The 72,089-nt window shown below is 37.4% G+C and overlaps 4 protein-coding genes and 1 long non-coding RNA gene across 7 annotated transcripts; 4 read left to right on the forward strand and 1 right to left on the reverse strand.

The window, feature by feature from the left end:
• The first annotated feature begins 14,602 nt into the window (after positions 1-14,602).
• On the forward strand, positions 14,603-21,029 carry LOC121252826 (glutamate receptor 3.4-like). Of its 3 annotated transcripts, none has more exons than XM_041152647.1 (7): positions 14,603-15,103; positions 15,667-16,056; positions 16,843-18,182; positions 18,379-18,656; positions 19,111-19,142; positions 19,267-19,676; positions 20,305-21,029. In XM_041152647.1, exons 2-7 carry the CDS (start codon positions 15,744-15,746, stop codon positions 20,749-20,751), a joined length of 2,820 nt encoding a protein of 939 aa, XP_041008581.1. In that variant the 5' UTR covers positions 14,603-15,103; positions 15,667-15,743; the 3' UTR covers positions 20,752-21,029. The 3 variants fall into 3 exon arrangements, with proteins under 3 accessions (XP_041008581.1, XP_041008583.1, XP_041008582.1); XM_041152649.1 differs by having other exon boundaries at positions 16,960-18,182; XM_041152648.1 differs by having other exon boundaries at positions 15,102-15,200.
• Positions 21,030-27,888: 6,859 nt separating this feature from the next.
• Positions 27,889-29,747, forward strand: LOC121253365. Its single transcript, XM_041153388.1, has 2 exons — positions 27,889-28,159; positions 29,374-29,747. The coding sequence occupies exons 1-2, from the start codon at positions 27,889-27,891 to the stop codon at positions 29,745-29,747; spliced, it is 645 nt and encodes a 214-aa protein (XP_041009322.1).
• A 911-nt stretch (positions 29,748-30,658) lies between these two features.
• LOC121252825 lies at positions 30,659-31,163 on the forward strand. The gene is made up of 2 exons (XR_005938285.1): positions 30,659-30,754; positions 30,928-31,163. It is a non-coding gene; the product is annotated as an uncharacterized LOC121252825 (long non-coding RNA).
• A 2,509-nt stretch (positions 31,164-33,672) lies between these two features.
• Positions 33,673-37,292, forward strand: LOC121251483 (septum-promoting GTP-binding protein 1-like). The gene is made up of 6 exons (XM_041150742.1): positions 33,673-34,143; positions 34,376-34,496; positions 34,789-34,885; positions 35,046-35,085; positions 35,253-35,336; positions 36,845-37,292. The coding sequence occupies exons 1-6, from the start codon at positions 33,814-33,816 to the stop codon at positions 37,007-37,009; spliced, it is 837 nt and encodes a 278-aa protein (XP_041006676.1). The 5' UTR covers positions 33,673-33,813; the 3' UTR covers positions 37,010-37,292.
• Positions 37,293-60,582: 23,290 nt separating this feature from the next.
• Positions 60,583-66,699, reverse strand: LOC121252818 (homeobox-leucine zipper protein HDG2-like). The gene is given in 15 exon segments (XM_041152640.1): positions 60,583-61,020; positions 61,275-61,678; positions 61,793-61,888; positions 62,394-62,665; positions 62,795-62,969; positions 63,060-63,260; positions 63,419-63,520; positions 63,630-63,985; positions 63,988-64,069; positions 64,171-64,359; positions 64,559-64,676; positions 64,833-65,044; positions 65,591-65,848; positions 65,988-66,183; positions 66,415-66,699. Coding segments are annotated over 12 exon segments (2,280 nt in total). The 5' UTR covers positions 65,696-65,848; positions 65,988-66,183; positions 66,415-66,699; the 3' UTR covers positions 60,583-61,020; positions 61,275-61,306.
• Between the last annotated feature and the right edge of the window lie 5,390 nt (positions 66,700-72,089).

Below are 72,089 nucleotides of genomic sequence, written 5' to 3' on the forward strand. Positions count from 1 at the left end.
CACACACGGTCTGGGTTTAAATCACACGGGTTGGGCCTCGCCTCACACACAACACAATTAAACACACACACGCAACCCACGAAAAATAAAAACACTACAAAAACAAAGGCCCAAACAGAAAATACACCAATATAAATTTAAAATAACATAAATAAAATAACACAATTAAATAAAATAATAAGGAATTAAAAACAGGTGAAAAAAATTATGGATCTCACAGCAGGAGGATTTGCGAGTAGGGGTGTTTCCTCCTTAAGCAGAAAAGAACATGCCAGGCGAGCCCGGTACCACAAGGTGTACTCGGTCGAGTACCATCCGGTCAAGCATCGAAGGGGTGAACCTACCCCAATCATCTACTGCACAGAGGCCGACGAGGAGGGGGTCCTATACCCCCACGACGATGCACTAGTGGTGACTATGCTGGCCGCCAACTTTACCACCCGCAGAATCTTTATTGACAATGGGAGTTATGCAAAAATTATATTTTGGGAGGCCTTCGTCAAGATGGAATAGATGTCGCCCGGCTGCATCTAGCTCCCATGCCATCACGGTGTCAGTCTTCACTGGCTGCACCCCTTGCACGACCTCGGTCATGGTCGACATCCTGGTGGTGAGGACCCCGTCATCATACAACGCCATTATCAGAAGGCCCACCCTTAACAGCTTGCAGGTCGTCACATCAAGATGAAATTCCCGACTCCCTACGGCGTGGGAGAAATTCGAGATGAATAGGTATTGGAAAGAGAATGTTAGTCCAAGAACTGAAACAAAAGGGTGATGGGACTACCCTAGACGGCACCCCCAGGAAAGGCCAGGCCATGCACTGCTTGGAGAGCCCTGGCAGGCCTTAGTCTACAACTCGCCCTGTTGAGCTCGAGGGGGGGTGAAAGGGTACATGACCCTAGAGACAATGGTAAACAAAAGAAAGCCCTATGGTTGAAGGCTCTGTTTCTCTATATTTTGTAATGCATCGTTTAAATTATTGTAAATTCTTGTTGTTTATAGAAAAACGTGATTTTCCAGGATAGTACAACATGTCTACTTCAAAATTTCGTGTTATCAACAAAATTCCGACAAGACAATCTACGATTAATAAAAATTGCAACGATAAAATCATCACTAAATTAATATTTACCCTCCCTGCGATGTCAGCGGGCGGGAGTGGGTTGAGTCTTAAACTGTCCGAACAATGTACCTCCTGCAGGATCAAAGGGAAGGGCTAGGCCGAAGGCCACTCTATCCCTCTAGTGATGGAGAGCGGGTCCTACCTCTCTAGCAACCCGAATAACTTACCCTGACTCCATTGTAGCGAAGAATAAACTAGCCATATCGTTGTCCAAATAAATTACCTCCCCCGCCAGATATCAAAGGGAAAGATAGGCCAAAATGTTGTCTTATCCCTCCTATGGCTGAGTGTGGGTCGGCCCTTGGCGACCCGAAGACGAAGGCTTACCTTCCTTGCGAGCTTCAACAGGCAGGTGCGGGTCCAGTTTCAAATTGCTTGAACAACGTACCTCCTGCGAGACCAAATGGGAGAACTAGGTCGAATGTTGTTCTACCCTTCCCACAATGAAGAATGGGTCATCCCCCATCCAGCGGCCTGAACAATTTACCTCGAATCCCATCGCGGTGAAGAGCGTCAACAGGCGGGTGCGAGTTCAGCTATATCGCTACCCGAACTTACCTCCCTCGCGGGATACCACAAAGAAAGGTAGGTCTAAATGTTGTCTTATTCCTCCTGCGGCAGAGTGAGGGTCAGTACTCAGCTGCCCAAAAATAGAAGACTTACGTTCCTCGTAAGCGTCAATAGGTGGGAGCAGATCCAATTGCAGACTGCCAGAAAACTTACCCCCACAGGAGACGAAAATGGATGAGTCACGCCAAAGGTTGCTCTAACCCTCCTACGGAGGAGTACGAATCCAGCCTTCATGCTGGTCCGAATACTTACTCCGACCTCCACTGTAACACCCCATCCCCGAGGGTCCGGAGAGTTAACTCATATTACCTGATAATCAACTCCAACATTGCTAATACTCTTCCAAAAGCTCCAAAACAAACGTAAACACTTCAAATTTAATTACCCACACATACTCGTATATAAAATCCTCAATACAGTAACCCCAAAATTTACCAACTTCTCTAAATGTCACTTAAACTCACATTTCGACAATATAATTATCAAAATTCACTAATACTCATCGAAAGCTTTATATTATTAATCCACTATTCTTAAGTCATCTCATCCAATTCTTCATAGTCCTGATCCTCAGCTGAAATATCTAAAAATCATCTGAAAATATTAGAGATGAGAGGGGGTGAGTTATCAACAACTCAGTAAGCAAAAAACATATACTAGTATACAAATATGAGCATTTACAAATTTCAGAATGCAGAACAAAACACTTTTTATTTTTAGAATGCAGAGTCAGAACATGTTATCAAAAATATCAGAGCGAAAGTTCAAAAATATTCTTAATCAAAATTCCCTTGGCACAGCATAACTGAAACATCATATCAGAACAGAATTCCATGTTTAACCCCCGTGGTAGGGTTGTGCAAACCCCGGTGGCCAACCGAGCAGGAACAGAAGGTGAATCTTCCCCTTATCATTCTAGGAGCCCCGAGTGTGCACATAGGAAAGACCACGCAGAAAATCACTTTGTTTCCAAAGTGGGTACACCAGAAACAGAAAAGTTGGTACTAACCCAAACAGAGGCCACAGTTTTACACGCGTGGTAAGGTCAGAACAGAAACATAATGTCATGCCAGAGTTTTCAGAAATCACATTATATCACATTAGAGTACAGAACATTTTTCAGAACAAAACAGAGTCAGATCACAAAATATAATTTATGCACAGTTTTTCATATTCGCTCTCTTTTGTATAGTTCAGAAACAGAATATGAAAACTTTGCTCATGTCTACACCAGTCATGACAGAAAGTACTTTATTCTTAAACAGAATTTCATGAGTCATGCAGAACAAATAACTGAGGTCATTTCAAATTTCTTTTCGTAACAAAACATGCATATTTTTTCAAAATCAACTTCAGTCCATTTTATTTATTTTATGCAAAGTCTAACATAGGAACCCCGCTTACCTGAACTTCTTAGCTTTCCAAAAATTTTCTCAATAAAGCCGAACAAGAATTAATCGTCACTTATAAGATAATCACATAATTTCCGTAAATTTTCAATCAATCACGTATTTCGATGTCTAAGCCTAAGTTTCTAAAATAACCTATTTTAATTCCTCAAAACCTAAAATTCTCCTAACCTCAAAATATATTATCACTTTCTAAAAATCATCAATATCCACTTAATCGAAGTCGTATCGAATAAGAAATTTAATCGCACAAGTATTAAGATAATTACGGAACTCAATAAATGCTAATATCAATATATCCAGAATACCAACAACGTATTACAAATTAATAGAATATTTTAACTACTTTAAAAATCTTATAAAATACGACATGAAAAACTTCTCTTAAAAAAATAGGTTTACTTCCTTTAATTTACAAAATTATTAAAATATTATCTACACAAATACAATAATTTATGAAACTTAAAAAAAAAACAAACCCATTTAAATATAAACCCAAATGTACCACTTATCCGAAAATATATATGGAAGATAAACTGAGGGTAATCTGGTAATAGTACTCGACTATTAGGTTATCAGTTTACATATGTATATATATATAACTTACAAGAGCAAAATCAGAGGAGCAAACATACGGGAATAAAACCAAGCATGCGGTGGCAGGGGCTTACCCAAGGGAAACCGAGGCACGCGTGGAGGAGTAAGGCACAACAGGGTTGGCTGGAGTGGCTGTGGTGGCTTGGCTGGAGCGCAAAGGAGGGCGTACGACGGCGAGGCTGCTTACGCTGGGCGAAGAGAGCGAGGGAGGCAGAAAGAGAGATGAGCGGAAGGAAGGGAGTTCGGCGTGAGGTAGGTAGAGGTAGCTCACCATGGGGAACAAAGCGGCGTGTGGCAGACTAGGGGTGACAAAATTTTTGCGGTGATTTTCTGTGTAAAACTTGTCGTGGCTGGTGGCACCGAGGAGTTGGGGTGGCTGCAAGTGTGGCTTGCTTCGGGTGTCTAAAATAGGGGTTGCCTCTACTTGGTTCCCGGCGGTTGGTGTCGTGTGTGTGGTGCATGGAAGTGCTGGGGTGGCGCAGTGCAGTGATTCAGTGGGTGGATCTCTCGGTGGAGGGTGAGTGCAGCGGCTTATGGTGGTTGAACATGCTATGTTTTTGGATACCAAAACAGAGCAGTCCGAGGCTTGCAGTAGTGGCCACGGGGCGTTGGGCTGCAGCTCCGTGTGGCTGGGCACGGTGGTGAGATCTGGACATAGGTTCACAATGGAAAGTGGGTGAGTTGTGCGGCAGCAACGAGTGGGTACAGTGGGTGATGGAGGCTGAGCCGTGAAGAGAAAATAGCTGCAATGAAACTTGCTAGCACAGAGAAGGGATCTCGGTTTGGCCTTCTGTGAAGAGGAGGACGAGCAGCACTTAGTCTAGGGTTGATGTTGCTTCACATATATAAGAGCTATAAGAGGAAACATAAAAAGAAAACCTAAAGAAGAAGAAGGGAGGGACGTGCATGAAAAAGAAAACGGCTTAAAGCCGTGCGACGTGAAGTCTAGACTCGTTTTCACGGGCCTGGGCTAGGGACCAAATGGGCTGGGCCCAAAAGAAAATAACACATTCTCAAATAGGCCCAGTCTGAGAATAAAAGAGTCCAACAAAAGAAAAAGACACAATAAAAATAAATAAGAACTAAATAAAAACATTATAACTCAATATTAATAAAATAAAATAATTAAAGTTCAACAATAAAATTATTCATTAAAGCAAAGAGCAATTTAAATGCAAACAATTATTACTATCAAGAAAGCACATTAAAATAAATTTCAAACTTAAAAATTTATAAAATAAAACCAACGATAAATTTGATAAATTTAAAACAAGAGAACTAATTTTTAAATTAATTAAAATAATCCTTCAATAAAAAAATATACACTAAAATATGGGGTATCACATCCACTGCAAATAAAGAGTGGGTTCAGCGCCGGTTTGGCCTAGATCCTACCTTTCCTTCTGATGTCAACGAGCGGGAGCGGGTCATTTCCCCTTGGCGGCCTGAACAACTTACCCCGATTTTCACTGCAAAGAAGAGTGAGATCAACGCTAACCTGACCCAATACTTACCTTCCCTACGATATCAACGAGTGTGAGTGGACTTAGTAACAAACTGTCTGAATAATGTACCTCCCATGAGACCAAAAGTGAGAACTAGGCCGAAGGCCATTATACCCTTTCCACGATGGAGAGTGGGTCATCCCCCCCCCCCCCCCCCGGGCCCCGTCGGCCCGAACAATTTACCTGGACTCCTATTGTGGCGAAGAGCATCAACAGGTGGGTGCGGGTCTATCTATATTGCTGTCCAAACTTACCTCCCTCGCGGGATACCACAAAGAAAGGTAGGCCTAAATGTTGTCTTACCCCTCCTGTGGCGGAGTGCGGGTCAGTACTCAGCTGTCCAAAAATAGAAGACTTACCTTTCTCGTAATCGTCAACAGGCAGGAATGGTTCTAATTACAAACTGTCCAAAAACTTACCTCCACGAGAGACGAAAATGGTTGAGTCACGCCAAAGGTTATTCTACCCCTCTTGTGGAGGAGTGCGGATCCAGCCTCTGTGTCTGTCTGAATACGTACCCTGACCTCCGCTGCGAACGAAGAGTGAGTTTAGTACCAGTCTGGCTTAGATCCTACTTTTCATTGTGATGTCAACGAGCGGGAGCGAGTTCAGTCTCAAACTGCCCTAACAAATTATCTCCCTATGAGGTAACAGAAATGAACTAGCCAGAGGCCTCTTAGATCCTCCTACGGAGGAGAGCGGGTCCAGCCTTTAGGCTACCCGAATGCTTACCCCGACTCCCATATCGGTGAAAGAGAGGACCAGCCCCACGGTCGTCCGAAAAAGTTACCTCCTTGAGGAATCAAAGGGGCGAGTTTGACTTGAGGCATCCTAACCTCTCCCTAATGGAGTGTGGGCCTAGTCTTTCGGCTACCTGATGTAAACGAAATCTCTAAAGTGGAAAAGTCAGAGTAAAGGGCTACACGGTATCAACGAACAACGAGTAGTTTCAAATTGCCCGAACAAATTATCTCCCCACAGGGTAATAGAGACGAGCTAAGCCAGAGGCTGCTCGAACCCTCTCGTAGAGGAGAGTGGGTCTGGCCTTTAGGTTACAAGAATACTTACCCAATAAAGAACAAATTAGCCCACGACTGTCGAAAGGAGTTACCTCTTCGGGGGTTAAAGGGGCAAGTTGGCCAAAGGCATCTTGACCTCTCCCCAATGGAGAGCAGGCCAAGTCCTTTGGCTACCAGAATACTACACCAAAAAACACGGTATGAACGACATGATAGGAAACAACGAGCACATCGCGACATAGGCCAGGAGGCCCAAGTTTGCAAAATTAACTCTTGCCTTTAAGGGTACAATGGTGACAGCATCCTTGTTTTCCAACCAGGGATCAAATATGAAATGCCAACAGAGAAATGCAGATATAGTTCCAAACTACCTGAACAACTTACCTCTCCGCAGCTGGGCCAGAGGCTGCCTTGTCTCCTCGTGGTGGAGAGCGAGGTCAACCCCACAGTCTCATCATGGCAAAAAATGGCCCAGCTTGCTCATATCCAACAATACAGGAAGGATACAGAAACGACTACATGTCAAAATAAAGCACAACAATGTAAAATGAGAGAAATAAAAGAATTAGTAAGGTAAAGCCCAACCAAAAGACAGATAGCGAAAAGAGGAAATCAACACAAGGAGAATGTGGAGAAAACATTGGCCTCATCAAACAAAGTCGCTAAAGGCCTCACGAGGACGACTGCACAACAAAGGCGAACGAAAACAGCACGAACGGGAAAGTCGTCGGCTAGCAAGGTTATCAGGCATATGCCAGATACTGGTAGGGTGGATCGTAAGGCCCTATGTGGCAAATCCTTACGGCCAAACCCCCAGGCGGGCCACAAAAGGAAGGTAAAAATGAAGCAACGAAGAAAAATGCGTAAAGACATATAGTTGGACACAATCAATGGAAGGTAAGATCATTAATCATCGACAATCGAAACATGAGGCCGCAGAGTTACAAAGAGCAAATTACAACATAAAACAACTAAGTGTAATGATACATAACTAAAGCTGGCTGAGCGCAATAGAAAACCATAGCAAACCAAAGCCTCATCAAGTAAAATCGCATGGAGATCCCGAGAGGACGACTACCCAATAAGGGCTAATGAACGCGGCACAAACGGATGAATGGACGGCCAGTGGGGTAGTCAGGAATTTCTACGGCAAAACCCCTTAGGTCGGCCACTAAGAAAAAAAGCACAAAAGAAAAACATAATAAAGACAAGCAGCTCGACACGACAAAAGTGTGGAATAATTTCATTAATCAAAGTGGTATACAAGTCACATGGCGACAACACATAGGTATATACATTCGGCAAAAAGAAAAGAAAGGGAAGAGCAAAATAAAGGAGCTGCAGCAGCACTGGGGAGCTACCGGGAGTACCAACCTCAAAACATAGGGAGTAGCATCCTCCGGCTCTGGAGCAATAGGTTCGGGTGCGGCCGAAATGATAGGACCCAAGAAAGCATCAAGGATCTCTTTCCTCCCCAAGTCATGGCTGAACATGAAAGCTGCCCCGTCAACAGAGATACATGCAACGAGGCCCTACAAATACTTCACGAAAGTCCTTAAACGCAGCTGTAGGTTCCCTAAGAGGTGGTCTTGCATTGAGCTATGGCCCTCAGCACAATCATGCCCCCACACTTGATCACGAATGCCCAAGACCAACTTCAACTACCTGTCCAAGTGGGAGGTAGCCTCTTGCACTCAAGACAGGTCATCCTGAAGGACTGTAATATGTCGCTCCAACCGCTGGCCGTCTTCCCTTGCCTTCCTCTTGAGCCTCTTCCTACAATGATCAAGTTTCTTGTTTTTCCCGCGTTCCTCCTTTAGGGTAAAAGGTTCCCTTCTCAACTCTCGCTCCAGCTGCTCCCTCTCTTCCTTCTCGCCTCGAGTACAATGAAGGGTGGTTTAGGTCATCGTACAAAGGCCATGTTCTCCTGTTCAACAACATCCTGGCCGTCCACAATAAAGGCAGCCAGATGAGAGGAACCCTGGCAACAAGAGGGGTTAACAACTAGGGAGAGAAAAGAAAAGGACAAAGAAAGAAATAGCCAAACCTCGTAGAAAAAGTCAGACAAACACTTGGTTACTTGGCTGATAGCCTCCGCAAGGCTCCCTCCTATTTTCAGCTGGGACAAAGGAGGGATAACTTCTACGAAGCCCTCAGTTGCAGATGTTTGAGAAGCTACCTCAGCCTGATGAGCTCTTTTGGCAACCTCGTTGGCATGCGCTCCCTTCTGAGTGGGTGGATCTTCACACGAACCTCTCAGACCAGAGCTGACTACAACATCCAGAAGGGAATTACCTTCCATTTGGTGCTCTGCCTGGGTAGGTGGGTGGTCGCGCGGACTCATCGGACTCGAGCTGACTACAACATCTAAAAGAGAGTCACCTTCCGTGCTGTGCCCCACCCCCTCAACACCGTTGCTGGAAGTATCAGCTGCTACCCCTTCATTAACGGTGTCCAAACCCGTGAGCAAGCCTCGACCTCATCCACGAAGGAGTGACTACCGGTAACAGAATGAACTAAAGAAGGAGGAAAAACTCCCAGAGAATGTTGCTCCTTGACAGCCCGCCCAGGGATCTCGACTGCAAAGACTCTCTAGAGTACAACATTTATTTCACCTGCGTCCGAGAGCACACCAATAGCACCAGTCAACAGGGGTAGCACAGGGGGAGCATCAGTCGAAGGACATCCTGACTGGGTGTCCAAAAACTCCAAGGAAAAAGGTCCTATCGGTGCTTTCGTCGACGTCACTAGGATGGCAGACCTCGGGAATAGCTGACTCTCACCCTGGAGGAATCAGGGCTCTAGAAGAAGACCTATTGTCGTCCCTCAAACCCTTCTCCATTGAGCACACCAGTGCCCAATGGAGAAGGTTTTGAGGGGCATTTTCAGACAGGAGTGACCTGGGATCGGGCAATAATCACCATGTCGTCAAAAGGAACATGGCTAAAGGGAGGCAGAGAATCCCTTATGCTCTCCTCGAAAAGGTGAACTTTCGAGAAGACGCTATTGGAGTTCTTCTACACCCATTCTTGAATGTTTGCAATGCGATGTGCCTCGTCGGAGGTAGCCGTTGAGTACATCACTTTGTGTTTCAGAATCCTCCCCCAGTTCACCTGGATAGGGAACTCGTGAAGACTCACCTGACCCACTGCGAACTCCCACCCATGGCCAGACACAAAAAAGAACTTCGTAGACCAGTCCTTTACCTTGATATACCTCGACTTCAAGTTAACGAGTGCATGTATCGCCCTGAAACTGCAGACGTTCCCCTTTTGTCGTAGGACCTTGTGAATAAGGAGGAACTCACGGTCGGTAAGGTTGGCGTCGTCCAAGTCCTATTCCAGCAAAGTGCATCGCCAGATGATGCTGCAACAAATCAAAAGCCTTCAAGCGTTTGGATGCAGTTGAGAGGGGGCTAGACCAAGGCGATCTAGCAAGTCGCCAACAAGGCTAGGGAAATGGAGCCTCAAGCCACACGAAAATATGGAAGGAAATAAGGCCACTCGTGTAGAGTGACCCTTAATGTCGATGGCACCCTTTTGTGAATCAGGGACCTTGAAGAGCACTGGTTCCGGCACCTAGTAAGTGAGGGCCAGCAAAGCCAACATCGTAGCATAGACATTGGAATGCCAACTGTTGCGCCCGTAAGATGGCCTAACATTGGTGTCTCCCCCACCAGAAGCTATAGGTTGGGTGGATTTCTCAGAAGCCATCGACAAAGAAATAAAATGTAGTAAAGAAAGGAGGGTAAGCAAAGGAAGAAGAAGTTAGAAGAGTATGGTTGACAAAAAAGCTACAGTGCAATGAAAAGAAAGGGAACTCTAATCCAGACCATACTTATATAGGGGAAAAGGCGATAATTGATCTCCTGTGCCCCGTGGCAGAAGGGAGAAGTATGAGACGCTTCGAATCCCAGGAAATGCGCTCTACGAAGTGACACAAAGGTGAAGAGCCGCTTGACGCCCTCGACATTGATATAACTGAAAAGACACTATTAGAGATATCGAAAGGCGAGCCAACAAAAATGGAAGGGAAACGTTTCCAAGGCATCCAAACGACGGGAACCTCCCCAAACTTTGAAGCTGCATACATGTCAGTAGAGGGATCCTGACCTCAACGAATCCCTCACCTCAACGAGAAGGTAGGTTTAACTAATAATAATTTCTATCATACTCGTCCGATGAGAATTGGCGCAGTAACTGTAAGGAGATTTTCCCCCCTCAATCCTAGCGGACCTAAAAATGGCAACCAAAGAAATAAAAACCAAAGGCTCAATCTAGAACAAGTAAAGTTTCCTATCCGACCCATGTGTAGGCTCCTCTAGATGCAAGTTGCATGAGGAGACGTGCTGCAGGGGATGAGACTCACCGACCTAGAAACCCCTCGAATAGTGTCTAGCTCTTGAGTGCTTATCCATGTAGTGGACGTAATGTACGAAAGACCCTCGATCCTCTTATAGGAAGGGCATCAACGAACCACCAAGGATGCTAGTAGGGTGAGGGAAATCGGAGAACCACGCACCACTATCTAAGTTACACATTACATTAATGACACCATCACAGAGTCACACAACATTAAAAGATTTTAACAAAAGGAATAGTACGAAAGACACAGACTCCATGGGGGCAAACACGGTCTATCCTCCCAGACTTATGATATCAATAGTAAGTCCTGGTACGAGAAAACTCTCCGATCTCTAGACTTTCTCACTTATTTACAAACTTACAAGAGAATTTACTAATTTTGGCATTGGAGACTTCCGGCCCAAGACCGTCTTCTCCTAGTTGCCTCTTTTCCTATCTTTTGAGGGCCCAAATGTATTAATAAAATTAGAGTCACGTCTCCTTAAAAGAAAAATCAGCTACTTCTAGCAATGATTGTTTGCTTGGTGTGCTTCATTTTTTTTAAATATTAATTTATTATAGAGTCGTGAAATAATTATAAATTAGTTGGTCTATCAATTTCCTAAAAATGATCTTTAGCTTAATCTGGATGGTGCTCACTTTGGCACCTGAGTGTACTCTCAAACACAATAATTAATAAGCAAAGGATCATATCCAAACAATTAAGCAAATATTGGTGAATATATAATAATTTTAATTATGATGTTGTGGTGGAAAACAAGTTCGAATTCAAATCAATGAATTGATTGGGTATGCTTTTTAATGACTACTACAATATTGAAAGCGACTGTCAAACAACTCATGATCAGTACGAGGCGGCTTTGCCATATGTAAATCATGTGGTCTAATGTTTAACATATATAATTTTCAAAGCCATCAAATAATGCATTATATTAAATTGATTATGATTGGAGGATGTTATAAATTGATTAAATTGATTAAATTGATCAGTACGAGGCGGCTTTGCCATATGTGAAATAGAGTAATGTTATACATTACACTCTTATTATATTTTAATCATACTAAATAGTATGCGACACATTCATCACCATCAGATGATAAAGAAGTATATAATAAATAATCATTTAATGATAATAAATATACTATATCATATTTAATGGGAAGAAAATGAGGTGATAGTATGTTGTATAGAATTTTCTTTTATATATAGGTGTATTTTTTTTTTTTTACAGTTAATAATAAAAGAAATTAGTCACAATTGAAAAATATCATAATTAGATCATATATAAATTTAATAAAATTTTCTTACTATCGTATTATATGTGCCCAAAACTTGGCTCTGTAAAATCATCAATTATTTTAAAATTTTAAATTAATAAAAAGAAATAATTATTTAATTTATATCTTTATCAGTCCAGACCAACTCATCATGTTTGAACAAGTTGGATACATAACAGCATTTTTACTTTGATTCCCATCAAATTATTTGTGTTAAAAAGTCAAAAAGAAAGACCAGATCATGATGAGGTGTACGTACGTGCAGCCTAATCACCACAAATTTGTTCCGATCGAGCGGCTGACTTGGATCCATCAAAGCCAATGATCAAGTTTTAATACGTGTATAATGTTTTTCTCGACAAAATAAAAGTTTCCTAAGATGAAGACAATACAATTAAAACAGTAAGAGGCACACGTGAATAACGAGAGAACAATTAGTTGCTTTAGAACAAAGGTATTTGAGATAGAGTAATGTTAGATATAATTATAAGTTGTCTATGTGTTACATATTTTTTTAAAAAAATAATAAGATCTAGAATTAAAAAATTAATTTTTTATATAAGTCTAATATAATTTATTCAATAGAAGTATGTAATTCTTGCCTATTCTATAATTATAAATATTATTTTTTTTAAAAATAATATTTTTCTAATTTGTTATTGATATTTGAATTTTAAAGGAAAAGAAATGGGAGTACTAGTCATTGCAAAACATGATTCACACGACTTTGTTAAGAGAATTTTAGCAGCTTTTGCGTCGGGTGTGAAAATAAAAACAAAGATGCCAAGTTTATTGGAGTTCTCAACTCACCCTTTATTCATGTATTCAATTAATTTATTAATAAAAAAAATATGCTTGCTTGGAAGGGGGTCAAGCAATTTCAATGATGTTGGGTTTGTTGTAAAAGGTTCAGGTTAGGTTCGAAAAGTTAGTTGAGATGAAAATTAAAAATCAAATAAAATATTGTTAGAATATTATTTTTTTAATATTATTATTATTTTAATATTTGAAAAAGTTGAATTGTTTATTGTATTTTATGTGAGAATTTGTGAAAATTGTAATGATTAGATGAAATGAGATGATATGGATTTAATAGATAATAAAAAGTACAAAACTTGCAATATTTGGTCTCCCCTCTTTATTTGTTTTTGAAGCATAACAATTATTTAAAAAAAAAAAGAAAAATGATTTGTTCAAGTCTCAAATAGAAGTCTCGGGTAAGTTTTTAAAAAAAAGTAGACATTACCTTAAAAAATGATAAAAAAAAAAAAAACCCTATTCTTTATTAGTAAAACTCATTTTTTTTTATAAAGGGTTTGGACAAAATTTGTATAATTGAAACTTGTTCCTAGCTAGTATTATTCTTAAAACAAAAACACACATGCATGCTATATAAAATTTTCCCCACATTATAGATGGTAAGGCTCACAATTCTTTTAAACTTACTAGTTAATACTTATTGAAAAATGTATATAAATGAGGCTTAATATTTTTCTTCTTAATGTTTTGTTGAAATTTGAAGGCAAAAAAATAAATATAAGAAGTGCTAATTATAATATTCTTGACTTCTCATGTGAATTTTCTAAACTACATTATTATAATATTATTTATTAAATATTTTAAGATTTAAGTCTTATTTGGATAGTGAGATGAGATGATCTGTGAATAATTGTGAAATAGTTTATGAATAGTAGTGAAATGTTTAAATTAATATGTTTTATGAGATTTTGAGAAATAAAAGAGAAAAAACTGAATAAAAATATTATAAAATTAAAATATTATTAGAATATAATTTTTTAATATAACTTTTGTTTTAAAATTTGAAAAGTTGAATTATTTTTTATATTTTATTTGAAAATTTGAAAAAATTATAATAATTAAATAAAAAAATTGAATATTTAAAATTGAAAAATATTTATATTTATAATGTTTAGATATTGAAATGAGATAGGATGAGATCATATGATAAAATGAGATGACTTAGGACGACTATCCAAACCAGAGATTAATTTACAAAAAATGAATTGCTCAAGTTTCGATTATATATATATATATAATGGATTTTATTATATTTATATTATCCATATAAATTTTTAGATAATATTAAATAATATTAAATAATGTTTATATATTATTTTATTTCATTTCACGTGTTTAATTTATATATATTATATTATTCAATTTCACGTCTAGAAATGCTAAACTTACGAAAAAGTGTCTTGAAAATTTGTTCGAAGCCTTTTTTTTTTTTTTTACTTAATAATTAAAGAAATATTTTTTAATAATATTATGAATTTCTTATTTTTTAAAAAAATATTTATAATTATTAAAAAAGTACATAAAAATAAAAAATAAAATGTACTTTCGAAACATAATTCAAGACAAATTTTCGATGGTTGTAATTACTCTTTCACGTGTCTGGATGCCAGGGTTTGAATTTAGTACGTCTTTGGCGACAATTTTTTTTTTTTTTTTTAACAACTGATCTCGTTTCATTCATTAAAGGAAGATATATAAAATTTACTTAAATAACAAGCTAATTATAAATATTAGTAATTTTCTAATATATTTTTGTGACTGATATCATCTAGACAAATCTCTAAAAACTGAAATCTAAGAGATAATATAACTGTATCTATGACAGAATTTACAGTAACCAAGTAACACAGCTCCATTCCCGACTAATCGAGAATCTGAAGTCAAGCGTCCTTCTCACTCAAGTATCAAAGTGAAAAAGACATTGACATTGACACTGTGTAGGAGTAGGAGGTTGGTTCTATACGAGAAGGGGAACCAAATACAGTGAAAAGATGAGGCCTTCAAGATTCAGTGGAAGACTTGACAATGAGATCTGGCGACTGCTGGAATTCATGACCAAGGGTGGACCAGCAGTTCGAGGCCATGCCTGGAATTTCTTGTCACTTTCTTCCCACCATTCTTTATTTGCAACAGTTTTTGGGGGCATTACATCTACAGTCTACATATCTTCCCGTCACCGATATAAATGGTCACACGCAAAACGTGTTTGCAAATGATCCCAATACAGAAGGTGTAGTGTTCTTGACTCTCATGTTCAAGCTGGAAGGACTCCATCGGTTCGCTGGGGCGGATCTGACACCTTTTATTCTTGAAAGCGAGGAATATATACATTTGTGGTGGAAATAAAAAGAGAGAATGATTCTTTACTTGTGCTTGCGGTACTGTTACGAGCTGTGAGTCTCTCTTTTCTTCTTTGGTAAGTGAATCTGTTTTCCACCCTTAACTATACGCACAAACACACACAAATACATGAACTCCAAATCTTCAAAGCTTTGTCCCAATTCCGAGTGCAGGTGAGCCGGAACTGTTATCTTAACCCAAAACTTCTCTTCATTGTCTTATATGCACACCAACTTGTTTATATAATTTCTAATATTTCGAGTTTTCTACTTTCATATTTGGTTGGGGAATGATATTACGCAAATGGGTCAAATAATATATAGATAGGTCTGAACATATCTTATCAAGTTTTGTTCTTGTGGTACAATAGTGCTTGTTTCCCATGTGGTTATTAATTTTTATTATCCGGGTTGGTCTAGCGTGGATTTTGTTCCATACTAATTATTTTTTATCTTGCTGTCTGGTGCTGAGTCTTACTGTTGTAGACTCGATCATGTAGTTTGGCTAGAGTCTGAGACATTTTGGTCAACTTTTTTGGTGGGAATGGAAAACTTAACTCGAGTTGTTGATTTTGATTCTTCAAAGCTCAATATCACTGGCTTTCTGCGGGGTTCTTATTCATGCTGATAATTTTCACAGGTGCTGTCATCTTGAGCTAGCGCTGGCCTGTGCTGAAGAAAAAAACCAATATTTTAGTTACAGGCTTTATTAGATTTATGGAGGACCTCTTAATTTCTAGGCCTGGACATATGGTCATGAAAAGAACACTGCTTTTATTGATTTTTTTAATGCGGATGCCAATAAGTGTCATGGGAAGAACTGGGAATGCCAGTGTTTCTTCTTCCAGACCGCATGTTGTGAATCTTGGAGCTCTGTTTACTCTAGATTCAGTAATTGGAAGGTCGGCAAGACCAGCAATAATGGCTGCCATCAATGATGTTAATTCTGATTCGACTGTTCTTCCTGAAACAAAAGTGAACCTAATACTGCGGGATACAAATTGCAGTGGATTTGTTGGAACAATAGAAGGTATTTCCTGAAGCTCAGTACTTGTATAGTTCTGTTCTTTTCTTGGGCTGACTCCTCTACTACTCACAATGCTGCACTCCATAACAATCATTATAAGTCCTAATCATACCAAATCAGACCTTGGTCAAGGAATAGTAACATAACATCTAACTTTTACCCCTCCCCTCCTCCAATAACCTGTTAATTCATACTTCTGGGGTAAGAGTACTCTTGCTGCTGCTGCTGCTGGTGGTGTATTTTTTAAGTAAGTTACGGTCGTACATATCTTCCTGCATTGAGTGCTTATATATGTATGTATGTATGTATGTATGTACGTATGTATGTATATGGTTACACATGCTATTGCTACTTGATGTGCTGCATATCTCCAGTATTAAATATCTACTATGGCTGTTTTCTCATTTTATGGCCATCAAATTTACTGCATTTCACCCCTTAAGAAAGGGCTGGATGGTAAGTTTGTGCATTCAAGATCCATTGGGTTTGTGTATAACCTACCGAGAGAGAAGGAAATTATTATTTTGTCTTAAACTGAGCTGGAGCAGATTTGGAGTTGATCATTTTAGAGTAAATCCATCTAACAGGTGAGACAATTATTTGAAGCCAACCTATTTGGCACTCACAAGTTCACAACCATTTGTAGTTCTCAGCAACTTTGTGAAAAAATGGAGTATTAATAAGCTGAGAAGTACTACGATCATATGTTTGATGGATCTTTTTATGTGCACTCTCTTGGAGATGGGGATGGTAAAAAAACGTTTGACATGGGTGTCATTAACAATGTAGCTTTGCAACTCATGGAAGAAGATGTTTTTGCTGCAATCGGGCCACAATCCTCTGGTATAGCTCATGTCATCTCCCATGTTGCTAATGAACTCCATGTGCCACTTCTGTCATTTGCAGCAACAGATCCCACTCTGACTGCAATGCAGTACCCATATTTTGTCCGTACTACGCAGAGTGATTATTTTCAAATGAATGCAATTGCTGATTTGGTTGAATACTATGGATGGCGGGAGGTAATTGCCATCTATGTAGATGATAATTATGGAAGAGGTGGGATTTCTGTATTGGGTGATGCCCTGGCAAGGAAACGTGCCAAGATCTCTTACAAAGCTCCCTTCACTCCTGACGCCTCCAAAAGTGCAATTAATGACCTACTGGTCAGAGTAAACCTCATGGAATCTCGGGTGTATGTTGTGCATGTAAATCCTGACTCTGGCTTGAAAATGTTCTCTGTTGCTAAATCTCTTGGGATGATGAGCGGTGGCTATGTTTGGATTGCAACTGATTGGCTTCCTTCCCTCCTAGATTCATCAGCAGCAGCTGACCCTAACACAATGAATCTCTTACAAGGGGTCATTGCTCTTCGTCATCACACCCCAGATAATGATCTCCAAAAGAGTTTTATGTCTAGGTTGAACAGCCTAAAAGATAAAGACAGTGCAAGATTCAATTCTTATGCGCTCTATGCATATGATTCTGTTTGGTTAGCAGCTCGTGCTCTTGATGTTTATTTGAAAGAAGGTGGAAACATATCTTTCTCTAATGATCCAAGATTGCATGACTCAAGTGGAAGCACGCTTCACTTCTCATCCCTCCGTATTTTTGATGGAGGCCAACAACTTCTCCAGACAATTTTAAGGATGAACTTTACAGGTGTAAGCGGTCAGATTCAGTTTGATCCAGACAAAAATCTAGTTCATCCAGCATATGATGTTCTAAACATTGGTGGGTCTGGGTCTCGTAGGATTGGCTATTGGTCAAATCATTCTCATCTCTCAATTGATTCTCCTGAAATCTTATATACTAGGCCTCCCAATACTTCAACCATTAATCAAAAACTGTACAGTGTAATATGGCCTGGTGAAACTACAGCAATTCCCCGGGGATGGGTATTCCCAAACAATGGTAGGCCACTGCGAATAGCAGTGCCAAACCGAGTAATTTACAAAGAATTCGTGGCCAAAGACAATGGCCCTCCTGGGGCTAGAGGTTACTGTATTGATGTCTTTGAAGCTGCCCTAAATTTGTTGCCGTATCCTGTTCCGCACACATATATGTTATATGGAGATGGCAAGAGAAATCCTGTTTACAACAATCTTGTGGACGCAGTTTCAGTAGATGTGAGTATTTGGCTTTTATTTGTAACTTTAATCTACTTTCTTGAAATGTAATGTTTGGTTTAGTGGAATATAACTAGCTATACCATGGCTTTCAACTTGTTTACATGTATTCGTTTTAACTTGCATTCTCTGATATATTGGTGAGACTCGGTGTTAATCATTATAATTATTTCAATGTGCTTACTATCTTCTTCAGAAGTTTGATGCTGCTGTTGGGGACATTACAATTGTAACAAATAGGACGAAGATTGTGGATTTCACACAGCCTTACATGGAATCAGGACTTGTTGTTGTTGCCCCTGTCAAAGAGTTAAAGTCAAGTCCTTGGTCTTTCCTCAAGCCATTCACAGCTAAAATGTGGTGTGTCACTGGCATATTCTTTCTTTTTGTTGGAGCTGTTGTTTGGATTCTTGAGCACCGGATTAATCACGAGTTCCGTGGTCCACCAAGCCAACAACTAATGACAATTTTTTGGTTAGTATGTTTCAACTAACTGACTCACTGAATGCCATGTAATTTGTTACCAGAATTGAAACCCTCTAACTGGTATAAAGCTATAGCGTCTCTCTCTAGAAAATGGTGTCAAACCCTTGGCAATGGACCTGATTGTTTCCTGGTTTCAATGAAATTACATGGTTACACACGAGACCTAACATACAAAGTATTGCACACTGGCTGAAGATCTTGGCTTGAAGCCTGTAACATAGGCCTGCTGTTGTATAGTAGAGCAGAAATCATTGTTAGGGTATTTGTTGGTTTACCACTTTCAAGTATGCTGATGGACCGTGATGAAATAGACATATCAACTCTACCATTTTTCTATGGAAATATTTCAATTAGATGTACATGCTTTTAGCTCTGCTTACTACGCGTGCTTTGCTTCATTTTATATCAGAGTATGATATTGAAATCACTTCTTGCCTGGCAGGTTCAGTTTTTCCACAATGTTTTTCTCACACCGTACGTATTTCCTGCCTAATTTCTTGTGCTTTTGACATTTGCTTCATGACATAAGCCTTCTAGTGTTGATTGGGAGCTCATATTCCAATCTTCTAACATCCTTTGCTGTTTGGATCTGGCACAGGAGAGAACACTGTGGGCACACTTGGTCGAATGGTTCTTATTATATGGCTCTTCGTAGTGTTAATTATAAATTCAAGCTACACGGCTAGTTTGACGTCGATCCTCACAGTGCAGCAGCTGACATCACGGATAGGAGGAATTGACACTTTGATATCAAGTAGCGAACCAATCGGAGTTCAAGATGGGTCATTTTCATGGAATTATTTGATTGAGGAGCTCAACATTGCAGAATCTAGGCTCGTGAAGTTGAAAAACCTGGATGACTATTACAGTGCCCTTAAGAAGGGGCCAAGAGGTGGTGGAGTAGCTGCCATTGTTGATGAACTTCCTTACATTGAACTCTTCTTGTCCAGTACCAATTGCGAATTCAGGACTGTGGGGACAGAGTTTACAAAAAGCGGATGGGGATTTGTAAGTAAAGACTTTGGTTGGTCAAAGCCACCATCTGACTTTTTAGCTAGATTACAGATATGAAACGAAGCATCTCTAGAATGATGCAAGTTTAATTCTCTTATATCAAGACTTTGGAAGTTGGAAATTGAAATTTCCTGCTCCAGAGTTATAAGTAATCACATTAAGTTTCCAACTCCTTATGGATAATAGTACAACAGATTGAATTAAGCTATTGACCTGGATGTGATAGTTTTCTTTATAAATGCTAGTCTCCTGTTATACCCTTATATTCCATCTTCAGTAGTAATGATCGACATGTATTATGTAAAATCAATATGCTCTGGACAATTGACTTTCTGATTTTTCATACAATTATTAATTGCTTTTTAATATATTTGTTGATGCTGTTTTATTTTTTCTTTTTGTTCCAAGGTTCAATACTTGATTATGTTTTGTTCTGTTTTAGACACATCAAGGCATTTCTATGAACGACAGCCTAGCTCTGTCTTGATTTCCAGTTCTAATCTTTTACTTATGAAAACTCTAGTGTACCCAAAAGATTTCAGTATCTTTTGTTTCATACAAAAATTCATGAAACAGGTTCAAAAGTCAAATCTCATTCCAATGTTCAATGTCCATGTCTCAGGCTTTCCAAAGGGACTCTCCTCTTGCAGTCGACTTGTCGACAGCCATTCTTCGGCTCTCAGAGAGTGGTGATCTCCAAAAAATTCATAACAAATGGCTGACACGGAACGAGTGCACCATGCAAATTAATCAAGTTGATTCAACCCAACTATCTTTGAGTAGCTTCTGGGGCCTGTTCCTTATCTGTGGAATTGCGTGCTTTGTTGCTCTTATTCTGTTCTTCTGTAGGATCTTATGCCAATACCGCAAGTTTAGCCCAAAGGCTGAGGAAGGCGATATTGAGGACATTGAACCTGCAACTGCAAGGCCTAGACGCACAATCCAAACTCCTAGCTTCAAAGACTTGATTGATTTTGTAGATAGGAAAGAAGATGAGATCAAGGAGATTCTTAGGCAGAAGCGTAGTGACAGAAAACGACCAGCTAACCATAGCTCAGATGAGGAATAAGGAATAAGGACAAGTTTTCCTTTTGGCTGCTGAATACTCTAGCTAATGCTTCCCTTTGGCAATACATGATTTTCATCTATACAACATATTTACTTCTTTCCCTTATGTAAAAGCTTTGAGAGAGAGAATTTGAGCATGTTTTAGAGTGTTTTTCTTGATGCTATACAAATGGATACCATTTTCTCTCAATGCTCAAAGATGGCTTTGAGCAGTTTATGCCATGTTGTGGAGTACTCCATGGTATTTAAACAGGTAAATGATTAGTTTGATTTTACTAATTTTTTGGCCACTGTTTTATACCGTTCCTGCTTGGCTCATATTTAGAAACTAGCACATATATATATGACGGACAGGGCACAAAATGCTGCATACTCTATTTTTGTTTTGTGATTGAAATTGACATGTGCTTAATTTGTGGGTTATGTTACACCATCATTTTGATTCTGCTTGTTCCTCAAAATAGGTACATTAATAATAGATAAGACTTTGGATGCATATTAGCAATTGATTTGGGGACAAAGCGTATTCTGTAGGTGTTCAGAATTTCTTGGCCCTAGCTCAAGGTCAGGCATCTGGAAGCATTAATCTTATTAGGTGTCCCCGCCGGAGATGTCTTAATAACTATTACTATCTCATCGCCATGGTGGAAGAGCATCTTTTCGAAAGAGGGATTAATCAAAACCATACCCACTGGATATTCCATGGGGAGAATGATGATTTTCTCATGGATAATACCAACAGCTGCAACCTTCATAGCATGGACACTGAAGAATGATGTCATGTTAGAGGAGGTCTATTGTAGAAGATTTATGGGTACTGCTCCTGCATAATCTCTACAGAATGAAAAAGGGCCTAAACATGGTGGGTTGAAACCCCCTGTGTGAAATTCTCCAAATTGTCCTTCAGTGAATGCTTCATCTAAAAAGTCTTGGGAGTCGGAGTGGTAACTCATTCGACATGAGGTGGCATAAGAATCTTTGGGTCGACAATAGCAGCAGGCTTAGGCACTATAGTGACTCAATGGCTTAATTGGAAAGAGTTTGATAATAGGCATAGTTAGTTTTCTCATAGGCATTGCAACATTCGTTTAGGCTTAGCAAGTGATGGTTTCAACCCATTCACTAATGCGAGTAAACCTTATAGCATTTTACCAATGGTACTTGTTCCCTACAATTTAACCCCCTTGGTTGTGTAGGAAAGAATCTTATATCATGTTGACATGCTCTCTCTCTCTCTCTCTCTCTCCATTAAGCTGATACACCACACGATACCGAACGGCTCTAGAATATTTGAGCGTTCGGATGGTGTATGTTGCTGCCGTTCATAATGGGTCCGTCCCAATAATAAATTCTGGCTGCCGGTTTTCGCCACCCAAATTTATTTTTCTTTTTTACTATCTTTTTGTATCTTTCTTTTCATAGTTTTCTCTGTTTATTGATCATTGAGGGGTTTTTTTTTTTTTTTTTTTTTTTTTTTTTTTTCCTTAAAGAAATTAGCCTTGATGAAAATTTTGGAATAGATAATATGTATGTGGGCTACGGGTTTAAATTCGTACGTAGTATTTCATTGCAAAAATGGTTTGACTCCCCTTGGCTGTTCTAAACAAATTCAGTGATTTAACTTCTTATCTACTAGCTAGCCATGCAAACAAAGTCAATATTATATGCTCCTACGTACATATGCATGATACATATATTTTGGCTTCTGTACATGTGGCAATAATCAAAGAGAGATTTTTCTTGAATAATTACTAGACTTAGAAATACTATATTTGAAATGCTAATTAAGTATGGTTTCACTGTGATATATTTTGTGTTTTATGATATATTTTTTACATGGTACTAGATTTTTAATTTACATCAATACCATAATTTTAGTTATCGTTTTTAATTTTTAGTTTATTATTTATTTATAAATGAGGCTCATATGTTACTCTCAATTTAATCAAAAGTTCTGCTACGTACAGTCACTTTTGCATACTCTACATATGTGATTGGTCAAAACGGTTATTTTATATTAAAAAAAGTGACGCAACTAATCATATTAGTGGAGTGTACAAATAAGTACACAAAAGTGACTACACATAGAATTTTTGTTTAATCAATCCAACTTGTCGAGCCGTGGACTTACCTTCCACTTGTAAAAGTTTTATTTTATAGATATTAAAGATGAGCATGCCAATAAGGAGGCTTAGAGGACACATGTGAGAGTTATAAAAAGAGATATGAAAGAAGTATCGTCTACAGATTACTTAATGTATCGTCTATAGATTAGTTAAAGTTTTATTTGAGAATTTTATTTGAGATTTTATGAAAGAATGATTTGAGTTGGTTTGATGGTTTGAACTCAATATATATGAAGACTTTTAGTTCGTATTTCCCCTTGGAGCACAAAGGAAAATTAGCATCGTCGATTCTCATAGTTGGCATCGGAGGAAATCCTTGCTACATATAGCATCATTGATTCTTAACAACCAGCCATAGTTGCAAATAAAATACTGACATGTTTAATGATGAAGAAGAACATGGTGCTACACCGAACGAATTGATCGGACTTGATGTGTTGGAGCAAGTTTTGTACCTACGACTAATGCATTTTGGAAAGAGCTAGAAAAATTGAAGCTCACATGTGAGAGTTAAATTGGACTAAGAAGAGTGTATTTATTGAGTTATCATATTGGAAAACATTGATGTTGAGATACATCTTGGGTGTAATGCACATCGAGAAAAACATACGCAACCCCATCCTTGGGACAATTATGAATATTGAAGGAAAAACCAAAGACAACCTCAAGGCATGTAAGGATTTGATGAGACTTGGCAGAAAAGGGATCTATAGTTATTGGAGTGTGATGTTTCCTGCCTATTACACATTGGTCAAGGATGCTAGGAAGAGTTTCTATGAATGATTGGAATCTATCAAGTTTCCTGATGAGTATGCCTCTAATATTTTCCAGTGTGTGAATGAGACCGATTGTAAGGTAGTAGGACTAAAGAGCCACGATTCACATATATTTTTAAAAAAACTATCTCTGCTCACAATTGGTAAGTATTTAAGGGAAGATGTATGATTGGCCTTGATAGAATTCAGTACTTTTTTGGAAGAACTTTGTGCTTGCACTTTGAATGTGGGTGTCTTGACCTAGATTCAGTCACATATTGTTGTCATTCCATGTAAGCTCAAAACAATATTCTCCCCCTCCGCATGTTTTATATAATGGTCCACTTAACAATTCATCTACCGCACAAGGTCTTGCTTTCAGATCCAGTTTAATATTGGTGGATGTACCATTTCGAGATATTTTTTTGTCGTTTTAAATGTTATGTGTGAAATTTAGCTCATCCTAAGGGCTCCACAACCAAGCTTACATTCACGTTGAGTACTTGACATTTTGCACCCTTGACCAAAACGATTTAGGGACTAGACACACGAGACAAGAAAGGAACAACGATGTGTAGGTGCAACAAGGTGAGGAGGCACTAAAATTCTTTTCCCAAAGTGTTTGTACATTGTGCTTGACTATGCCCAATTGTTGTCATCATAAAGTTTTTGCGAAGACTTAATGGTATGTACTTAATAATTGCCCTGATATCTAGGACTACCTAAAGTACGCATTCTTATTGGAAGACAACTTTTATGCCTAACTTTTACGTTCATATTTCTATATTTTACACATGGACACGTATATCCATATGGTATGGAGTATTATGATAAAATCAAGGATGGCACCGCACATAATTTTGAAAAGAGACATGAGACCGAATGCCCGAGCTTGTTCAAAGAATGTGTATGCCCCTTTAAATTACCTCAATTCCAGCTTGTTTATGAGTGTTTGTTTAAATTATGATCTTTGCCTATCATTACATATTTTTCTTCTTTACTTATAAATACTAAATTTGACCATACCACTAACTTACAACAGATTAAAAACTTACACCATCCCAGTCCCAGTGATGTCTTCAATGAATTATATGCATTGGTCTGTGGTTCTGACCCTTAGTTTGCATTGTATTTTGGTTGTATAAATAGTGGTATGAGGTTACATAAAAATCATTTTGAAGCAAACTGTCACACACAATGTATTGGCCTGGTTATTGGTAGGGGGCCATGATTGTAATGTGAAGGACCACTATGGAGTTCTGATTGACATCCTACATTTGTGGTACCTGAGTTGACATCATGTATACATCTTTAAATGTAATTGGTGGGATATTAGTGACCAGCGAGAAATATGCATAAACCCACCCACATCTTACTAGTGTCAATACACCTTGTACATGGTACATGAATGATCCCTTTGTGCTAGCATGCCAAGCCTAACATGTGTTTTATCTTCATGATTCCAAATGGGGAGACCCCTGCAAAGTTGTGCAAAAAATTGTCGACAAGAACATTTATGATGTCCCAGCCATGCAACCTCAAAAAATTGATGAGGAAAAATTGAACAATGCATATCAACAGAATGAGTTTGACAAAAAGTTATGTACAAGTGTAACCCCTTAGCATGGACTACATTACACTTTGTAGAGAAGACATGCCACCCATAAATGCATATGCTTTTCTATCACCACTACATGATGATGCTACTTTAGATTTTCTAGAGAATGATACTAGCAATAAAGAGTGGCGGATGAAGAATAGGTGGTACATAGTGACAATTACTTAGACATTGATGATGATAAATAGAAAAAAATTAATTATGCTATGTCTTTCGTAACCCAAACAGGGATATAATGTTATATTCTAAGGCATTACCCTACTTATATTATTAGAGGCATTACATATTAGGTTAGACATAACTCCACGACAAGTATGATGAGACCTGGTTGGTAATGTAAATTATTCAAGTACTATTCTCTAATAGCATTTGTTCAGTACTTATTTACACAAGTCGTAGTATAGCTAGATCCTACCTAACATATTGAAAAAGTATTTTAGTATATGTTGAACCCATATATTCTCCTTGTTTTATCAATAGCTAGATTCTAGAAGGAATATTTGCAAATTAGGCTAGAATTACATTCTTGAAACCAGGATTATAGCATTCATTAGATGGTCATTATAGGGAGCATTTTTTTAAGGTAGGTGTTGACGCCTTTGCGTTGATCTGTTTGGTTTTACAATCAAAGCCTTCATTTCTTGGTGAAGGAAAAGAAGTCCATGGTGATTTTTCTTATGGAGATGAAGCTTATGTTTATAAAGTTTGATAGAATAAAAAGAAGGCTGGAGTTGGATAACAGCTTTGCAGTTAATTCTAGAGGAAGGAGTGTGGGATTGGCTCTTTTATGGAGTAGGGAGGTGGACCTTGAGATTGTAAACTTTTCTTTTTACCGTGTTAGTGCCTACATAAGTTGTGAGGAAATGAGGACCCATGGCTATTTACTGGCTTTTATGGCCATCCTGAGGTGAGTAAGAGAAGTGAATCATGGAGATTATTGTCAATGCTAAACCTCTCTGTCAATAAGCCTTGGTGTGTTATGAGGGATTTCAATGAAGTGGCTATTCAAGGAGAAAAAATGGGGGGTAAACCAAGGGGGATGGATTGGCTGTAGGTTTTCATAGAGTAACAAGCACTCGAATAGTACCTTTACAAATGAGAGGTTGGATAGGGTGGTGGCTAATGAGAGATGGACATACATATTCAGAGAGAGAACTATCGAGGTAGTGCATGCTACTCAATCTGACCATAAGGCTCTCTTCATGAATTTGGCAGCTGGGTCCTTAGGGAGAAGAGTAAGGAAGAGATTGTTTAGATTTGAGGCAAGTTGGGCCTTGGATGAGGAGGGTAAACCTGTGATTGAGGAGGCTTGGGCAAGTAGGGTTGGAGATGAGGGGAACTTAAAGGGCATCCAAGAGAAGTTGATGGTGTGTGAGAAATGTTTAGTGAACTGGAGTAAAAGGAAAAGGCTGGAATCTAAGTTTGTCTTGAGGCAAAATCTCATATTGCTCCACAATGAGTAGGAGGAGGAAGGCAATCAAAATGCGGGTTTGATTGATTAGTTGCAGTGCAAAGTAGGGCTAATTCTTGAACAAGAGGACATGAAATAGAGACAAAGGTCTAAAAAGAATTGGTACAACTTGAGAGACAAAAATACCAAATTTTTCTACTCTTGTGCCAACCAAAGAAGAAAGAAAAACCAGATCAATGAATTATTTGATTCTAGGGGCAGCAAAGTGAAGGATCAAGAAGTTATTGAAGATGTATTTCACGAGTACTTCAACAATTTGTTCAGTTCTTCCAACCCCGAGAGAGAGGCCATTGAGGTATGCTTAAAAGACCTTAACCCTTGTGTTAGTTCTGAAATGAATGAAGATTTAGAGATGGTGTTTACAAGGGAGGAGGTGGACCTTGCTTTGAGTCAGATGGCTCCTCTAAAGTCTCCTGGCTGTGATGGGTATGGAGTTGCTTCTATAAGGCATATTGGGGTATTGTAGGGCAGGAGGTCATTGAAGCTATTCTATAGTTTCTTAATAGTGAGATAGAGTTGGACAGTTGTGTTAATAGAACTTTTGTAGCTCTTATTCCTAAGGTGTCTAACCCAATTGTGGCTAATGAGTTCAGGCCCATTAGCTTGTGCAATCTCCTCTACAAGTTAATTTCGAAAGTCCTAGCAAATAGGCTTAAGAAGTTGCTGCCCCATATTGTTTCTTACAACCAGGGTGCTTTTATCTTTGGGAGATTAATCACTAGCAATGTGATGGTTGCCTATGAGGCTCTCCACACCATGAAAACAAGGTTGAAAGGAAGGGTGAGAAGTATGGCCCTTAAGCTGGACATGTCCAAAGCCTATGACAAGATTGAATGAGGTTATTTAGAGGAGGTGATGATGAGAATGGGGTTTGGATAGAGGTGGATTAGCTGGATCATGAAATGTGTGTCCTCTGTCTCTTATTTTGTGCTTGTTAATGGGGAAGTTGGGAAGTGGTTCAAACTTGGTAGGGCTTGAGGCAAGGGGATCGTATCTCCCCTTACCTCTTTATCGTTCATGTTGAGGGTCTTTCATCCTTAATTAATGGTGCTGAGGCAAGTGGCTCATTAAAAGGTGTTGCTGTGGCAAGGGGAGGTGTGAGGGTTAATAATTTTCTCGTTGCAGATGATTGTTTGATATTTGGTAGAGCCAAGTTATCCAAGTGGCAATGCATCTAAGGGTTGTTGAAGATAATGAAGAGGCATTAGATCAAAGCTTGAACCTCAAGAAAGCAACAATGTTCTTCAGCTTTAATACTAAACTGTCCACCAGACTGAGCATAAAGAATGTGGTTGGGGTGTCTATCTGTGGCAATTATGAGAGATATCTTGGACTACCTGCAATGGTTAGGAGATCCAAGTTTAACATATTTATATCTCTAAAGGAAAGGGTGTGGGCTAAGATAAGTAACTGGAATAATTCTTTTTTGTCTCAAGCTGGTAAGAAGGTTCTCCTCGAGGCTATGGCCCAAGAAATCCCTACCTTTGCTATGAGTGTATTTAGACTCCCTAAAAGACTTTGTCATGATATTAACTCCCTTATGGCTAAGTTCTGGTGGGGCCATAAATAGAATGACAAGAAGATCCACTGGAGGAGCTGCCTAAAAATCAATAAGAGTAAGAGAAATGGTGGGCTAGGCTTTCGAGACTTAGAATGCTTCAACACTACTATGCTTGCTAAGTAGTGTTGGGGATTCCTGCTCCATCCTTCATCCTTGATTGCAATTGTAATGAGGCAGAAGTATTTTTTTAAGGATGGTGAGTTGTTAAATGCAAGATTAGGAAAAGGACCATCTTATGTGTGGAGAAGTCTGCAGTATGCTTTGGACCTAGTTAGAGAATGGGGTGCTTGGAGGGTGAGGAATGGTAGCAGGGTGCACATTTGGGGGGACGGGTGATTGCCAAGTGTGACATCCCCTATGATTTTGTCTCCTGTTAATAGATTGGATAGTGACTCAAAAGTTTGCAAGCTGATCAAAGAGGAGGAGAGGTCTTGGAATTTGGAACTACTTAATGATTCTCAGTGGAGGAGGTGGAGCTTATTAGAAGCATTCAGTTGTGCAGTAGTGTGACAGTGGATAAAAGGGTATAGGGATTCTCATTTGATGGTAGGTTTTCTCTCAAGAATGCTTATCACTTGGAGTACTTGAGCATTAAAAGGAAGAGGGGGGGGGGGGGGGGGGGGGGGGGGGGGGGGGGGGGAGTCTTCAAGGAGGGAGGGTGATGAGGATATTTGGAAGAGTATATGGAGCCTTAAAGTGCAGCCATGTGTCGAGCATTTTGTATGGAAAGCTTGCCTAGATGTGCTGCCCACTAGAGAGAATCTACGGAAGAAATAGGTGGTGGAACTAGAGTCTATTGTGCATGTTCTACGGGTATGTCCAGATGCCTCTGATGCTTGGTATTAAGGTAAGAGTCTAGTGCAAAAGTGGAGTAGCAGTGAAACCTGTTTCATGGAGTTGTGGAGGAAAATTAGTCTGAAGTTGGAAATAGAAGAAGCGGAACTCGTAGCATGTATTATGAGGAAACTATGGCTAAGGAGGAACTGCTGGATCTTTGATAGAAAGTTCCTTGATCCTAAAGGGGTGATGAGGTTTGATGTGGAGTGCTACATAGAATATGCTGCTGTATAAGAGCAAAGATAATGTTTGCAGGGGTCTGGATCAGTTGTAGTAGGGAAGATAAATGGGAAATGCTTGATATCTTTTGGGTTAAGGCTAATTGGGATGCATCTGTGAATGCTTCTCTTAAGAAAGTGGATATTGGGGTGGTTCTAAGGGATGATGAAGGGGAGGTTTTGGCTTCCTTGTGTTTTGTGGTGGACTACTTGCAAAATCCTTCAATTGGGGAAGCTTCAGAATTGAGAAGGGCTATTTTGCTTTGTGGTGAGCTTGTTTTCTTAAAGATTGTACTAGAAGGGGACTCACAAGTTATAGTCAAGGCTGCCAATAGTAGTGAATCTCTCTTTGCAGATTATGGGAATGTGGTGGATGAGGTGAGAGGTCTACTAAAAACCAGAGTGGATTGAAAGGTGAGGTTTGTATATAGGAAGACCAATAACATTGGTCATAAGTTTGCTAGATTAGCTTTCAATTTTCCAATAGAAAGGGTTTGGATTGAAGAATACCCTATAGAGTTTTTTAATACATTATAGTAGGAGAAATAGTAATGGATGACTATGTAAATGATATGAATGAGAACTAAGGTATACTTTTTTAAAAAAAAAAAAAATATCTATTTTAATAGTTTAGTCAAATTTATAATTAATCCAATGTGAGGTGCATTTGAAATAGGTTAGGCAAAATAGTTAAAGTGGCTTCTTTAATTATGATTGGACTAAAATTTTGACTAAGCTAATGCTAGTAGAGCCTTAAACCCTTGCTCCAAAGTCCACGAAGAGGCCTAACCTATAAGAAAAATGATGAAGTGTACAATAGTTTTGATTCCAACTTAGTGTGTGCGAATGCTGGTACACGAGCATTGACTAAAGTTGATGACTTTGTAAATACGATAAACAATCTCGATTTTTATTTTATTTTATTTTTTATTTGAAACACATGCATCGATTGTGTTTCTAGACTTTCCTTACGCGTAGATCAGGCTTGTCTTTAATAAGTAGGCTAAATACATAAAATATTTAATTAATTAAATTTGGTTGAGTGTAGACTTAGGATTAAAATTCATGATTTTTATTTTGATGGTATGTTAAATCACTATGCTGAGAATAAGTTGACTTAAGTTATAATATTTGAAAAGGATTAGTACTCGATTTATAATTAAATTTGGTTGAAATTATTATAAATCTCAGTTCTGTATAGTGAGAAAGTAATGTGAATGTCGCACTCAATTAGACCTGCTGGGCGGGCCCCCCGCATTTGATCTGCCTGGCCCATCCACCTGCCCCTGCATGAGTCGAGGGGGCAATTCGTCGAGCCCAAGCAGACGGGCGGGTGTGATTTTCTTAGAAATTTAGAAGCGAGTGTGGGGTGAGGGTGGATGGCTCCACTCGCCTGCAGAGATCCAAGACTAGTCATGGTCGTAGTCTTTTGCTCAGACTCATCACCATGCCATAGACTGCAATGATTTATTTATTTATTGTTAGATTTTATTTTTTTGTTGAATCTGTGTATGTGAGATTTGATCTGTGGATTTGGTGGATGGTACTGTGGATTTAGTGAACAAATTTGTAGATTTGGATTGTTTGGCAGATTTCGGATGGGTTGCAAGGCCATTCGTCCACCTAGCAACAGGGAGCGGGGCCACCTAACCATACATGACGGGGTCGATTGCTAGAGTCTATATGCCGCCCTCCAGCCATGCAAGAATGGCCGGAGGGCGGGTGGCCGCCTACTAGAGCGGGGGCATACCTTCTTATCATATTGATTTATTTCTATCATATATAAAGAACTATATAATTAATCCACTTTCTACAATTTAGTGCCACGCAATTCAACGATACTTCTCTTTATTTGATGGGAGCTGCTACAGATATACAGAGGAGCTGCTACATATATATAGAGATCCTACAAAGGGATGGACTCAATGGGACGTTGGGCAGGGGAGTGTCGATTGCTCAGTTTCTAAAAAAAAAAAAAAAAAAAAAAAAAAAAAAAAAAAAAAAAGGGTCCTTGCAAACTTCTTCAGCAATCCAACACCTCTGCAAACTTCTTCAACAACCCAACCTCAGGTACCTCTCTCTCTCTCTCTCTCTCTCTCTCTCTTCTCTCTCTCTCTCTCTCATTTTTTTTCCAACTTTTCCACCCATTCTCTAGTTTGCCGTTTCTTGATGCTTTTTTTTTTTTTTTTTTTCCTGTTTGTGGGGATCGCTGATGTCGTCCGTAACGTTGTCCCCGAAAGATACATTCCTGACGTTGGGAAATAATGGCAATGAAGATGAGAAACTTCAAAAAATTAGACAAAGATAAATGTGTTTTTTTTACTCAGTTTATTTAGTTTATTTACTTAACCCAATATTCTTGCTTTATTGGTTGATGGTTGTCTCTGTATTCTTGCTTTATTGGGAGGAGAGAGAGAGAGACAGAGGGATGGGCGGTGGATTGTTGGCACGATGGCGACGGTGATGACAACGGGTTATGGACTAGAAGAGGAAGGGAGGAGGGAGATGGGAAGGGAGAGCAGCGGGGGGTGTGATTCTCACGGGTTGTGGGAGACGGCAACGGCGACGATGGCTGGAAAAGAAAGGGAAGAGGGAGATGGGAAGGGAGAGCAACGGGAGAAAGAAGAAAAAAAAAATTAAAATTGTTGGGAGAAGAGAGAGAGAGGGATCAAAGAAAAAAAATATATAAAAACTGACTTGCCATGTCAGCATGTGAAATTTCTATGCAGATCCTTCTGTGGCTCTAGTGTTTTTCCTTATTTTATACCTTATTTAACTTCGTCGTGATGAGGACACATCCCTTTCCTTTGGTAAACCATTATCGAGTTTGATATTTATCCCCAACGACACGCGTTCAGCTCTGATTTGAATGTTGAAATTTTGTTGCATTAATCATGGTATGATGACGATGTCAAAAGCTGCTATACATTTTTTATTTTATTTTACTAAAATAAGATTATTCTGATACAAGTAGTGGCCATATGTCCACGTTGTTTTTTTTTTTTTTTTTTGTTTTATTATAATTTGGTCGGGTACCAAGTACCAACCTATGTGATTGATGTTAACTTCAATTCTCTCAAATTTATCAAAACTATATTATCATCCATATTTTAAAAAAATAATGAATAATAAGACATCAACCCAATAAAATTAAAAAAAAAAATCAACTTTATAATATTTAAAATTTTAATGTATAAAAGAACTTTTGTTGGAGTGCAACCATCAACCATATAGCAAGTTGATAGGTTTGTTAAATATGTTTGCAAAGAAAATAGCTAGGTGAAAGATAAAATGCCATATCCAAATATATATATATATATATATGTAGATCTAGAAAAGATAAATGCGTAATACGTGACTTTTACATATTGATCATATTATACATGACAATTTAATAGATCGAGCTAAGAGAATTCTTATGAAAAGATTATCAGTCATCATGTCAAGATGTTTTCTCAATTGGAAAAAGAAAGAAGTGATAAAGAAAAAAACTCAGATATATATATATAATAATAATAATAAGTATTATTATTAATTGGATAATCTCGAATAACTATACTTCAATTTAATCCACTTATTATTATTTTTATCCTATACAACCCACTTAAATTTTGAAACTCCGAGAATCCGTTAATTAGCATCTCAACTTACAACTATTTTTAAATATTGTCATATATTTATTTTCTAAATATCACTCAAATACCAAATATTTTCAATTTTAAATCTTTAACATTTTTATCTAATTATTACAATTTTTTCAATCTCTCAAACCAAACATAAAAAATAATACTACTTTTTCAAATTTAAAAATAAAAATAATATTGAGAAATTATATTCAAGCAATTTTTTAACTTTATAATATTTTTATTTAACTTCTTCTCTCTTTTCTCAAAACACAATAACACATTTTAACTTAAACAATTTTATTACTATTCACAGATATACTCGTGAGATATTCCAAATATCCAAACAAGCCCTTAATTAGACCTCGGTATTGTGAAATAAAAGCTTGTGATTTGGATTCTTCTAGATTATGAAGAGAAATGCTAGATCTATAAAATGATTTTATAAAAATAAACTTATAAATTGACATGACTTGATATGGTGTCGGATCTATTTTACAGTAAAACAAAGTTTACAATCTGAGATATACCATGCACATCAAACTTTGTTTTACAATATGACATACTGTATTAAATCATATCAATTTATAAGTTTATTTTTGTGAGATTTAGGAAGAATTGTTTTATGATAAATATAAAATATAAATATATATTATTATTAAAATTAAAAAAAAAAACCAATAAAAGCAAATACTAAAAATACCCGCAGCGGCAGGCTTCGAGATCTGATCTCTCTCGTATGTGCGCTCGTAAGAGGCATTTAGAAGCTAAATTAGCTTTAGTTTCAACTGTTTCTCATGGTCAAAATAGTGGAATAAGAGAGGCTCAACCCACCCCCCCGCATAAATTGAAACATGTCTCAGCCTTGTTCTAAAGTTGTCAAGCTCAGCCTCAGGAAGAGAATTCAATGTCGCATGTTGATCCTCCGGCGATGGTTCCAGCGAGTTTTGGACCGTCTTCTCATCTGCTCCCTGGGGAAACCAATCCGGTACCGCATGTTACCGCATGCCACCATGACGTCTCCGTCGCTGGGCGGCACTCCGGTGGGAAATTTTACGCCGGAGCAGCAAGTGACGCCGGCGCCGCTGGTGTGCCATAACCGCGACGTGGAAAGTTCTTCGGATTTGGTTACCTTGAAGATCAGTCTCTTGGGTGATAGCCAAATTGGAAAGACTAGTTTTCTGGTTTGTATACTACCCTTTTCATCATAATTACAACATGCACGTACGTACGGACGTATGTATATCTGTATGCATTCCTTTGGGTTTCTGTATATGTATTACATTTACATTATATATATATATATATATATATATATATATATAATGTGGTTCTGATCTTTGTTTTTTGATCCATTGATTCTTCATCTCTCTGTACATCTGAAATTTCGTTTCTTTCGATTTTCTTGGTTTGAAGGTGAAGTATGTAGGGAATGAGAAAGAACAGGAAGCTTTGCAGAAGAAAGAATTAAATTTGATGTATAAAACATTATTGGTTGGAGGTGCACGTATTTCCTATTCTATTTGGGAAGTTGGAGGTATGCTACTTTTTTCTTATATATATATATATATGACCTGTGTTCTTATATGTGTTTCGTTTCCTTGGGCTGCATTTGGCTGCCCAGAGAACATGGAATCCAAACTGCTCTTTGTATTTTTTTAGGAAATTATAAAGAATTTACAACTTTTCTATGATGTTCAATCTCTCAAAACTGAAATTAAAAATATTTAATAATTAGATGAGATAAGATGATAATGATTATAAAAACAAACGATACTCGGACCCATTAATTAGTTTATTTAAAAGGAAAATCATTAAATTGGCCGCAGGTGGTAACAAATCCTGGGATCACATTCCTGCTGCTTGCAAGGACTCTGTTGCAATTTTGTTCATGTTTGATCTGACAAGTCGATGTACGCTAAATGGGTGAGCTTTTAATCTTTTTGCATTTATGAAATCATGTAATTACAAGAAAATTTGTGTTGATGGGTACAGCTTTTTAAGCTTTTGAATTTACTGAAAAATGGGGAAAAATAAAAAAAATTAATGATCCTTTCTGAAACGTGGGGGTTTTCTGTGACTGCAGAGTCCTAAGGTGGCATCAAGAAGCAATAAAATGGAATCAAGTATGTGTATGACTAGCTCCTTTCATTTTTTTTAAAGAAAAAGAAAATATCACAATTTCTTTATTAGTATTTTGGATCCAAAATAGGGTTACACACAAACCTATCCATGTTTTGCTTGTTCTCAGATAACGTGTTTTTTCTTCTTAATTTGTTTGATTCTTTTGCAGACGGCAATTCCTGTTTTGATTGGAACAAAGTTCGATGACTTTATCCAGCTTCCCATAGATTTGCAATGGACGATCTCAAGTGAGGTAAATATAACTTCAATCTTCAAGTAGATTAGGACTCGTACGTTTGAATACAGAAATATTATTAATTTATTTTATCTAATAGTTATAATTTTTTTAAATTTTTATACAAAATATAATAAATAATTTAATATTTTAAAATTTTAAAATAATAATAATATTAAAAAATAATATTTTAAAAATATCTTATTTAATTTATCTAAAATCATCTTATCTTATCTAATAATTGTAATAAGATGAAATGAAATAAAATGATTTTAGATAAAAGATAAAAGTTAAAAAAATTGAATTGTTTATTATATTTTATATAAAAATTTAAAAAAATTATAATAATAAAATAAAATAAAATATTTTTCAAATCTAAACGAAGTGTTAAAAGTTCATGATATGTGAATCATCATCCATCGTTAACGTCTTAATAATTTTAAACAATCAAAACCGGTATGTTTTACCTAAAATGTTCTCTAGTAGTTTTGTGGGATTTGAATGGTCTTGATTGTGAGGGGACATGGAAGGTGAAGATAAATAAAGAGCGAGAAAAGGACAGATCAGTCAGACATGGATAAGGATGGAGAAGACTGTGCATTTCTGAGGGGTCAAGAAAGGGATAAGAATGATGTTGCATCATTCTGCTTGACAACCTATTTTTAAAAGAGACAATAATTAAACAGTAACCATCCATTTTTAAGGAAAACTTTTGGGCTCCGTCCATGTTTTAAGTATTAAGCAACCAAACCAACAACTCACTTCAAGGACTCTCCTCTACCATCTAACCATTTAATTAATAACCCATTTGAAGAAGTACTTAGAGCCCAACCATTCCCTAATTTTCAGTGATAGCATAGCTTCCCCAACTACCTCTTTTAAAGGATCATTCATGGTACTTACAAAATAACCAACTTACCCAATTTTATTTAAAAGTTCATTGAAGTTCTTTTTAATTGCTTGTTTGGATTTAATTATTTATTTTCATATATATATATATATAATTTTATACATCATACTATTATCTTATTATATAAATTAATGTGATACATTTATCATTATTAAATAATCTTTTATTAAATTATTCTTTATCATCTAATAGTAATAAATATGTTATATTTTAAATTGTGAGATGAAAGTGAGATGCGAATACAGTGTATAACATTACTATATATGAGTAATGATAGGTGCAATTCATAAGTGTGCAAGCGCCACGTAATCAATTTAAAAAAAAATAAATAAATACGGGATCTACACGAAAAAAATTAATTTTTTAATAGTGGACCATACTCTTTTTTAAAGCGACTGCATGACGCTTGCACACTCTACGATTGTATATAATATTACTCACTATATATATATATATGTATGACATTTAATACACATGCGAGATTTTATTATTCTAAAATCTTATACTAACATCATTAAATACACTAAAGCCACCTAATTTGGTCAGGCAATTGGTAAAACCTACTATATATATATAATGATCTCAAAATTGTAACTTGGTTGATGATTTGTGACAGGCAAGAGCATTAGCAAAGGCCCTTAATGCGACCCTCTTCTTTTCAAGTGCAACCTACAACATCAATGTCAATAAGGTCTTCAAATTCATCACTGCAAAGCTCTTTGACCTTCCATGGACAGTGGAGCGTAATCTAACTATGGGAGAGCCCATGATTGATTTTTAGAGGATTAATATGTACATAGCAAAATCTTCCAAATACAAAAGAAAGAGAGTGACCAAAGTCGGAAAATTGCCGGAGTTGTCTTCAGTACTAAATCTAGTCTGGCTTGTTGCTTTGCTTGCATATATGCCATGGAGAGAGGCTGCGGCGGGGGGATCGAATAGATCAGCCTTCATCTCTAACCATAAATAATATGTTTAGTTCAAGTCAGCAATTGTATAAAGATAAAGCTTTTTCCTTTTTTCTAGATTTTTTCTTTCCGAAGATATAGATTATTTTCTAACAACGAGGCTATTCTTTGACCTGCAACCTTTTATGCGCGCTCATCTATCAGGTTATTTAGGATTTAGAGAATTATTTATATATTTATAAGATTATTTATTTAGAAAACTACTATATATACAAACAGATATATTATATAAAAATAAATTTATAAACTGATATGATTTTATGATATCTATTAAATTTATTTTAAAATAAAAATAATTTTATAATTTAATGCATCACATCAAATCACGTCAGTTTATAAATTTATTTTTATATGATTTTTTTTATGATTAAAATATTTCTTAAAACACACTGCTAACCTCTTATAATGTGAAAGCCCGCCACCTCAAATGGTACAAAAAAAATTATATATATATGAAATGAATCTCACAAAAGTATCGTACTGACACACCAACGCCAACTTGTAATTAACAGAACTTTTAAATACATGAATTCAAGTAACTATCCTGATATTCTCCATCAATTAATTCAGGAAAGATTCCAATCAAGACATATCACATCATTCCAACAATCATCCATACACCTTTTTTCTAAGGAAAAGAAAGAAATACATTCAACCATGCACTTTTATTAAGTGATTGGCCCCGTCACTTGAAAAGCGTGAAAGTCCCATGTTGAAGTTGCAAGAATTCCGAAATAAATGGAAAACCATTAATCTTTTGTCAAGGGATAACGATTAAACATATATAGACGAGTCTTTGGCTACAGTTATACCAAGACTCTTTGAGGAACCGGAATTAGCAATTAAGTCACTTACCATCAGCCGAGATAGTTTCAAAATGCATATAGCATACGCTTCTGTAACAGGATCTTCATTTTCTAATACAGAATAGCCGACCATGAAGAATTAATTACGTACGTAAGATCATAAAAAAGAAAAAAACAAACATAACGAAGACTTCTTACTTATTAAAGAAAAATACACAAAACTAACAACCTCAACTATATTTATTTGATTCTGCTAGATAAAAGCAGTTTAGTGTACCAAATGCGCACCGAAAATGATGTGGAAATATTTAATTTTTTTATTAAAAAAATAAAAAAGAGAGAGAAAAAGCAGAAGATGAAAATGAAAGAAGAAGAGGTTGACTGTATCCTCTTCGTCTCCCCTACACTGCCCATTTTCACTATTTATGATCTTCCTCCCCTTCAGCATTCAGCAAAAAAGTAGAAGTGTCTGCGGTGGTTAAATACGGAACTAACCCCCCTTACTTCCTTCACTCTATAGTCCACACACAGCTCTTAGTCCTCTGTTTCCTCCCTCTTTCTCTCATGTTCTACAGGACAACGGTGTGTTTTATTGTCTGGTCCTACTCTTGGTCCACAAACTACTCATTTTTCTGAATTTCACAGTGGGGTGGGAAAGAGACCCAAATTAGCTAGGTTTCAAAAATCCAAAAAAGTATATAAGCGACTTTGAAGGAGGACTAGCTCTTTTTGTAGAGTGGGAAATTCATAGCCACATTCTCTCGCCTCCTCTTATCTTCTCTCTTTATCATCGTCTTTCTTTTGGGGATTTAAGAATATAGTCAAAATCTGGAAAGAAAAAAAAGTTCTCAACTTCAGGAGGTCATAGTAGAGAAAAGAAAAAAAAGTTAGCTAAGCCTAGTATTGAAGATTTTTACAGAGAAGTGCCTCGTCTCCCGCCTTCCATCAACATGCACCGTTTCATCATTATTTTAAACCTACCCTCCACGTCAGCGTTCAGTGTGCATCGGTGCACGAAGTCGCCTTCAATAAGAGTTTTCCTTACTCAAAGATCAAACTTCTATGAAGGAATCATATTATGTTACGATTCAATGAAAAGTGGCATGATTTCAATGTCTTCAAGTTACATGGCATGTTGGGGAAGCTCAACATGTTTAGGGCCTAATGCAAGCAACACAAATGAGGCCTTCTAATTTAAAATTAAACATATTAAAAAACCACTCTTATATTTTTTAGATGCAAAATTACAAATTAGATTTTTGATCATCCAAAAAATAGAAAAACCATGAATTCAAGAAAAATCCTACAACTGATGGTGAGCTTTGAATGTTCCCCCTCGCTCTCACAACTTATCTTCTAAAATCCTCTCGCCCCCAACCAGCAAGAAAGGCACTCTCATCCATCCCCTCACTCACACTACTCAGCTTTGATGAGAGTCACTTCCTTGACTCCTCATCAGGATGACCTAGCACTCATGATTGGGTCAACCAGGCCCAGATCATGGCACTAAATTTGATGATTGGGAAAGGCAATGACAATTCCCACTAAAAGTGTAGAACTATTGGATATATGTTAGTCTTTATTAGGGGCTGATCTTTAGGAGATTTACAGCTAACAAATCAGTTAGCCATTTTGGTTCCACGATTTTAGGGGATTCGGGTAGCATGTTACCCGAGCCTTTAGATATTATTTTTGTATTTTACTGTTTTCTGTTTTACATAGGATTGATTCTATTTTCAGTAAGTTGTAAATATCTCGAGTAATTAGATGAGAATTATCATCTATTTAAAGGGAATATAATCTTTTTCATAGGAAAATGGAATATTCAGTTTTTTCTTCAACAACTCCACATGGTATCAGAGCATCCTCTGAACTCTAATTCTCCCAAATGACCAAATATGGTATGGCCACCAAGAGACGCAACTCCACCTGTTCAGTCTCTGAAGTCACCACCAGTCAAGAAGCCATGGTTTCAGGCAACAACAACAGTTCAGATAGCAACCTCATGCCCATTACAGGACATACACTTAATGGGAATAACTATCTCCAATGGTGCCATTCCATGATGATGTTTATATGCGGGAAGGGAAAGGAGGATTATCTCTCAAGAGTTGTAGCCCAGCCAAGCAAGGATGATGTGAAGTTCAAAACGTGGAATTCAGAAAATAACATGGTCATGTCATGGCTCATTAATTCCATGACAAATGACATTGGAGAAAATTTTCTTCTCTATGGAACAACGAAGGAGATTTGGGAAGCTGCTAAGGAAATGTATTCTAAAAATGAGAATACATCTAAATTATTCGAGGTGGAAAGTGTTTTACATGATTTACGTCAAGGAGATTTGACAGTGACCCAATACTTCAACACACTCAACCGCTATTGGCTACAATTGGACTTATTCGAGAAGCACAATTGGAGCTGTCCCGAAGATGGAATCAAGTATAAACAAATTATTGAAAAGAAAAAAAATACAAATTTCTGATTGGATTAAATAAAAATCTCGATGAAGTGCGAGGAAGAATCCTAGGATTATTCCAATAGTATGATCCGAGTCCTAGATCAAGTGAAGATCCACCAGGTAACTCTAATCCCAAGACTTCCCATATTGAGTTAACTAATGATGATAGTGATTGTCCCATTGCTGTGAGAAAATGTGTGAGATCATGCACAAAACACCCAATATACACATTTGTGTCATATCAAGGATTTTCATCGAATTTCAGAACTTTTGTTGCCAACCTCGACAAAATCCAAGTCCCTAATAACATACAAGAAGCTCTTGATACACCTAAATGGAAGTCTGCAGTTTATGAAGAAATCCGTGCACTAGAAAAGAATGGAACATGGAAGATCATAGAATTACCAACTGGAAAACTTCTAGTAGGTTGCAAATGGATATTCATTGTGAAATACAATGAAGGTGGAAGGTTAACCGATTCAAGGCTCGGCTGGTAGCAAAGGGATTCACTCAATCATATGGAATTGACTACGAGGAGACATTTGCCCCTGTAGCCATGTTAAACACAGTGCGGGTCCTTCTATCTTTGGCTGCAAATTTAGACTGGCCTATTCACCAACTAGATGTCAAGAATGCCTTCCTCAATGGAGACCTAGCTAAAGAAGTCTACATGGAAATTTCTCCTGGATTCAAGACACAAGCTACACACAACAAAGTTTGCAAACTTAGAAGATCCTTATATGGGCTCAAGCAATTTCCAAGAGCTTGGTTCGAGAGATTCACAAAGGTAGTCGAGAGACATGGCTATTCTCAATGTCAAACAGATAATACACTATTTGTTAAATACAATCCTGAAGGAAAACTTGCTATCCTCATTGTACATGTGGACGACATCATTCTAATGGGAGATTATGAGGAGTAAATGAGTAGTCTCAAAAGTCTTCTAGCTAAATAATTCGAAATCAAGGACCTTGGGAATCTCAAATACTTCCTAGGCATGAAAGTAGCACGGTCAAGAAAGGAAATCCTTGTCTCCCAAAGGAAATACGTTCTGGATCTCTTAAAAGAGACTGGGATGCTTGGATGCAACCCGCCAGATACTCCAATGGATTCAACAACCAAACTAGGAGCCAAGGAAGACAGTGCACCAGTGGATAAAGGCAGATATCAAAGACTATTTGGGAAACTTATATACTTGTCTCACACCCAACCTGATATTAGCTTTTCTGTCAGTATGGTGAGTCAATTCATGAACAATCCCAATGAAGAACATATGGAGGCAATTTATAGAATCCTACGATACTTAAAGCTAACACCAGGTAAATGATTATTTTTCGAGAAGATTCAAAGAAGAGATATTGAGGTATTTAGTGATGAGGATTGGGTAGGATCAATACATGATCGAAGGTCAACTTCTGGGTACTGCACATATGTATAGGGAAACCTAGTTACATGGTGAAGTAAGAAGCAATCAGTTGTGTCAAGAAGCAGTGCAGAAGCTGAATTCAAAGCAATGACACACGACATCTGTGAAGGAATATGGCTAAGAAGGATTCTGAAGGAATTAAAGATTTCAGGCGAAGAACCTGTGATGATGTTCTGTGACGATCAGTCAGCCATCGACATTGCAAAGAACCCAGTGCATCATGATAGAACAAAACAAGTGGAGATTGATCGACATTCCATAAAGGAAAAAATAGATGAAGGGATTATCAAGATATTATACATGCCTACGTGTCTCCACCGATATCCTTACCAAGGCTCTGCCAAGAAAGAATTTTGATGTAATGGGTTCCAAGCTAAACCTAATTAATATTTATTACCTAGCTTGAGGGGGAGTGTAGAAATATTAGATATTTGTCAGTGTTTATTAGGGGCTGATCTTTAAGAGATTTACAGCTAATAAATAAGTTGATTTGTTAGCCATTTTGGTTCCACGATTTTTGGGGATTCGAGTAGCATGTTACCCTATCCTTTAGATAGTATTTTACTATTTTACTATTTTTTGTTTTAAATAGGATTGATTCTATTTTTGGTAAGTGGTAAATATCCCTAGTTATTAGATGAGAATTATCATCTATTTAAAGGGAATGTAATCTTTTTCATAAGAAAGTGGAATATTCAGTTTTTTCTTCCACAATTCCACAAAAACCAATCACAAAACATGAACTATTGTTTGTGATAAAAGTGGATTAACGAAAGGTACACAGATACCAAAAGAAGAAAGAAATCTAATAGCTTAAGTTTGTAATGCCCCAGTCCTAGAAGGGTTGGAGAGTTACTTCTTGTTACTTAAACTCACATTCCATCAATATATTTCTAGACTCCGAATTCTCGATGCAATATAAAAATTATTGTTTCAAATCAACTACCTCAATAGAATCAACCTCCCAAAATACCAAGTCGTCAGAATACGACAAAATTACTTAATAAAATTCGACAATACTCATAGAAACCTTCTATGCTTAATCCACTATGCTTAATTCATCTCACCCATACTCCATAATCTTGATCCTTAACTGAAATATTTAAATTATCTGAAAAATATTGTAGAGATAATGGGTAAGTTATCAACAACTTAATAAGCAGAGAATATATATTAGTATGTAAACATGAGCATTTACAGAGTTCATAATGCAGAAAAAAAATATTTTTTATTTTCAGAATGTGAAAATCATAACATGTTATAAAAAATGGTAGAGCGAAGGTTCAGAAATACTTTTATTCAAAAGTTCTTTGGCATAGCATAACTAAGCATGATAATAGAACAAAATTCCATGTAACCCTCGTGGTAGGGTTGTGCAAACCCTGGTGTCCAACCAAGCAGAAACAAAATATGAAATCTTTCCCTTATTTATTCTTGGAGCCCCAAGTGTGCATACATGAAAGACCACGCAGAAAACCACTTTACTTTCAAGTGCACCGAAAATAGAAAAAATTGGTACCAACCCGAATAGAGGCGACAGTTTTTCACCCCTAGTAAGGTCAGAAAGGAATAGAAACAGAATGTCATGCCAGAAGTTTTCAAAGGTCACATGATATCATATCAGAGTCAAAAAATATTTAAAACACAACATAATTAGATCATAGTCATATAATTATGCACAAATTTTCATATTCGCTTATTTTTGCACAGTTCAGAAACAGAATGTCAAAAATAGCTCATGTCTACACTAGTCATGATAGAAAATATTTTCTCTTCTTAAATGGGATTTCATGTGAATATAGATAAAATAACCAAGGTCGTTTTCAAGTTTTTCTTTTTATAACAAAACATGCACATCTTTCATAAAATCAACCTTGGTTCAGTCGTTTTATGCAAAGTCTAGTATAGAAATCCCGCTTACCTGAACTTTTTAGTTTTCAGAATTTTTTCACAACAGTGTCGAACGAGTATTGATCGTCACCTATAAAATAATCACGTAACTTCCGTAAGTTTTCTATTGAACACGTATTTCACTACTTAAACCTGAAATAGTAAAGTAACCTATTTTCCTAAAATTCTAAAATTTTCGTAACCCTAAAATATCTTCGCATCCCAAATTCATCAATATCCACTTAATTCTCTGACTATTAAACTCCAAATTATTTCAATAAAATAAAGTATACGGCTAACATATTTACTTAATTAAACTTAAGTCCATGTAAAATACATCTCCCCTAATTATTCACTTAACAATATTTCCAACTCATGACAAGTCTATCGAAAAGAAATAGGCCCAAACCAACACCAGATATTATAGGTGTTTTGTAACAAATGCAATCGGACTCACCATCTAGCCGCTAAGCCAAGATCCATTTGAGATAAAATAAAACAATTCATACATATATAAAGAAAAAACTTAGAATCTTTCATTGAAAGCTACATGTGATCTTAAGGGTATTACTGTAAAGATAAATAATTAGTGGTTAGGAATCAAATATTTCAAAGGTTAGAAAAGACACAAGTTCCAGAGGAACTACATATGGTGAGGGAGGAGGGACCGTGCGGTAACTGACCGAGAGAAAAATGGAGAACTGTGTCATAGGAGACTTGTTGGCCTAACAGAAGTTAAGTCCATGACAACATCCCTTATGGGTGACGGTGCAGTTCTGAGTGGGAGAGAGAAAGAGAGACAGAGAGTGTGAGAATACGGAAGAAGACACAAATACTTACGGCGATGTAATTGTGATCAACCTGGCAGTGTCTCACAACAAGGGTTGTCGTGCGTTGCAACCTTGGTGGCTGAGATGTGGAGAATCTAGGGTGGCTTAGAGCGGTTCCTATGGCAGCATGGCTCTCAACCTTCTCGTTGCACTGTTGTGCAATGGGTGAAGGTTGCAACATGGTGGCTGAAGCCGGCAGTGGTGCTTGGTGCATTGGGTGTTCTATTTTTGGCGAGGGGAAACAAGGCTTCTGTGCATCGGTTAGGGCCGTGTACTGTAGTTTCCATTTGATATTGGGTGAGGGTGATTGGACATGACTAAGGTGGTGAATGTGGGGTTGAGGAAAAAGAATGGGCTATTGCGGCGTTAGTTTAGGGGCTTAATGGAGGAACTCCTTGTGCAACTACACATATATGCCATGAATATATATGTGGTACCCTAGGGCAGAGAAAGAAATTTGTCATGTGATCTTGTGTCTGAGAGGAAGGAAAAGTGTGCATGAACGTGTGTGTGTGTGTGTGTAGTGCTGCTATGAGCCCTAGCGGAAGGAGACGTGCATGGTGGGGAGTTTATAAAAAAAACTGCACGTTGGGTCTCCCGATTTAGAGCAAACGAGTGTGGGCCTTGGGGTGATCAAATAGGGTTCATTTCAAATATTTGGGCCTAAGTCTTAGGTAGCGTATGAATCTAACAAATGGGTTGGGCGGTTAGAGAAATTCAAAATAATCACTTTGGTTTGTCCGTATTTTTATGGATTGAGCATTTAATAAATAAATATAGGCCAATTTCCAAATAAATAGATCTCACTTGATCCATTAAATGATTTTAATCTAATTATCAAGCCCAATGAAAAATCATATTCCGCCAAAAGAAATTTTGAGTCCGTAGCCTATTTCAAAAGTTCTCGTAAAAAATCAAGTGAGCTTCCTGCACATATTAACCTTAAAAATATTTATAGAACGCGACATGGCCTGGGTTTAGTGCTAGGCCTGGGTGTTGAAAAGTTACTAGGTGCAGCCCTGGAATATTGGCACCCATTTTCCTAGTTTGCAGGCAAGTTATAGAATGGAAACCATACTTTTAGTTCATGAAAATAGGGGATAGAGATGATCTTCATTTTGGTTTTTTTCCATCAATCTCCAAGTTTAGTTCTTGACTTCTTTATCATATATTATCTGTTATAGCTTTACTTTTGTTCATCTCACATAGCGCCTTTAATTTAGTGGGTCAGTGGTGGTGTCACCTGTGTAGCTGCAGTTATGGGTTTGTTGTTAATTTGTTTAATTATTAATACAACCTATTATTTTGGGTAAGGGACCCATGAAGTTTGTTACCTTTTTATGTATTTAATTATCTTTTGATTAATGAGAAAAAAGTCATTGAAATTTCTTGCCACTTTTTGTCTTGGACGAGAACTCCCTCAAAGTGGTTAACTTCATATCTCCAATACATTAGAGACGTTACAATGGTATACAAGCTAGGTTGGGCACATGACAGAAGGTACTGGAACTCATTACTCATAATTAGCTGATGCCGTAGCTACAGTTAAACAAACAGGAGTCATTGCAGCGAGCAATGGATGGCTTTGCTCAACAACTGCAGACCATGGTGATGAGTATGGATGCACTTGTTAAAAGCCAGGGCAAAAAAGGTGAAGAGGCAGGGAATTATTCGGGATCACAAGTGGATCACAAGTGGCCAACCCCTTTTATGATGATCATGGGATATCCAAACTCCTGCTATCCGTTTGGATTCCCTTAGGTTTGATGGTGAGGATCCACAAGGGTGGGTCTACTAGGCCAATCAATTCTTTGCATATCATCAAACCAACTCCCAGCATAGGGTCTTATTGGCTTCCTTCCATATGGAAAGAAAGACACTTACTTGGCTTCAAGATATGGAGGAATATCTAGCTAGGAGGGCCTTGTGATGTCATTATCCACTAGGTTCGGCTTAACAACCTATGATGACCCTATGGAAGCCATGATAAAGCTTAGGTAGACCACTACAGTTGAAGCCTAAAACTCAATTTTAAATCTTATCAAGTCAGTTTAGGGGCCTTCCTGAGCCATATAAGCTTAGCTGTTTCTTAATAGGTTTGAGAAAGGACATACAATTCATGGTAAGGATGCTTAATCCCTAAACTCTCATAGCTGCTTTCAGTTTAGTTAAAATGCAGGAAGAGAATGTTGCTACTTTTAGGAGATCTACCAGATTGGGACCAGACCCAACGTGACTCCCAATCAGTTTACCAACCTAAGAAACGAAGACAACTATTCCTGTACAAAGACTAACACTTGTGCAGATGAAGGAACGAATGGATAAAGGTCTATGCTATAATTGTGATGAAAAGTGGGGACCAGAACACAAATGCAAGGTAGCTAGATTATTCATTATGGAATGTGATGATTCTAGCGATGATGAGAATGTAAGGCGTGGAAAGACAACCAGAGTGGAAGAAGGTGAAGGAAGTAAGGCTGCAGCAGAATTTGAAATCGTAAAAGTTGAACCAGGGATATCCATACACGCACTAGTGGGTTCCCCTAATCAAGCAACTATGAGGCTTATGGGAAAAATACAAAGATGCATAGTGGTGATTTTGATTGATACAAGAAGTACTCATAACTTCCTAGATCCGTCAACTACTAAAAGAACCAGATTACGAATGGAACCTACCAAGGGTTAGCGGTGAAGGTGGCAAATGGTGACAGACTTCTAGCCAAGGCAGATGTGAAATGGTGGAATTACACATGCAGGGTAATTAATTTACTACTGATTTTTACATTTTAACTCTGGGGGGTTGTTACGTAGTCTTAGGGGTCCAATGGCTTACTACATTGGGACATATTCTTTGGGATTTCTCCAAACTGTTGATGGGATTCCGGGTAAGGAACCATTCGGAATGACACCCTCCGAGCAATCTTTGATAAAAGGGGAGAAGTTTGGAAAGGTTATAAAACATGAAAAAAGGATTTAGTAATTTAGTTTCTCCCTAAAAAATATTCTTCTGTTTCTGCCATAGAACTTGAGCCCAACCTATAGAGCCTAATGGATAATTTTAAAGAAATCTTTGAGGAACCAAAAGGCTTACCTTCCCCAAGAGCTCAAGATCACCACATTAACCTACTGTCAGTACCCAACCAACATGTTTGGGATCCTATAGGTACCCTTATTTCCAAAAAAATGAAATTGAAAAATTGGTTCAAGACATGTTATCTTCAGGAATTATAAGACCTAGCCAAAACTCATTTTCCTCACTCCTTCTTTTGGTTAGAAAACAAGACAAAAGTTGGAGATTATGTGTGGACTACCAAGCCTTAAACAAAGAGACCATTAAGGTTAAATTTCTTAGTCCTATGGTAGATGAACTCTTAGATGAACTTCATAGAACAACCATTTTTAGCAAACTAAACCTAAGGTCAGGATATCATCAAATTAGGGTTAATCCTCATGATATTAAAAAAAAGGCCTTTAGGATACACGAGAGTCACTATGAATTCTTGATGATGACCTTTGGACTCACCAATGCACCCTCTACCAAAGTCTTATGAATCACATCTTCAAGCAATATTTAAGGAAGTTTATCCTAGTTTTCTTCGATGACATCCATATCTATAGTAAAATCCTTGATGAACACATTCAACATGTCAGAACAATCTTGCAAATTCTACAATAACACTCTTTGCACAAAAATCAAAATGCAGCTTTGGATGCTCTGGGATAGAGACTTTGGCCACTTGATTTCTAAGTAAGGAGTTAGAGCTGATTCTAAAAAAAAAATGAGTCTATGTTGAGTTTCACATTCCCGAAGAATATTAAATCATTAAGAGGGTTCTTAGGTTTAACAGGATATTACAAAAAACTTATTAAAGACTATGGTATGATAACAGCCTCATTAACTGCCTTACTTAAGAAAAATTCATTTTCCTGGACAAAAACAACTAAAGAAGCCTTCCAAAAATTAAAGCAAGTTGTTCCTAACCCCCTGTATTGGTTTTACCTGACTTTACTAAACCTTTTACTATGGGGTGGGGGTTGTACTCATGCAACATGGAAGGCTAATCACATTCATGAGCTAGGCAATTTAGGGAAAGGCACTCGAGCTCTTCACTAATGAAAATGAATTGATGGCACTGGTTTTAGTAGTCAAGAAATTGAGGCCTTATGTGTTGAGACAGGCCTTTAAGGTGCAGACTGATCACCAAAGCCTCAGGTACTTTCTTGAACAAAAGGTGGGAACTCTATTCTAGCAAATGTGGCTAACTAAACTATTGGGATATGAGTTTTTGGTCGAGTATAAGAAAGGCAAGAAAAATGTTGTGGCTAATGCATTATCTAGGAGGGAAGAAGAAACTCATGCAAAATTGTTGGTGATCTCGATACCTAGTACCGGCTGGTCAAGGCAAGTTATGAGTTTGATCCTAAAATTAAGAGACTTATGGAGGCATATGACAAAGGGGAATTGGATTCCCAAAAGTACAGCAAAAAAGAGGGGTTATTGTTCTACAAAAACAGGCTTTACATTGGAGCTTCTTCAGTAGTGCAAGACCACATAATGCAGTTAATTGACAGTAGTCTATTGGCAAGGCACCAAGGGTTACATAAAACTCTCCATAGAGCTCGATCATAACTTTATTGGAAAGGGATGAAATGGTGTATTAAAAAACTTATCAGGGAATGTGATACATGTCAGAAGACTAAGATAGAGAATATACATCCACATCTAGTTGGCCTTCTTCAACCCTTGCCTATACCCTAACAAGCTTGGACTAACATATCTATGAATTTTATAGAAGGATTACCAAATTCAAATGGCTATAGTATTATCATGGTGGGGTAGATAGACTCTCTAAATATGCCCATTTCATTCCTATTATTCATCCCTATAATGTAGTGAAGACTACTAAGATTTTTATAGCCAATATTGTCAAGTTGCATGGCATGCCTAGCTCTATTGTGTCTGATAGAGAACCAACCTTCACAAGCAACTTTTGGAATGAGCTTTTCAAGCTGCAGGGGACTGAACTTAAGCTTAGTTCATCCTATCGCCCACAGATAGATGGGCAGATTGAGATTGTAAATTACTGCATGGAACAGTACCTAAAATGCTATGTAAGAGATCGACCCAAAGAGTGGGTAAAGTGGCTACCCTTGACTGAGTGGTGCTACAACACATATATCTATTCTTCTACCAAATTTACACCATTTGAAATTTTTTATCGGTATTCACCCCTAAAATTACTACCTTATACTTCTGGTAAATTTTCGGTACAAGAAGTAGATGATGAATTGAGGACTTAGGATCACGTCCTTAGCATCTTGAAAAGTAACCTACAAATTGCACAATAAATGATGAAGAAATTTGCTAATCTAAAAAGAACAGAGAGGAAAGTTAAGGTGGGGGACTGAGTGTACTTGAGGTTCCAGCCTTACAAGCAACATTCGGTTGTGCAAAGACAGAATCTAAAGCTTTTCCCAAGGTTTTACGGGCCACACCAGGTTATTAAAAAGATCGGTAATGTGGCATACTAATTGGAGCTACCACCTACCTTAGCTATCCACCTCATTTTCCATGTATCATGCCTGAAGAGAAAGCTGGGTAGCTGAAACCACTTGTTGTTGAGTCTGTTGGAGTTTAATGTGGAGGGACTTATACGAGTAGAGCCAGAGGAAATTTTGAACTGATGCATGAAGAAGAAGAAGAACAGGGTCATGACTAAGCTTTTGGTCAAATGGAAGGAATTAAAGCACGAAAAGGCAACGTGGATAGAGTTTAAGAAATTGAAAAAAAAGACTTCCCAGACCTTGAGGGCAAGGTCTTCTTATGGGGAGGGGAATGTTAAGTGCTCTAGAGGCTGTGGGCCTTGGTATCGTAGTGGGACTCTGATGGGTGCGGCCTGAGTTGTATCTATTGGCATGGTGGTCCGTTAAATATGGAGTCCAATAATTTGCTAAATGGTGGTTTACCTAGTCAATTACATGGATTAGTAGGAACTATTTACGTGGGTTAGTGGTGGTGTCCCTTGTGTAATTGCAGTCATTGGTTTGTTGTTAATTTGTTTAGTTATTAGTGCAGCCTATTTTTTGGGTAATGGACCCACGAGTCCTGAAGTTTATTGTATTTAATTATCTTTTGATTAATGAAAAAATGTATTGTGAAATTTCTTGCCAATCTTTGTCTTGGAGGAGAACTCCCTCGAAGTGGTTAACTTTATTTTTCCAATACTTGATAGACGTTACAAATACTTGAAAAATACAAGAACAATGAGTCGATTTTTTGCAAATATATGCAAAATTGACAAAAGGGAAAGCAAATAAAGGATTTAGTTCCTAAAAATGATTACTTGGATGACATCCTTAGCATGGTCATTGCATCGATGGGCCTTCGATTGACAGTGCTCCCCCTCTGGCGTACCCCATGGGCTCTCTCTCCTCAGCATCAGCCTCGTCTCACTCATTTTTTTGCCCCTTGTTGTACTGAAAGAGATAATGGTAGGCAGTTTTTGTCTTCAAGCCTTTACTTGAGACGAGAATGTTTTCTACTTTGTACATACATTTTTTTGTCATCTTTTGTTTTGTTTTTAGGGTTTCATGGGCTTAAAACAAGATTTTTCAGATTCTCTAATTCAATTGATTCTCTATGCTGGCAGCCTATACTCGAGATTTTGGGCCTATAATCAACTCAAATTAAATCCAACGTGTATGAATCAATGGGAGTACCATGACCCAAAACCAGAAATCAAACCTTAACCCTGATCTATAAGGCTCGTGTATGTGACAAAAATCATAAAATAGTAAGGGAAAATAATTTTATACAACCTACCTTATAAATTAAAGCGTTACAAAATAATAAAATCTAGTTGGCTCTACCCTTGATTGGAAGAATCCAATGTATTATATACATTACGGGCCTTGATTTGCAATTATGTAGGAAAAGTTTTAAAATATAAATTTAAAAAGAAATAGAAGAGTGCACAGTGGCCTTTCGTTGCCGAATCTGCCAAATTTAATGTGTGAGGTTCATGTAGAATTAGTGGAATGCTTACATGGTGGCCTATAATAGGAGAATGATGTAAAACCTAAGTTTTATAACCTTGATAGCAACAACTCCTAAAGAATTTTACGAAGTTCTATCTCACGGGTGTGTGATATAGACACTTTCCATTCCTTATATAAATGTAATTACAAAGTGCTATGTACAGAAGGCTAATTAGCAAGCCATCAAGGGGGTCGGGGCCATCCCCCAACCCACTTAAAAACCTCCTACCCAATCGCAACAGCAAAACCCAACGCAAGCTCCACCCAAACCCGCTTATAACAACACTGCGCCTTGGGCCAATTATGATCCTTAGTAGCAACAAGGTGCTCCCAAGCGACCTTGGGACCCAACAGAGCTCACTACCTGCCATTACCCCTATCCATTCCTACCCTATTCTCGCAACAGTACTGGCACAAAAGGATCGGTCCTTGCTGATTGTTCGCGAGTCGAACTCACTCTCTTGCCATGCCTTCACTCCCTACTTACTAGTGCTCATATAGATAGGGCGGGTGAAGCACAGTATATGCAGCTAGTCTTTCCTAATAAAGAAAATGCAGGATACATTTGACTTGGAAGATTTTATGGGATACTATTCTATGTGTTACAAATTTATTGGTGCATGATTTGAGGACAATGCATGATTTGTGGAGTGACCTTGTCCTTTGTTTTGGTGTTGCTAGAATTTTGGTGGTCCAATAATGGAGTAGCGCTATCACTCACCCTCAAACATGGACGTGGATCAAAACAGAGGCCAAGTTTGATATGCAGAGAGGAAGAGAGCTTTTGGAAATGGTTTGGTAAGGATGTCAGTGAGTTGGTTCGGTGAGGAGACAAAACAAGTTTCCAAAGACCCCAAAGTAACTTGTTAATGTACGTAGTGATAGTCAAGTTCAACATGCTTCGTACGTTCATGGAGAATCAGATTTATAGTAATATACAAAGCACTGAGGTTGTTACAATGAGCTACCGTGGCTTATTTTTTTGCACTCCACGAAATGAGGTTGTTGCCAAGGAAGGTGCAGTAGCCAGAGGTTGAGTGACGAGTCAGAAGGCATCCAGCACAATCAGCATTGGAGTAGCCATAGAGATCCAAGTTACTATTGGTAAGAATTCGCATACCAAAATGTGTGGTGCCTTGAACATACTAAAGGATTCTTTTAACAAGTTGATAGTGAGCCACAGTTGGAGCTAGCATGAATTGGAATGCAAGGTTCATGTTGTAAGATAGGTCAAGCCTAGTGAACGTGAGGTACTACAAACCTCCAACAAGGCTACGATACTTAGTGGGACTATGTAATAGCTTAGTAGAGGTTGATAAATGTCTTCCCTTAGTAGGCATGGAGGTGGATAAGTGCTTACAACCAGACATCTCAACTCGAGTTAAAGGAGCTTAGGCATAGTGGTTTTGTGAGATGAACAAACCATTGCCAAACTTATGAACTTTGAGTCCAAGAAAGTAATGAAGATGCCCAAGATCTTTGATAGAAAATTGTTGGGCCAATTGAGATATGAACCAATCAATACAAGTATGATCATCCACATAAAGGAGTAGAATGTGAATTCCTTGAGAAGTGTTGGAAATGAAGAGACTTGGATTTGTTGAGCTGTAAAAGAATCCAAGTTGAAGAAGATAATCACTTAGACGAACCAACTAGGCTCTAGGAGCCTGTTTAAGACCATAGAGGGCAAGAATAAGTTGGCAGACTTACGTTGGATTTTGGGGATCCACATAACTTGGAGGTTGCTGCAAGCATACAAGTTGGCTTAGATAACCATGCACGAAGGCGATTTTAATGCCCAACTATCTAAGTTCCTATTTCTTCACCACAACAATGGTAAGAACAACACAGATAGTTGTTGGCTTGATGACTGGTGAAAAGGTTTCAGAAAAATATATACCGTTGACTTGGTTGAACCCTTTTGCAGCCAAGCGAGCCTTGTGGTGATCTAGTATGCCGTTGGGTTAAACTTAGCTTTGTAGACCCATTTGCAACCAACCACATTCATGTTAGAGCCAGGGGGTACTAGGATCCATGTTTTAAGTGCATCCAACTCTTGATCATCCATAACTGCAAACCATCCAGGATGTCGTTTGGTAGTGATGATAGACTTTGGAAGAGGTGGAATGTCATAGGTGACATGAAGGTGGGCATGTTTTGGATTAGGCTTGTGTACACCAACTTTGGACCGACTCGGAGAAGAGATTGGGTTTACTACCGCCCTCGATCAAACTAGAAATTGAATAAGAGAAGAAATCTCGCAGCTCCGAAAAGAAAGGAGGGGTACAGTTTCCTTTCGATTTCTCCCTTGTAGCCGTTACCCGAATTCGCGCAAGTGTGTCCACACCCCCCCAAACTGACTTGACGAGGAATCCATTCTCCGTTTTATTCTGATCTTGTTGGCCAAGCAGAATACCTTTCCAAGGAATTCATTGGAGAACCCACCCGGCGTGATGACGCAGTTGAGTGTTCATTCGATCCACCACCCGAGGCCAGGCCGATCAAACCTATCCGTTTTTGGGTTCGATCCAGCAAGTAATCCATAAGCATCAGTAGAAGCAGAAGCAGTCCAAGAATTGCTCTATCCCCGAGGTCACTCTCAAGAGTACGACCGGACGGTCGAGCTAGCTATCGCTTCCTCTTCCTCGCCTCACCCAAGAGTAGCTGCGATTACCCGGCCGTTTTGGGATGGGTGCGGCTTCTTTCCCCTAGAGGTCTCGACGCGCCTTCCCCAGCTTTTGAATTCGAGTTCGGGGAGGAAAAGACCCATTCTCCCCATACCTGTTTGTTTTAGTCATGAAGGCAGGAAGATGCGGATAAAACAATAGACTGATAGAAAGGCCAGACGGATCTACCCGCTGACGAGTTGACTCATCCACTGTCCGCTAATAGAAAAAGTACTTGCTTGACGCGCCCAGTCATATACCAGTAGCAGTAGTAGAGTTTACATGGGACGTTGAGTGACTTGTGTCCTTTCATAACTAGAAAAAGAACAGGATGTGTCCTCAAGGTTGCTGTTTGCAGATGTGTCCACAACAATATTTGTGCTGGTAGTGACAGTAGGGATGGGTGGGTTGGTCATGGTTTCTGAGCAAGTGTTTGTTGGTATTGTGGGTAATGCAAAGGCTGATGCAAGATGTTGAGGATGAGAGGGTGTAGGCTGCAAAATTTGGTCTTCCCATTCTGAGACGGTGCCGAAATCCCCCTCAACAGTATTAGTCCCATAAAGATTGGTTGGTTGGGTGTATGGCAACTGGGATTCATCAAATACCACAAGGCGCAACGTATAGATACGACATGTTGGTGGGTATAGACATTTGTAACGTTTGTGCGTCACATTATATCCAATGAACACACAAGAGACTTCGGCTCCAACTTATGTTCTCTATATTCACCAAGGTAAGGAAAACATATTGTGCTAAGAATTCAAAATATTCCATAATCTGGATTTTTACCATAAAGCCGAAGGAAAGGAGAGTCCATGTCAAGTGTGGAAGATGATTGTCTGTTTAACACAAAAATGGTAGTGGAGAAACAATCTAACTAGAATCAAGGAGGTAGTTTAGCATGGAACATCAAGGATAAATAGTTATTGAAATCCCTGCTTGCAAACTCACCGCCCTCACCACTTTAAAAAATTTTGATATTGGCGTCGAACTGAGATATCACAAACATGTGGAAGTTTCTAAAAGCAAAGAAAAATTCTGATTTGTGACGAAGAGTAACCAGCCATGGGATATTATCCTCTATCTTGCAGATTTCTTGGTGCGTGATTTGAGGAAAATTGCATGATTTGTGAAGTGACTTTATCCTCTGTTTTGGTGTAGCTAGAATTCTGGTGGTCCATTAATCATGGAGCAGTGCTATCACTCACCCTATCACTCACCCTCAAACATGGTCGTGGATCAGGATAGAGGCCAAGTTTGATATGCAGAGAGTGGAAGAGAGCTTTAGGCAACGGTTTGTGAGAATGTCAGCGAGTTGGTTCAGTGAGGTGACACAAAGAGTTTCCATATCAATAAGAGAAATGACACTTGTAGTTTTAAAATATATAAGTCTTGTACACTTATTCTGAAAATAATTATTTTCTATGGGATCCACATAAATGTTTTTTTTTTTTTTAATGATGGATCCTATCATATTTAAAAAAGAGTGCTCGCGCTTTCATATTATATGATTATATCTAGTATTATTCGTCTTTTAGATGGATATCTAATATTACTTCAAAATATGCATATTATTGAACATTATTGTAGGGACTTCAATTCAAGTTTTTGGTTAAAAAGCATCGAGTAAAATTTTCCTTTTGGGGTGACAGGCCGATGGATTAAGTTGCAACTTGCACGTACGTGTGAGGTACTAGCATCCTTTTCAATTTATGTATATGCCTAGCAGTTAGCTAGCAGCTTGATGGTTTCTGTCCCCAACATTGCTTTAATGGGCCGGGTACCCATTATTGCTCACGGGAAAAATAATGAACTTAGGATGATCTTAATGCCCAGGCATGCATGATTGATTCATGACGTAGTACGTACCAAACATCATAATATCTTAATCCATCGAGTCCTTGAAATTATCAAATGGTCGTTGTAAAACAATGCATGGCCATTGAACACCAATATTTTTCTGGTCCACTGTCTATCCCGTGTGTTACATTCATGGAACAGTAGGTACTACTTTTGTCAGCCATAATGTCTACCTGAATTTGGGTCGATCTTGTCTGAATCTAATTATTGAAAACAGTAATCGTCGTACACATTATAGGTCAATTGATTAGTAAGTCCATTAATGCTTCCTTATATAGTTGAGCGGGACATTTAATTTATTCATTTTATTGTTTTGAAGAATATATAGTGTATATACAAATTAAAATAGCTAGCTAGGTAGCCAATATTTTTTTATTTTTTTATTTTTTGATAGGCTAGGGTAGCCAATATTAATTGGTTTGGCATGCATCAAATAGATTTTGGAGAAGTTTTCGTATATATGGCTATATATACTCATTTTCCATGTCTAATTAAAACAATCCGTTACAGATATTATATATATATATATATATATAATACGCTCATTGTGCTGTCTAAGACTGTTCATGACTCAGGTATATCCGGACAGGAACCGATTTCATTAGCTTTTGTATTTTTAAGCCAAATAGGAATTTGCTTTTGAATTTTTAAAAACTAGTTTGTCCTCTATTGCTAAGCACTATGGATAGACCGATTATGATCACAAGGTCGAGAGATGCTCCTTTTATGGTATAATTAAAGGAAGAAGTTCCTGACCTCTTATTATTTTCTTGTCAATTGTAAGCCAAATTTGGACCAGTTTTTCACGTCATATATGTACGTAATCTCTTGCAATCGATCATAAGTGCGAGTCGGTAATTTATATTGAGGCGTTTTTCTCTAGAAAGGCAGAGGAATGCATGATCGTGATGTTAGCAGTTTCAATTGAAATAATTAAATTTATCTTTTCTAAAAAGTTCAATTTTTTTATAGAAGTGGTCGTGATTTATTATGCATTCATTAGAAGAGGCATTTTTTATTCTTTAAATTATAGTCCAACAAATGATCTTACCAGAACATGATTTTATGGTTTAGCTCTCGTACTTCCAATAATATTGCTACTGCTTACTTATTTTGTGTTGTTAATTACAATGTGTGCGGGATGCTTGCTAGCTAGTAATTCTTGCTGCATGCTGTTGCTTTTTGTAGTTCTGAGTTTGTCTCTGGATTTGATATTGCTGTTATTAGCTAGTACAGGTGCGCCTATGGACCTCCTCTGTGGTGCTAATATTGCAGCTAGATCTGCAGAATTCTAGCTTCAAGCTGTGTACCTAGTAGTACTGCTGCTTCTTGCTTGGATGCTTTGCATGTGTTGTTTATTTTGCAGGAATATATATTAACATCATGTACAAACACTACTGCTCCTGGCTGTGTACTGCGCGCCATTGTTCACTACTCTGTATACTATCATGCGTTGTGATTATTGTTGTTGGTTATTTAATTTGTGGACTGTTGGTTTGTGTAATTGGCCTGTTTCTGTACTATCTTGTTGGCCATTGTTGTTGGTTAATTTGTACTGGTTGGTGAGCTACACATGAAGTATGTCCATGCATTTGGGTTTAGTTCTATTAATTATGGAGGATCATATATGTTCTTTTTGAACTTGAATATGCTAGCTACTGCACGTGTTTTTACGTACGCTCATGTTTTGCTGTTTGATGCTGTGTTTAATTAATTACTGCTGCGCGGCCAAGTGCTTGCTTGTAAGCAGGGAATGCTGGTATTTATAAGCTACTGCGCAAGCATGGATTGCTGCTAATTGATGCAACTAGTTTTGTTTGTAATTAAGGTCAGTACTGATCGTCTAATTTATTAAGATTGCATGGGAATAGTCTTTATTAAGGGTACTGATGATCCACTAGTCATGAATACGAATCAATGCATAAATTAATTAACCAATTATACTTTTCGGTATTAATGAAGGAATTATATTAATTGGAGCTGCGCATACATTCATAAAAATTGAAATATTGGTCACAGTACTATTGATCCATATACATATACCAGCTTGAATCCATTTTTTCATTGAAATATATATCATTTTGAACTGATCATTGAAACAACTTAATAAATATAAAGTATTTTGTTGTCATATATAATATTATATATATACATACAGAGAGGGCCGATCATAATTTTTTTCAATATTCGTATGAGGGAGTAAAATATACCATGCGCAAAATGGTTTTTAAGACTCAACCCATCAAAGGGCCAATACTAGAAGCCGAAAGAAGAAAGAGGGAAAGGGGACAAGATGGTGCCCATCAAGAAGGGACAAGGGTGTGAGGGGTGTCCGGAGGTATAAAGGTGGCAAGAGAAAATGGAAAAAAAAGAGGGGTTAGATAGGAAAAATAGACATTTTTCACCACTACCAAGGTGCACGCAAGTAGAGGCTCAGATAAAAGGAATAGAGTTCCTACGGTTTCAGGGACTTTTGGATACTTCTTCGACTTCTTCTTCAACCTAAGAGCTCCAAAGAAAATATCTTCTTCTCCAGCTAGTAGATCTACAGCTCCTATTGTAAAGTAAAAAATGAGAGGCTATGAGAGACTGTAAACAAGCTTATTATTGTGGAATCTCGCCTCTCCAAACTCCCGTGGACGTAGGCCTAGTGCCGAATCACGTAAATTTGTGTGTTCATCTCTTCTTATTTTCTCTGCATTTAAATACTGTTCACCGCCATGAATGTAAGCATCAACACCATATAGCCACACCAAATCACTACCGAGGGCTCCAACAACACCGATCGAGGCCCAACCCACCTCAGCGTCTTGAGAATGGATCTTTCTTCTTTTCTGGGTTGTGCGTTTTTGGACGTTAACAATATGGGTTGTGATAAAGTAGCTAGGTCGATAAAGTATTGGAAATTGGATAAAAAAAAAAATGCAAAAACAAATTAGAATTTTTTTGACACATGCATGCTTGAGAGAGTTTCACGGATTAATGTTTGCAAGATGTCACATGATATCCAGCAATTCCAATATTCAAGTTAGCTAGCTCTTCTCACAAAGATCATTTTGTGAGATTTCAGTACGCTAGTATAGATCTGATCTACTCAAGCGAAAATTGAGATATTATGTTGCGAGAGATGGGATGTCATGATTAATTAATTGGCCCGAACGATTACTTGATCTACAAATATTTACATATGTCGTGAGATCGATGCCATTGAGGCCTTTCACTCCCTCAATTAGCAGCTTATCATGATAACATGTCGGATTTTGCATTTTAAGAGGATTCAGTACTATATTATATTCATGAAAACAAAGTTTAAGCCCCATCAATATATAATAAATCCCTTACAAATGAATTTTTCATATCGTGGGCAGGGCATATATAATAATTTCATGATTTCTTGTTATTTTAGAGATGGAGAGAAAAAACTCCTATGGGAGAGTACTGGGTGCTAATAAAAATATTACAACATATATAATGAGGCTTTTTGGCACCAATTATTATTTCGTTCCAAAAAATGATTACTGTTGTAGAATTTGTCACATGCAAAAGGGTTTTCGCTCTCCCCAAACACAAGTAATTACAACCCAATATATATGTTCGCAATCTATTAATCATCTCTTGATTTGGATCTTGTTGGAGTACTTCTAGTCACTAGAAGAAAACTGCTTATTTATAACTAGTTATTTTCTGTGAAAATGACTATTAATTTTTTGCTAAAATGAGTTTATTTTGTTCGTAAATAATAGTCATTATATTCACAAATCATCCGTCACAAATGCTCACTTAATGTTCTTTTAGTGAGTTTGATAGATGGGTTCTGTAGAGTTCATTAATCATGAGTACTGAGCAGTACTAGAAAAGAGCTATTCAAAAGAGTCGACTAAAGTTTTGGGTGATTTATTTGGTGCATTACATTGTATTTGGTTCATCGTTCAAATTTCCCTCCATATATTATAGCTCATATGTATGTATGTGTATTTTTAAAATTGGTCCATCGTTCAAATAATTTCCCTCTAAGTCTCACCTAGCCGCCGAGTGAAGGAAATGCAATAAATTATTAAATGCGTGGAAATTAAGGTTTACTTCTTTAATTTGCATTATTGTGGTATCGATTGACGCACATATAATATAGGTACGTATAAGCATTAATTGGCTAATTGCTACATGTTTACAACAAATTATCCATCACTAACTAATTATGATCTAATCACACACATTTAGGTTCCCTTTGGATAATATTTTGGATTACATCTGTAAATAGAAGTAAAATAACAATAAATAATTTGTAAATAATAGTGAATTAATCCGAGAATATCTAAATACAGTTGCGTTGATTTCGAACATACCTTTAGCTTTTTTTGTAGTACTACAATATCGGACAAACAAATTAACCGGAAACGATCGAAAATATTAGACTATAAAAACCAGATCATATCCATTTCAAGAGCTCTTAAAATGGTGAAAAAAGATCAAATCATGCATTGTCCTCTAGCAGGGAAAAGAAAACACAGAAATAAAACAAGCCGAAGGGAAAAGAAGACGGCCGTACGTCCGTACGTCCGTACTATTTAAGCTTCACAGATCCAAAACCCTAACCCTGATTACTACAAAGTTAAGAAAGATGAAAGGGATGAGTCCAACCCTATAATATTAATTTACTTGTAACAAGAGCTCTTTGATTTTTTAAATCGTTCGAGGAAGTCAATACCCGAACCCCTAATCCTTGAACACTTTTGTGGACTGCTTAGAAAGGATCTTTTAAGGTGCGCTCTTGACTTCTCCCCCATGATCTCGATCATACATAAGCAGAAATTTCCTTACAATGAGAGAAAATGAAGTTGATACGAACACTGCAAAAGAAGATTACCCAGAAAAGATCTCAGTACGTACGATATTTGAGGATCGAGGAGAAACATAAAGATCTCCTTACTAATTGCTAGTTCCTATTTTATAATGCTAAATGATCCTAAGAGGCATGCATCCAAACACATGTATATAAATGAAAGGTTTTGCAACAGCAAGAGAAATGTTTAAGGGATTTTTTTGGAAATTAGGAAATAAAGGAATAACATTAAGCTGTAAAACTTGCTTCTAACTTGTATACCTGCATGAACTCAAGTTTGAAGAGCTAGCAGATTAAGCGTTCTCGCATGACAAAGAAGCCTTAATCCTCTCGACGGTGCAAGCAATGAGATTGTTAACAGTTGCAACTGACCCAAGAGAAAGTTTTGCTGTGGGAACTGAATCAACCAAAATCTGAAAAGCAACAGTAAGTAGAGAGCCGCCAGACTCAGCTTCTCCAATGCATCCAGCTCCAAGGGTACTTGAGGTTCCATCAGGGAGAATAGCAAATCCTGAGGGAAGAAGGGCCACATAGTCTGGGTCCCCACCATTTAGTACGAGATTCATTGCAACAATGTCAACCGGAGCATAGATCACGAAAGAGGCTGTTGGATCAGTGCAACTCTCTTGTAATATCAACATGTTGCTCTGGCTTGAATTCGCACTCTGCAAATATTATTTAATTTATAAAATTAGGGTAAGTTCAAATAATACAATATATAACTTGGCCGGGAACATGAAACAGGTTGGGATATTGATATTTTATTCATACGGACTTACATTCACTCGAAGTAGAGACACGCTGTTGCCTGTATCCCGCCCATTAGCAATATGTGCCATTTCTTGAACAACACCACCATTCGAAAGAATATCCCACTGTCATATATATACATACAAGTGAAAACTCAATCAGAATCCTCAGATGGAAGTCATGCATATTAATTAACTTCCAATGTATATAAGATTCAAAATTCCGAAAAAGGAAATAGACTCACAAATTAATTAGAGACAAAATATCCATAACAAAATCCCATTTCCATTTTAGTTGCAGAAGTTGAGTATTAGTGCATATGCGTTATGATTGCATATATATATATATAGTGATCTGGTCAATGCTCAGCCTATATAATGATCGTCAACTACTTTATATGACCTGCTCTAGCTGTACATGACAATGCCGTGCTAGCTGTTTACTCGGGTTCTGGAAATTTGCCTAACATAATGGGGGTTTCCTTTGTGCGTAGTAGCTAGCCTAATATATAAACGATGGGTGATGAATATAATAAAAAATGTAAGTCATGATTTTTCTTTTCCTATTACTGATACCTTAATTGTATTAATTTTTTCCAAATTTATGATCAAGGTTATATATATATAATACCTCGCTTCGAGAGTTTTCATCACGCAGAAAATCAAAAACTCTCTTTGGTGGAACAGGAAGCCAGAAGGAAGTAGCGGCGCTAAGAACAATGCCTGGAGGCCTGCCTGGATCATCTATGCTCTTTCGGGTCATCACCCTAACATCATCTGCTCCGGTTCCAGACAGCGTTGTCCAAGTGTGTGTAGTAGAGGCACTCACTCCGGCACAAAAGCTTATGACCATTCTCTCAGCCAGTTTCAGCATACTCTTTCTCCCTTCTTGATTTGTTATGACTAAATATTATAAACAGATAAAAGGTTTGGCAAAAAACATTAGCTATTAATCTGATGAATATTCAAGTTTCCACGAATATCATAAAACACCAACTTAATTAGAATAAAGAATATATATAAATCAATTACCCCCAACATCACCAGTAGGAATGTTCGAGGCCATGGCGCTTGCAAGGCGTTCACATTGGCGATCTAGGGTGGCCACCCAACGTTTTGCACCAAATGCATGACCTGAGCTAACAAGCTGCTTATATAGATTGTGCACACCTCTATCATCAACTTCAACATGCTCAACCCATGTAACCTACATATATATATAAATAAAAGTTAAGAAAATAATTAAAGGATCGATCATTAATTAATTAGTAATCTGGCGATGAATGTTATATATTACCTTCGAGTATCCATTGGGCATTTCTTGAATTAAACAACCGGAAGGCCTTCTTCGGCTTCTAACTGCAGGGCTGGGGCGCAAATCGTCCAAGGAAACATCAACAACTGCCCAAGTCCCATCGGCATGCTGTTTACAGTACCTTACATAATAACTCTCACGAGTTGGAACCAGGGGTGAAGGAACTTGGAATTCTGCTGTCATCTGAATTACAAACATTAAATTTGCATTTATATATATTAAAACAAAGTTAATTCAAATGCATTACGTATTAGGGTTTCCCTGTTTATAAAAACCCAACTTCTGATAGATAATACAGAGTATTATATAATAATAATTGATATATTTTCTATATAATTTACCACTTGCAGTGCTCCATTATAATTCCCTGCTACTCCAGTTGATAGTACTTCCAGAGTCAGAGCTCTTGAGACAATCCCAGAAAACACTGTAGACCACTGATTCTGAATAGCATAACCGTATCTCAAAGATTAGGAGTACTCAATATTACAAAATATCCATGCAGATGATAGAAAACGTAACTTTTGATAAAATCTATAGAATCAAGCGTACCACATCCATTAGAATCTCAACAAGGTTGATGTGGTTCATGATAACAACAGCAGTTTCTCGTGAAGCTTCGCACTTGAAGCTAGTGGGTCTTGGTCCAATTCCCCGAGGAAATGTTCTAATATATTCGTCTTCATGCAGTGTAGAGGTGCCATCAAGGTTTGTCATCCATAAGGGTTCCCCCATTTGTGCCATTCTAACTAGTTCCTCCATAGCTGCAACCGCAAGCTCAATTATCATAGGTTTGTCGGCTTCAGTTGGTGCACTGATTGACCTAAGAAGGTCTCCAGCACCATACATCTCTCCTCCAATGCCCGTTGGCTGCCCCCCGAAAGTCCCTACTCCGAGTTCAAGTGGACGGGAGGAACTGGAGGAGAAAGAAGAGGATAGTTCACAACAGGCTTGCCAACATACTTTGCTGCGATTGCTGAAATCCTATCAATCTGAAAAACAAAAGAAAAACCTAGATTATGATTATCGATCTTTGGATAGTATTAACAGAAATAACGCATCCAGAAAATGATAAAAACTTCCATTTCCAGACCTCTTCTCTTAATCGGGCATTTTCGAGTCTCAAATGATGCTCATCAAAGGACATCTCTCCTATTGCAGTCGGACCACCGCAATTGGGACACGAGGCATTGCTTAGAGCGTCTCTATACCTCATGTTATCAGCCCGAAGCTTTTCATTTTCGGTCCTAAGTTGTGTGTTTTCATGGCGCTCATGTTGAGTCTGAGAGAAATTTGTGGAATGGACAAGCAATTAAAATTGAAAATGGGAAAAAATAAAAGAAAAAGAAGGTTGACTGATATATTTAAACCCACTTTCCTTCAAAGAAGACGAAGATTAATTTGTAACGGTAGTTGATAGCATATTCTGAGATCTTATATTTGTAAAAGCACGGGTCAAGATTGCAGAAACACGTTTTTACCTTCATTTGGGTGCGCTTGTTTTGGAACCAAAATTTGACTTGCAAAGGCTCTAACCCTAATTCACGGCTCAGTTCTTTCCTTTGCTTGTCATCTGGGTGTGGACACTCCTTAAAGAAACTAAAACGATGGGAAAAAAAAAAACAGAGAAGAAAACCAGAAAAGGAATCAAAGGAAAAGAAAGGAGGTTTCTCAGATTTCATAATAAAGAAGTACGTTGATCAAAACGACGAACTGGAAGTTTGAACAGCTTGTAAAGGTAGTACTGGAGCTTACGCTTCCATTTCCTGGATCTGGTGCTGAGTGTGGCGGTGGTAGCGTTTCTTTTTTGGTCGTGGATCTTGGTCGTCACCGGAGGCACCTTCATGATTTTCGCTGCCCGATTTAGTGCCACTGTCGAAGTCGTCATCTCGGATGCGGGCAATCTCACTCTCGGATGTGTTTTGCGTCATGTCTAGCTGGTGGAGCTGACCTTCCATTATGTTAGGCTGGAACATATCTACAGATCTTTAAGATTCCGAAGGCTTATGGGTTTTCAATCTAACAACAGAATGGAAATTTTAAAGCCACATTTCTCAACATATATGTATACATAAGTACAAATTTGGTATTTGCAGAGCAAAACCCATGTTTAATTATACATACCATTTCAAAAAAAAAAACTAAATTTTTTTGAAAATATACTCTCTAAAGAGAGGCTTTTGGCATATTTTTTTAGTATATTGAGAAGGATTTTTCTAGAAATAGCACAAATTTCCAAAATAATATAATTTTTTAAGAAAAGAGGGTTAGATGAAGATCGAGTACTCGGGAAAAAATGAAAAATGGAGAGTTGCAGAAAACTGTCTGGGGAAATGAACATGGAGCCATCTTTCTAATTAACATTAATTAGGTTAATAAAAAGGGAAATCGTGATTAATTAACCAAAAGTTTCAAAGGGATCGATTGGCTGAAATGAGATTAACAAAAAAAATAGCCCTTTAAAACAGTACCGGATTTAAAGAGCACGATGATAAGAGAACTCAACCACTGACCTGACTAAGGGTAAGCCCTGAGGATGATCCAAACCCACCGACAGTCCCGTTCCTCCCAATCATGGACGGCATGTTTCTCGCAGGAACCATAATCCCGGCAGGCATATTTTACAACCAAGGAGCCGCCCGCCCTGACTAAGTGTATAAATATATAGCTGTGGGATATATATATGTGTGGACTGTGTTTTTTTGGGCTCCTTTGAGAGGTGTTTGAAGGGCGCGTACGTATATCTCTTTCCTAGATTCTCTGGCAGTGGTCTGAGAAAAGCAAACGGAATTTCACAAAGTTAATGAACAGGCAAAGCTGACTTGAGGTTTCTTGGTCTTAGAAAAGAGATAAAAAGGCCTCATGCCTATCTATTTGCTACGTGAAAACCAAAAAGGAAGAATACAATACCAAGAAAGATAGGGTTGACAAATCTTATACGGCTTCTATTTGACAGAGACCAAAATCACAGTACTACTAAGCCGATCAATGAAAAATACATAACGCCCACGAAGATCTCGGAGAAGACCAATTCACTGATCTGCCTTCTCAGTTTCTATATCTCTTTCACACCAACGTACTCTTTTCCCTTTCTTTTTCTTCAGCCCTATCCGCAGCAAGAGAAAACATGACGAAAATAAGAATTAATGTAAGAAGTATTTGCAAAAGAGAAGGCGCAGCGTATCAGTAATTATTAGTACATAAAAGATGGATTTTGGGACACATATATATAGTGAAAGATTTTCTTCTATTTGTTTGGGCTTGGCCGCATAAAAAAACAAAAACAAAAAACTGGCCTAAAGAAAGAGAACTGCATGCACACAAAGACTCCACTTACCAGTACTGAAAGAACATTTAGAACCCTAGAAAAGAAGGGGCAAAAAGAGAAGGCCGGGTCAGATCTGTTTTGAGGTTAACTGGCTGAGGGAAACCACCGTTTGGGGTTACAAAAGTGGTTTAGGTTATAAGAGCTTTGGGATAGAGAAGAGGAGAAGGAGAACAGACTATATGAAGAGGAAAGAGAGAGAGTTTTTCAGAGCAGGAAATGGAGAAGTGAAGGAAATGAAGGGGAGAAAGGGGAAGAAGATGGAGAAATATGTGGCAGCGAGGAGTAATTGCCGAGCGTATTGAGAGGGTGCAATTGCATTTAATGGTGGGAGGAAGGGATGTAATTGCTGAGAGAGAGAGAGAGAGAGAGAGTATTTTTGCTGTTTAATTTTATTTTCTCGCTACTACGACAGTGAATGATGCAACGAATGACGGCTACGGACTCCATAAGTTTTTGCCAATCCCTCTGTTGCCATTACATTTCAACTTTACTGCTCTGCATTTTTTGCTATATATACTATCTTTCTTTGTCCATCGTTTGGAAACAATTAGCAACAAAATTAACAAGCCAAAATCGATGTAATACTTGGCTAGCTAGCTAGAAGGAAAATTGAACTCATTTTCTAGAAAAATAAGTATTTATGACGGATTATTTATGATGATAATGACTATTTGTGACAAAAACAGACTCATTTTATCAAGAAATAATTATTTTCGCAGGAAATATCTAGTCACAAATAAACATTTTTTCTTTTAGTGGATCTCATTGCAACCGATTATTAATTTATAAATTATGAGTAACCTCTGACTTTTGAAAAATTTTGTTACATAATCTTGCGTACAATACTTTTTTTAATCTTTATTTAGGAGTAATCTAATTGCATAAAATTCACATCAAGCAGATAGAAATAAATATATGGTAACCAATACAACAGGAAACGAAAGAAAACATCGAGCATGGGAAAATGCATGGCTCTAACTAGCTAGTAATTTAATTAATTTGGCTGGTCTCATTTCTCTTGTCTTGATGTTGGAATATTGGTCGTCTTAACTCTTAGAGACGTTATTTTTAAGTCACCTATATATAATCAAATTAAGTACTACTAGTACTACTCTTGTACAAGGTGATTAATGTTATATATACATATTAATTGATCTACAATATTAATTGCTGTGCATTACATTTCAGGCATTTCCAACTTTAGAGACATTAAACTTTTGTCACTAAAGTGACATTTATCAATGAAATTAATTAATTTTGTCGCTAAAAAAAGAATCGCTGAATCTGACATATACTATCATGTTCTAATGTATGATCCTTTGGGCATTGCAAAGTCATCTTCTCTCGATAGCTAGCTAGCTAGCTAGATTAATATCACAAAGTTGCATAATTGTATGTTTTGCAAGACCCACTTCTTTTATATCTGTGTGTGTGTGTGTGTGTGTGTGTGTGTAAATATATATAGGTGCAAGTTAATTAATTAATACGTACATGAGCATGATTTAATACAATAAAAAAAAATTATAACTAGGAAGAGGAACGGTACTTCCAAATTTATTAAATATTACCCTAACTTTTGGCTGAGAAATACCATATACAAATTAGATATAATATTATAAGAATTTGGGGTTACAAAAATCCCAAACCAAGTCCTTATAAAATTCAATGAAATATATATTCATACTTTAATTTGCTCAGAATTCAATACAAGTACTACTGCTTCTAATATGACAAATAGAGGACGCATATATTATAAATACGACTCCATATATATATATATACCGTACACATATTTTTACTGGTTTCAATCTATGTCACGTTTCACTTTGGGATATATTCTATCATGACTTCATGGTCAGCCCCTAAATTCTAGAACATATTTTCAAGAAACGAAATTAAAGTACTATATACGTACTACTACATGTCATTAATTATAATCAATTAACAAACAATATGACAACATCACGTGCGTTTAAAATTATTAGATTAAAATAAGTTTGTGCGTGAAATATAAGAACTTTGATCTTCTTCGAAAAAAGAAAAGAAAAGAAAATACTCGATCTACCCGGCCCATATCATGCGGCCTATAGACTTATAATGAATAAAATGGAGCATTTATGACGATGGAGTTATTTTTTATAAAAATGATTATTTGTAATAAGATCGAATAAACTCATTTTAGTAAGAAATAACCATTTTCATAATAAATAATTGGTAGTAAATGAGCATCCAATATTATTGCTGGATATGACCAAACAATTTTACTATGTAGTTATACTAATTCGTAATTGTTTGTTGCCAAAGATATGTAGTCTGGTTGGCATAATCACAGCCTTCAAAATGGAGGTCTGGAGTTCGAAACCCCATTCTCCAAATCAAAAGAAAAAAAAAATCGTAATTGTTTGTCTGTACATGATAAAAAATATTATCATATATCTCAATTGCTGGAAATCATGGAGGTAAAGTAATTATATATATATATATATATATAAATATATATATATATATACCATGGAGCTATATATATATAGCTAGTTTCCCTTTTCCCTAATTTCTAGTACCGTAAACAAATTATAACTTGGCTGGCCTCTATATATTATATTCAAATAATTGATAAACAATTACTAAGAAATAATATTTTGTGAATTAAATATTGAACCCATAAATTAATTAATTACATCTTTATTAACGATTCATATATGAATTTTGCTGTCAATTAGTATATATAATATGTAGAAGTAGTAGTACTAGTATTTATGGTCAGTTATATATAAGGAGGGATAAACCGCTTAACCAATATTATTGTTCCAAATGCAATGCATTTATTAGTGGGGATCGGAGAAAGTTGACAGATATTAATTAATATCTGATCTGAGTATGTGACACTATGCTGTGACTTGGAACATTGACAACCAAGGCCAACATGCATCATGTAATAAACCTCAACTTTTGAGAAAAGTATATAATCCCCATTGACCTGGCCTTCCATATAATGGTCGACGCATTTTCCACACATGAATAACATTCTCATGTGTAATTAGGGAATGTTGAAATTTGGCAATATATCATAAGCACAAGCTAGAAAATAATGATTTACACAAGTCAGCTCATGAAACACATATATATATATATATATTGAGAAACGTTTATATATATACATAATGTGTGTATATGATTAATGTTATATATAGTTGTGGAGTGCTCAAGCATGATGAAGTCGCTTTGAAAAAGAATGATCCATTATTAAAAAATTAAATTTTTTTATGTGGGCCTCATATTTATTTACTTTTTTTAAAGTGATTGCACGACATTTACACACTCATAACTGCAAATATATATTATTTCTCATCTGGAAAAAACAATTCATATATACAATTTGTCTTTGGTTTGAAGCAGTGCTAGCTCTTACAACAATAAATATTTCCCGTCTGCAAAAAAGTTGTAAATCTATCCTAATTAAGTCTCAAATATTATATGGAAAGAAAAAATTCCAGAGAATAAGATGAACTATCCCTGCCTTTTATAACAAACTACAAACTCCACTACCAAAAATTGTTCATGTAAGGCGTTCTTGCTTGCAAACAAAGTCACTAAATACGCACCAACTAAACTAATCCGTGGTTTCTATGATTTTGAAGAATACTGCTGCCAGCCTAATGCATGCCATGGTTGTACAATGGAGACGAAAGCATGAAAAGGGAAAGGTGGAGAAAGGGGCGGAAAGAGATCAGAGTGCAATTATTAGATCAAAATGAAGAAGCTTGGTGAATTAGGGTTTGAGAGTCATGATTTCCTCGAGGAAGACTGGTTCGCTCGATGCAAGTACTCTCACGTACCATATATAATGGAACCCAACCCAGAACCAAGGGCCTTCCCAGTAGTGGTACTGCACGGCCTCTCTCTCTCTCTCTCTCTCTCTCTCTGTGCGCCATTAAATGAGACTGCGTAGCAGAGACTGTGCATGGCATACAAACATTTACTACGTTCATGCCAGTCTTGCACACCCGCTTGGAACTCGCATTATATACTTACTTCAGCTCAAATATCCTTTATTTATTAAATGTTTTGGGAGTAAATACGTAGACAGACTCACACAATCTTTTGAGTGATGGGACCCATTCGAGAAGGTGTACCACTGTGTGATCAGACTATGTACGCGTGGATCCCACTTCGCCGGCGCGTTAAGGAGCGTGGTCGGCCGGGTTTCTGTGAATATAAATATGTACAGTAACATGTTACAAAACTACTTTTTTTGGGAGGCTCTTTAAGGCAGACGGGCCCCGCATGGGGTTTTCCCCAATCACTGCTCACACCATATGTAGTCCATTTCTTGCCGATATATATGGTAGACTCTACGGTAAGCCAGGACCGAACTTCTTCAAATAACACGTGAATTCCATCTCTCTTATTGGTCCATGAGGATGGCATTAATTTCAAGGTACATCCCATGACAAGTTGGCTTTTTAACTTCCATTTTGATGGGTCTAAGGATTCTATCCAAGGTATTCACTTCTCAAATTAATCAACTCCTGTGTCGTGGTTTTTGTATTAAAAAATAAATAAAATAAATATTCAATTTTTTTTAAATATTATATAGATTGAAAAAGTAACATCAAGTTTCCACTACAATATATATGCATTTTTATCAATGGAAAATATATCAAAAACTGCACTACAAAGCATTTTTTCACCGAATTTCGTCGTAGGTGAAACACGGCAAAACAATTAGCTTAGATGCCTCAGATTTCGCTACAAATAGGTGCGAAGAGAATAAACCCCCTGTTGCAACCAAGACACAATGATTCCGACGAAGACACAATGAGTCCAACTTATCAAATACTCAAATAGGCATGCCCGTTGATGTATCATATGCCAATATATAGAGTTGGAGTAATTAAAGATCAAGACACAACGAGTCCAACTTATCCTGCAAACATGGAATAAATTAAAATTGGGGTAAATACACCAAACTTTGTCCTATGATATTGCATTTCTTTTATGATCTCTTCGCTTAATTTTAAATTTAAGACTCAATTATTAATGGGTCTTTCGTAGAATTAAATTAAGCCATAAAGTCATGTACTTGTACTGTATTAATCATACTAATCACATTGCATTTAAAAGATAACTAAGAGAAGTGTTATAGCCATAAAAAGGTTTTATAAAATAAACTCACAAACTGATTATATATATGCATGTTTTAATCATGTGATATGTTAGATCTATTACTTTACAATAAAAATAATTTTACAATCTGATGTACCACATCAAGTCACGTGATCAATTTACGAGTTTACTTTTATAAAATTCATTTTTGACCAAAACATTTCTCAATAAGTAATTAACATATTAACATTTTTGTTTTAAACACACATATATACATATATCATGTTAAGCTTACGTTAGGCCTTAATGCCTTGTGATTCCAAAATAACGAACTAGTCAATCAGCTATATATACATATAATTACAATAATCTATTTGAGAAAGAAAGAAAACTCGTCAGTACCAATGGGCATGTTTCCGATGATAATTCCATAGCTAGTCAATAATCATCGAAAATAAGCGATCAATCGACGACAGATGCAATTTTTATGGAGGGTTAAACCCAACATGAAAGGCGAGAAACTTCATTACTTGGCGTTGAGACAATTAAATTAAGTTTTCTAAGATCCAAACGTTTCC

The sequence above is a fragment of the Juglans microcarpa x Juglans regia genome, chromosome 2S (genome assembly GCF_004785595.1).
Source record: "Juglans microcarpa x Juglans regia isolate MS1-56 chromosome 2S, Jm3101_v1.0, whole genome shotgun sequence".
Taxonomy (NCBI): Eukaryota; Viridiplantae; Streptophyta; class Magnoliopsida; order Fagales; family Juglandaceae; genus Juglans; species Juglans microcarpa x Juglans regia.

Coding starts and splice junctions, on each gene's coding strand:
- LOC121253365 (XM_041153388.1), top strand. CDS start 27,889: ATGCATCTAAGGGTTGTTGAAGATAATGAAGAGGCATTAGATCAAAGC. Junction 28,160..29,373: donor TTCTTTTTTGTCTCAAGCTG/GTAAGAAGGTTC, acceptor TAATGTTTGCAG/GGGTCTGGATCAGTTGTAGT.
- LOC121251483 (XM_041150742.1), top strand. CDS start 33,814: ATGTCTCAGCCTTGTTCTAAAGTTGTCAAGCTCAGCCTCAGGAAGAGA. Junction 34,497..34,788: donor TTCTATTTGGGAAGTTGGAG/GTATGCTACTTT, acceptor AATTGGCCGCAG/GTGGTAACAAATCCTGGGAT. Junction 35,086..35,252: donor AAGCAATAAAATGGAATCAA/GTATGTGTATGA, acceptor ATTCTTTTGCAG/ACGGCAATTCCTGTTTTGAT.
- LOC121252826 (XM_041152647.1), top strand. CDS start 15,744: ATGGAGGACCTCTTAATTTCTAGGCCTGGACATATGGTCATGAAAAGA. Junction 18,183..18,378: donor TGGACGCAGTTTCAGTAGAT/GTGAGTATTTGG, acceptor TATCTTCTTCAG/AAGTTTGATGCTGCTGTTGG. Junction 18,657..19,110: donor CAACTAATGACAATTTTTTG/GTTAGTATGTTT, acceptor CTTGCCTGGCAG/GTTCAGTTTTTCCACAATGT.